Below are 71,514 nucleotides of genomic sequence, written 5' to 3' on the forward strand. Positions count from 1 at the left end.
TGGATTTGGAATATGCTTAAAAGAGCACTTCACAGATTTTAGACTATTATATACAACTTCTGAGTCATGAGGGAATAACCCTCATGATGTCATAGTAATACATCAGGTTGTCTCAGTGTGGGATAAGAGACTACAAGTATTTAACAGAAAGCCTGCATCACAAACTGGGGATGTGGAGATTACAAGGTAGGGAGGGTCTAAAGAAAGGCACAGTTGCATTACAGGAAATGTAGGATCCAGCGTTTTGGGAGTGTGATCCATGTAACACTCTAGAGCAGAGACATACAGTAGGTCCTGGGCTTAATACAAGAGCTGCCAACTATCAGTCTATAATTATATAATATGTAAAATACTAGTATAATACTAGGATGTATCAATACTGACTGTTCATGTCTTTACATTTCTAGTTTATCCTCAAAAATTATGAGCGCCCAATCTCTATTATACATATTATACTAATTGGAAATTACAGTGGACATCTTAGCTAAATGATTAATGACTGACAGCAGTTGGTGGCTAAATATAGCATGTATTTCCAGTGTTTTGTTCTAGTGGGTTGGTAATATTTGTGAGTGTCCCTGAGTTATAATGGTTCATGGAAGTCTGTTAACTTAAGCTTTTCCCATCTCTAAAAAGGTCTGTGCAAATGAATGTATCTTTGAGTGTGAACAATTCTCCCACTGCTGGTACAATTAGAGTTGGAGCTGGCCTTTTTTTTCTCTCCTCTGCTGTATGTGGGCATGTAAAACTCGCTGTAGCCTCTGATGAGTCATGTTCACATTCAAATTCTGAAACATCCTGTTAAATATGTTTTAGCAAGAGCTAGAGAAGCTTGAAGCTCAGTATATTTACACTTAAGATTTGAATCATTTTGCTTTAGCCTGTTTTCTTATGTGAAGTTTTATAACCAGAATTTCTACAGTAAAGTCGTTATTTGTCTTGTTGGTTCATCATCCACCATCTGTGGACTGTACCAGATTTTGTGCATACATATGTTGTTGAGTGGGCAACAAATGTTGAACATTTTGTGAAGATTTTATTACTGGTGGTAATAACAAGCATGGTCTAATACTAATATTCATGGTCTAATACTGCAGTGTTCAGGGGCAGTAAACATTGTTAGAGCAGGTACATTGTGGCATAAGTGCCATATGTCTGATTTCATGCTTCATGCAAGTAGTTTTCCTCACAACAGCAGGTTACAGTGAAGTTTCCCCAGCAGCCTGCAGCTCTTCATTTAACAGCTAACTCTCTGACTGTTTCATTACTCCCTGCAATATTTAAAACTGATCCACTGTCAAAACTGACTAATACTTGGGTTTCACATGACCGCTTCATAATAAAGGCCAATCTATGTTTCATTCTGGAGCAATCTTTTCTTCTTCTTTTAGCACTGGTTAGCCCTCATATGGTTGTAGGAGGTGTATATAACAAACAGTAATGAAAACTACTATAGATAGATGTAATTAAGAAAAATTAATACATTTATTGCTATTGCTGAAATAATGCTTACCATATATAACATCAAAAAGGGGAAAATCATGAGGATTATATCAAGCAGATAAACCTTTGTGACATTAATAGTTGATAGATGGGAAGTTGGGGAAAGGACACAATGCAATCTGTTGACATTTCTCACTTTGTCTCATTCATGTTCTTACAGCTTTCTTTCAAACACTCACTCGTTCTTGTGCACATACACACACACACTGCCCCAGCTATCTCTAAAGTGTGCTACTTTCTATAAGCAAGGGGAAGTTCGAGCAAGAGAGCGAGAGAGGCAGAAATACGAAGAGAGAAATCGGCTCTAAAAATACATCCCTCCTGCCCCACGATCATTAACTCTGTGCGTGTGTGTGTGTGTGTGTGTGTGTGTGTGTGTGTGTGTGTGTGTAGGTGTGTGTGTGTGTGTGTCCTGACCTGTTCTTGCTCCTCTTGAGTGTTTTTTTCCCTCACTCCTCCTCCGGTATATTAAGCGACTCTGCACACAGCTGCCTACTACACCGGTGCCTTATACTGCTACTGCTACCGCTGCTGCTGCGATATCATTTGAGCTCTCCAGCCTAACTGCTTTTTTTCCTTTTCTCTCTTACTCATACATTCAACACACACTTACACACACACACACACACACACACACACACACACACTGAGTTACCATGCACTTTTAAACCCTCTCACTTATACTTCAACATGCTCATAGTTCACTTTCTTTGAGTACTCTTGCGGACACTTCACACTCTCTGGCTTTCTTTGTAGCTATACTCTGATACACACTAATTTACACGCACGCCCTCTCTTCTCACCTGCACATCCGCCGATACGCACACACCCACTTACATCAACAGTGAAACATATTACCTCGTCAAAGTCAAAAGCAGTTCACCTATTCACAAACACAAGCCTAACCCACATACACTCACTTTCATACACACAATGCACAACTCACCCACTTAAAGATACACACACACGCACACACAGAAGCCTCTCCCGTTGTTGCCTGCAAACTATATAATGATGCTGATTCCGAGGCAGAGGATTAAGATTGTGTTGCGTCTGTGGATGCCTGTTCTGATGCTCAGGATTGTGGTGGCTCACACTCTGGTAATGTATGAAATACGCTCACATAAAACTATATTTACCCACTGTGTGTGACATAGCACACACACTGCCAAACTGTTTATGTCTTTTTCCTGGAGGAGGCTTTGTTGTTGAAGGGATTCCCTGTTGGTTAAGATGTGAGCTATTGATAGTTTTTTTTTTTTTTCTGGCAGAAACACGTTGCAGATACTGATGTAAAGACTTTTCTTTTCAGAAATAAACTGATGAACTAGATTTTCTGGCAAGTAATTGCTGATGAACAGTTTTCTTTATTTTTTTTTAAGATAAATACTTTTGGTTTGATATCCTGTAAAAAAAAAAAAAAAAGGTTTGAAAAAAGGTTTGAAAAAAGGTTTCATGTTGCATCTCTGAACTGGTTAAATAAATGTTCCTGACTTGGTTCAATAAATGATCAAGTTTGATACATGACTGTGAACTATTAGAGAAATGTCTCTAAACTCTTCACATAAATGTCTTTGCACGGATTGGATACACTTTTCTCTTGGGGTAGGACAAATGTTTCTGAACTGATTAGAGAAACTTTAACCTATATTGTTAGTTTAACTTAGACAATGGTTGCTGGATGAGATCTTTGATTTGATGAACTGAAAGTTTTTCATAATAATAAATTAGAGGTTTAGTATTTGACTGTGTTGGGGCTTTGGTCGCATCCTACACAATATTACTGTAATTTATAATGGAACCTATAATGAGACCTTCATGCTTAAGTCAGGGACTTATAATTTTATGATGAAGTCTCCGCTTTGAAAGAAGCCCCACATCTTTCACATCTCCCCCTCTCAAATCTCTTTTTGTACATTTTTTGGATTATTCTCTTTAGTCTTCTCCTTCAACTTTCTTCACTTCGGTAGGTTGTAATGGTGTTGTCCTAAGAATTTAACCTTGTTCTTTGGCTTTACAACTGAAAGACATTGTCAGATAACACCTGAATGTCAAGTGTACTGTCAACTCTCAGGCAGTTCCAAGAAGTGCCCAAAACATTGAACACACACTAAACTGTTTGAATTCGTTCTTGTTTGTTTGCTGGTTGTCTTTTAAATAAACTGTGTGTTTGTTTCACAGATCCAGGGCTCCATCCATCCCCATGCCATCATCATTTTGCCAAACAGCGCTGGAACAGAGGTTCTGGTTTGTTACGAAGATGAGGGCGTCTACATCGACACCTACGGCCGCATCACCAAGGATACAGTGCTGCAGTGGGGGGAGATGCCTGCATCAGTCGGTAGGTTTCATTCAAACACACACAGACACAGGGAACGCACATATTTGTTCACAGGCATGAAGTGACAACACAAAGTGGCTAGTTTCCAAACTGAGATTTGAATCATTTCAACAAGTAGATTGTCCTCTGAAATAACTGCAGTGTCACTCTAGTGGCTTGTTGCTGTCTGATGAACTGATTCTAGATCAGCAGCTGTCCTGAGCACCAACTTACCCCTGAACCAGATTCTGTGGAGGCAGATTTGGGACAGGGCGGGCTAAAAATAAAATGGTAGAGACTGGGGGGGGGTAGTTGGTGTGTGTATTTGCTCTTCTATTCTTGTGAGGACCATGCAACAATACTAAACCTAAGCGTACCCTAATTAAAGTATACCTGTGTGTGTGTGTCTGTGTGTCTGTGTCTGTGTGTCTGTGGTGGGTGGATGGGTGTGTGTTTGGTCCAGTAGATGGGTCATTATTCTAGCATAAGGACTTCAATAGAGAATACATGAGAATACATCTCTTTCTGTCTCTCCAGCCTACCTTCAGTCTAACCAGGTGATGGGTTGGGGAGAAAAGGCAATTGAACTGAGGTCTGCCAACACAGGAAACCTGGAGGGAGTTTTCATGCACAAAAAGGCCCAAAAACTCAAGTTTCTTTGTGAAAGGAATGACAAGGTAGGACCACCTAAAATCACGAGTGGAGTGTTATTAAACACATATTTCATCAATTCATTTATTATGAAATATCATTAAATATTAGAATACTTACAGTGTTATAAAGAGTGCTAATATCAAACAAAATGTTTTATAGTCAGCTCACTGTGATGAGATTTGTAAAGTCAATGTCCAGTTAAAGAAAGCTGGACTTACATGTTTAGATGGATATAGTAGATTGTTTAAAATATGTAAATATTTTTACTAAGCAAGCTTACATCATCTCATAAAATAATGTTAAGAAATACCCATCAGTAATTCTTGACCTAAGAAATAATGGTTTGGTACAAAAAAAAGTCTTGACTCAAGGTTCACCTACTAGATTTCTTCTGGAAGTTTCAGCCACATCTCAATGCCGTCCTTGGCAGATTGAGTTGTTTGTTATCATGTAACCAAAGTTTCATACTAAACGTATTTACAACTGAATCATCTCCATCACAAAATACAATCTACTGAAGAATGCCATTAGATATGGCTGAAGGTAGCCTAAGAAGCCTAGTAAGTGGACTTTGACTTCAAAAATATGATGTTACACAAGATTTATGTCACCAATACTACTTGAACAATCTAACTTCAAATACTTGAAACCGCAGTAACATTGTGGACATTTGAAGTTGTTCCTAAACCTGGATCTCTCTCCTGCAGGTTTTTTTTGCCTCAGTGCAGTCGGGCGGCAGCAGTCAGATCTACTTCATGACTCTTGGACAGAACTCGCTGTTCAGCTGGTAATGACTGGACCTGTGGGATCAACTGGTGACATCTGCCTTCATTATTCTGGGTTCGCCTTGTGATGCCTTTTTTTATTTGAGCTGACTGATGTTGGTCTCTATTGGCAGTTGATCCCTGCAAGGATCAACTAAGTACTCCTGGATCCATTACTCTTGTCTAGTTTCCATGTAAATGTGCATGAGGTGAGTCGATCATGACTCCGGCTGCAGCAAAGATGCTTGAACCCATAACTCCATCCTTGACTACTGAGGCCTGGAACAATGCTTCTTCAACAGCACAAAAATCTGGACCTAATATTCAGTGAAAAAGAGGAAAGGTTCGCGACCACCACACCTGACCATGAAAGAGTTAAAAGGTACAACGACCAATGTCAACATCTGTAATGTGTAATTAGCTTTTTCACATGCCGGATCTCCATAGTTATCGGTCTTTCAGAGACTGAAAATCGCCCCAGACCGCGAAAACTCATTTTGGGTCCTGTTTGATCAAAATCCATCTGGATGAAAAACTGATGACTGATAAATATCTGGCCTCAAGATTCCTCTACTCATCTGTTAGCACTGGAGACCACAGCATTCCTGTTCAGTTTGCTCCACGTTCAGCTCATCTCTCCTGGATCAGTTTTTTCTTTTTTCTAAAGGACTCCATTGTATCAGTTACTCAGCTAATTATGTGTACATCAGTTATTCACTCATATTTGATTGCCTGGCTGTGGCGTATTACTGGATCCACTGCTTCCTTATCATCCAGACGGAGTGAAAACTAGAAGAACAAAATCCGTTCATCAACCTCATTCCTTCCAAGGACATCATCTGGGCATTTTAAAGACTGGGTTGGGGCCATTTCGGGGCTAAGTAGGACAGCTACTGTATATCATTCCAAATTTTGTTGCTGTTGCTTAAAAAATGAGGTTTTTTTGTCCAAGGTGACAGTTTTTCTGGGCCACAGTGAATCAGTATAATGCCCTATCATCAATCAGTAATGTTTAAGCATATCCTCAGCTGTAATTATGCTGTCCATGCAAACCTCATAAGGCCAAATGTCAGGATTGAAATGTACAAGACATAGTTAGTTCTCTTAGACTTTTTATCAGGTCATTCTGTTCCTAATTATGAACAGTAAGTCATATTTTTTCTCTGCTTAGCTTGAAATCAGTTGCCAATTAAGCAAAAAATACTCTCTTGGGATTGCTTGGGACCAGTCCTCTTCAGTTTCAGTTTGAGCATTCACGCTATCACATATCTGGACCATTTTATTTTAGTCTTATTACTATATAATAAGGACCTGAAGAGCCTTTTACTCTACAGTAGGAGCCATAATTCTGGTGGACAGTATAAAGGGTGTACACAAGTCCACTTTAATAGGCAATGAATGCTTTTCTGTTTTCTTGCATCTGTTTTGTACAGCTTAGGATGTATATAATCTTGTACGAAGCACTGTTTTCTAAATATTATATAATTGACAAGCCATCTTTATGTATGTGTACAGAATTATAGGCTTATGAATGTGAAATTCCATCCCAAAACAGAGTTTATACATGTTATGTCCACGATCTTAAAAGGTTTGTGAATATGGACATGAGCTACTGACAGTGAACTTGAAGGCTCATGTTCAAGTTTACCAACCTGACCTGAAGTGTTTAAGATCAGATAATGCATCATGTGAATTCTGTTTTGTGGTTGATTTTCTCCTAACATGTATAAGTCAGGCTCTTTGCACAATGGCCACCTTGTACATGTTTTCTGTAATATATCACACTTTGGAATGATTTCTATGTTTCAAAGTGGGAAACATTTAAAGCCATTCTGCAGTCAGTATTGAAGAGATTACTGCTAGCCTTTGGCTTTAGATCTGTATCTTACACTACCCAACATGGGACGCACACTTGTTTTTGATGGGTCACCTTGAGAAATTTTATTTTTTTTGACCCTGGATCTGAAGCGATGCAATGACTCGGGCTGAAAAAATGTAAAAATGCCCGGTTGTATAATATGTAGTTTGTTTATATGTTTTGTCATTTACACAATGAGCTTCAAAGCAAGAAACCAAAGATCAAGGCTTTGATGTTTTGGCTTCCTTGAATCTAACTGTGTGAGATACTTAAGATGCTTACAAATCACAACTGACCATTTGATTTGACGTTTGAATACTGTTGGAAAGATAAAGAGTTGACAGAAATCTTGCAAAACTTACGTACTTTGGGGAATATTATTATGTATAGTACAAAAGATGCCAATCAACAAATCAACCTGCAAAATCTCCCAGGACTGATGTGTCTTGCTAGCTCACAACAAAATATATGCAAGTTAATGTTGCTAGCGTTATTATATTTAATAGCCTATATGTATGTTTTATACAGTGCTTGGTTTGGTAAAAGTGAAGAAATAATTGGTTTTTACCTTCAAATGTGAATTTGCGATTTGTTTAATTATGATTCATTTTCATTATGTCATGTTTTCCCTTCATCAGATTTAGCTTAAACAGCTAACGTAGTTACATTATTCTCTATATTGTATTTACTCTTGAGTTTTGTGGCCATCAGAAATTGCGCCAAATGTTTTCTATTCAGTGACACTTTTTATTATGGTCTTGATAGAGATATTACAGCTGGTTCTGTGAGAATAATTTAAACTGGAAAATTAACTTTCTGATAATGACTGTCTTGTTGCTAAGTTGCTACCAACACACCGGACCAGATAGCTAGTTAACATGGCTACAGTGTGAGGAAATACAGGAATGTAAAATAATTTTGACAGGCTAATAGATGGAGAACTGCTAGCTAACTTGGGCTAATTGTTTCAGAACTATGCGAGCTAAGCTAACTTGCTTGAATGATATACAGAGATTCTAAGTAGCATATGGCTAAGATAATAGTGAATCTTGGCTGGCAAGCTAACAGTAGCTCAGCTGTGTAAAGTTTCCACACAAGATACACAATATGACTGAACTATTTTTCACACACTTTTGTATCGTTTCAATTAAAACTCTTCACCCTTCACAAATAGATTTTACTCCTATAATCCTATAATTTCTGTCTGGAGCAGGACATATTATATGTAGAATAAGGCACTGTGCTAGTTTGTGATCAGATTTGGTCGGGTCTGGTCAGGATCCTGAGCAAGACCCTGACCTTTAGAGTCCAAATAGGACAAAAGACCAGACTAAAATTAGTCCTGAACTACCACAGTGGTTCCATCATCTGTCCACTGCACAGGAAGTAGCCTGTATTCGCTGCACCCTTCTTTTCAAAGCAATCTGGCCACCAACAGTACACGTAGTGCTAGAAAGCACAACAAGCTAATTAAATTAGTTCTTTTATTAACTAGCTCTTTGATAGGTCTATTTAATTCTTGCTATTTTCCAGTTGTCAAGATGAGAATTTGTATGAATGTTAATTACAATTTAGTTTCAAGACCCTACTATTAAAATCAACAATGTATTTGTTTGAATACCACTGATATAATTGATTATAATTATATTATAATTACAGATTTTATCATGCGTTGAGAGACTTTAACCTGTTCTTTAATTTAGTCCGCTTACCACCCTTATACTGTGCAGTTTTGGGTTATGTTGTTTGTCATGTTAAGAAAACAAGTCTATTTTCTCTGTACTGTTTTACACAAAACTCATTATGGTAAAAACTGTCATTACATTACACTTAACATTTTCAATGATGAGTATGTTGTGTTTTTTAATTGGTATCTTTCTTCATCCTGCTTCAAGAAACAGCACAGAAAGGAGCTCTTGTACAAGCTAAACAGAGCCAGTGTCACACCTAATGATGTGTGCTTATCTGGGTTTATCCAGTGAGGATATTTTTGTGAATTATTAGGTCCTAACTTCTCGGTCTTCTCCTGCATGTGCTGCACATTTGACTGTAGCTCTATCTATAATGGGAGATAGAGAGAGAGAGAGCAGTGCACTTCCTCCTACACCTTCCACTGGTTAAGGTGATGACAGATTCTGTTTCAGGCTCGCTGTGACTCACTTCTCCAGCTCTCCCACCAACTCTTTTTCTCTCACTTTGTCAACACATCTCTTCTCTCAGCTGCCTGATATTCCCTCTGCCGCTTTTGCTCAGTTCCTCCTCTACCTATTTTTCTTCTTCTTTCTCCTTTCTAGCATCTCTCAGCGTCCTTCAGCTCTTTGTTCTCATGTCTCATGTCGTTTCCATTGTCTCTCATTCTCTCATGTCAAGTCTCTCCATCCACCCCCAGCGCAGCTGAAAGGCTTATTCAGGAAATTTTGGATAGTGTCACTAGATTGGCCGGGGGTGGGAGAGTATTTTTATTGAATTACTGTTACTTTCATTCAGTCACTTCATGCGGGAGTTGAGGTGTGATGCATGAGGCAACCACACTTTCAAAAATGCAGTCATATGATAAAGGCAATCATGCAGTCTAGATATTATGTTCTACAAGCCTTAATGATGCATATTGTGCTATGTTTCTGTCATATTTCTTTGCTGCTGCTTAGATCAGATTCTTTCCTTTGAATCACAACATTGTCCATCTATATCACAAAAACATTTTTGCATAATTTACCAATTTAAGAGCATCGCAAAAACCACGGAACTGGCCCAATTCTCTTTTATTTTGCATTTATTGCTGTTTGTTGAAGTGGGATGTTCCCTTAAAGCAAGATTATGTAATTTGTGGAAGATACATAATAGTGGTAAAAGCTTAACCATAGCGTAACAGTAGCACAGGTAAAAAAGAGTAATAAAGTTAGTAAACCCGACTCATGCACTCAAGTTTTCTAACCATAAGCTACTAGTCATACCAAACAAGTAAGGCTGTAGAGAAAAAACACCTGAGTGTATTGACTTGATCAAAAGTATATTTTATCACTTATTAATTAATCTTTAAATTTGTAAGAGAATGTGTGATTCCTTTTTCAAAAGTTACATAGTTTTGATTTAAGTGCTACAACTGTTACTTTGCAGCCTGTGTATGAGAGAGAGTCTGGATGAGCTGTGCAGAAAGTGTTTGTTTGTGTGGGAGGGTGTGATGCAGATTGTGAACAGGTGCTCAGTAAACCGGATAGTCTGCAGGGGAAGGAAAAACAGAGTTAGAGGAGGTGGCTGGTGGCTTGAGTCAGGTGTCACCCAATAGAAGGAAAATGGATGTTGCTTTAAAACCCAAATCCACACTTTAAAAACTTTGAAGAGGCTCTGACCTTAAAAAATTGAAATACTATAATCTTCAAAACAAAAACTAAATTTACGAAAAAGGTGGAAAAATGTTGTTGAAAATGAATCCATTTATTTAATGAACTAATGGAGCTAGTGATGGATCCAGTGTTTCAACAGATGGCACCAGACTGGATTGAGAATTTATAGATACTGATGGTCCTGATGAGGAGAGGGAGGAAGAGGATGTGAGGATGTTATAGAGAGCGGCAGTGATCACGATGAATAGCCTTTTTAGGTTTACTCACACTTATCCATTGGCCAAATTAATCTTCCAGAACCAATAGGCCGATAGCGATCTTTAATAGAACAGTATTGTCTGTTGATGTGTGATATTTTCCAAAAGTTGAGATTTCGCCAACAATTTACAACTACTGTCAGTATTTTGAGGTTATCTTCAGTGTAGACACACATGACAATTATGTCGAAAATTCAAAGAAGTTGAGATTATATAAGACCAAATGTTATATAGATATATATTCAAGAAAATATTTTTCCCTTAGCCATTTCATTTTATTTCTGTACCGCTGTAAAGATGATTCTTTTGTTACTTTTTTTTTGCACTGGACCTGTGTTTGATGCATCATATACTGTACCCTTCCTGCTTTGAGATGAACACACACTAACTTGTGTTTCCATGTAAAGACGCAAAAGACAGTGAGATGACAATAAATAAATGTGTTGAATTGACTCATTTGCTGCTGTGTTTCTGTTTGCTTCAAAAGTCATAATGACACGTGGTGTTTTTGTTTTATCTTCCCACTGACTCATCAGAAACCTTTAATCCAATTAACTTTTGAAACACTGACACACAATTTTTTGTCTGTTGAACACACATCTTGTCATTGTGACAAAAGACGTTACACATGTCGCTCTTGGTGCAACACCATCTGCAGGAGCATTTGTTATTTTGACTTCCTTATGAGGACAAGATCTACTGATGCTTTTGTCTTTTAAAGTCAAAACATCTATTCAATGCAACAGCAAAGCCACCCATCATCACTCTGCCTGTACAAGCAATTACAGACACAACGCCTCGTGACAGCACTGCCTGTGTCTGAAGGCTTGTGCTGTTAGGAGTATTGCATGCCATCGTCATTGGGTCTTTCCTGATGGGTTTGATGTTGAACCTCTGTCTGGAATATTTTTTTTCCTTCTGGTCAGAGGTCACAAAATTGGGGGACTGATTTTAAAAAAGAAATTGAGGCGGCACAAGACCGAGATCTTTCACTTTTATGGCTCAAGCTCCAAAAATAATGGATCCTACAATTCCCATAATGCAAGTAAAAAGAATCTTTCATTAGACCCTAGCTGCCTGTTACTTGCCGTCGATGACATGTTTCCGTTTGAATAGAATAGTTGATCATTATCAGGGATTTTTATGAGAGTGAACTTGAACCCGCTCTGACTGATGAAGCTCATTGATTATGATTCAAACTTGATGGTAAAGCAACGTAAACACTGCAGTTTGCCAGATTCCTTACATTCCTGTACACGAAGAGTATACATATTCAAGAGTAAAATGATCATAACTAATAAATGTTGCGTTTGAAGTCAGAGAAGTGTTTTATGAATCTCACTGTGGATAGAGAGAGGTCCTGGTTGAGGCCTTCAGTCCTGGAAGGTGAACTCACTGCTGCAGCCTCGAGGGCAGGAGACTCAAAGCCTGAACACACAGTCCTGCTTCATCACTTCTTCAAAAGGAGATATATTTACAAGGAGATGTTTTTCTATTAAAAGATGTATTTCTATTGTTGGGGTTAAATTATGGAGCAATGATAATATACATTTTTGAGGGTTACAAGTGTAAACTATTTTCTTTTCTTTTTGGTGGGTAGCTTAAATTGTATTATATATAGAATATATATTATATATATAGAACGTAGGCCAGCATACTGTATATAAGCATTTTGGCTGGGCCTGAGCCTGTCCACTCACTACTTAATACATAGAATATTGACTTTTTATTTTTATTTTTTGCTGTCTACATTGTTTGAATTTACTGCATTATGTGAGATGACTAAATAAAAAAAAATACTAATACTTCATCACCATCTCTCTCTCAGACACCTAAATCTCTTCCTGGAGCTTTTCAGTCTCTTGAGAATCACAGCATGGTGAGAGTTTGTTGTCATCCAGCTCCCGTCACAGTGAACGAACTGAACACTGCTGCTGGATCGCACATCAGAGGAGGTGAGAGGGCTGGAGCCCACCTCCATCTACGGCCCCTCCAGCAGCAGCATCACCACACACAGAGTATATTGAGAGGGGCTGTAAGTATTTGCAAGTAAATAATATGTTTGCATGTATATGGATGTGTACTGTATGTCTGCACATCTACTGTATATATGTGATGATATAACCTGTATCATGAGCATTTAGATCAAATTCACTCTTCTTCTGTATTTGTTAAAGCTGCTTTAATCAGTTTTTCATACTAACAATGGATCAATGTGTAAAGTAAAAGGTATCACATCCTTTGGCAGTTCTCTCTCTCTCCCTCTCTCTCTTTCTCTCTCTCTCTCTCTCTCTCTCTCTTCTCCAGGGTTCTCATGTATCCCCTGAAGACTCGCTGCCACCAGTCGCAGGTTTCCTGGCCCCTGCCTCACACACTCTTGGATGAAGTAAGGTCATCGAGCCTCACAGCAGTGACAACCTCAGCCACCTTTTCATCTTCTGAAATTTAGTGCAACGAGTGATCTCTCTGTTACCACCAGGTTAGTTTGGATTGGACAGACGAAGTGAACCCGAACCAGCGCAGACACAGGTGAAGCACTAGTTTGAGCTTCACTCACTTCTTGCTTTCCACTTGGAACTCTGCTCTGTCGTACGTTCGTCACTGTTGACGAACATTTTACTCCGCTCTAAATTTGCTCCTGCAGTACCCCTCCAACTGACCCCCACCACCCCCAAGCCTCAGATTCCCTCCTAACCCCATTCCACCACCACAACCCCCCTCAACACACACACACACACACACACACACACACACACACACACACACACACACACACCCCTGCCTGCTGGTTTGTGTGTAAATGTGTGTGTCAGCTCACCCAGAGCAGGGAGCGTCCGGTGACCAAGCCATGACTGGCAGCCACACAGTCACATAGCAGTTTTGCATTTAGCATTTGGATCATTCACACTTCCTGTTGGATCAATACATTTGTTGTTGCTGTTTTTTTGGGGTTTTTTTTTATCCTGCTGGGAAAAGGCCGACAGGTAAGAGGAGGAACATTTTGGTGGAAGTTCTCAACATTGCGTTGTGTTGAAGGTGCAGCCAGGCCCATTTTGCATGTGCATGGCTGGATCAACACAAGAATTTTAACTATTACACACAAACACACCGTGAAGGAACCTGTCGGATCCAGTTTACACACCAGATCTTGAGCTTTCACTGCATATATCCAGACTACAAAGTTAGTAGTATCGTAGTAGCTCGTCAGTAGTGTAGAGTGTAAAGATTCAGTAGTGAAAGGTTTACACAGAGCTGTTTGTGCTCTTGGTTTTGATTGGTAGAGGGAAGAGAAAGCAAAAGTCAGAGTAATCAGATAATCAAATGCTGTAAAGAGCCATAAGTTTCCTGATACTTCATGTTATTGATACTGCAGGCATTGCTGGATGAGTTTGCAGTCAGAAGGAAGAGGACAGCTGAGATCTGTGTGGGGCTAAATTTATGCTGTGTCATTTGTCTATTTGTCTATCTATCTATCTATCTATCTATCTATCTATCTATCTATCTATCTATCTATCTATCTATCTATCTATCTCTCTATCTATTTGTCTGTCTGTCTGTTTGTCTGTCTGTCTGTCTCTGTGTCTCCATATGTCAGTGTGTTGATGTAACTGTGTATATGTTGGTTAATGTCCGTGCGTGCACATGTAAGTCTCCCAGGATGCAAACTGTCCACATCAGAGCTCCAACCTGTTGCAGTGGATAAAAAATCTGTTACATCCGTTTGGTAGTTTAAAGGGTACAAATGAAAAAAAAAAGTGTGTCAGTTACATAGCCTGCAGGGTGAGGCAACATAAGACATACCAGTCAAAGCTGAGTGGGTGGGCAGAGTTGGGGGGGGGGTTAGGGGTTCGCAGTGCAAGCCTGACGTGCTTGTATGACGCTGTGTTCAGCCACTGAGCTCTGTGGTTGGTGGACACAGAGATCAGGTGACCCTGTCAGGGCTAAATCGGTCCCCCGAGCAGACAAGTTGAGAAGGTAGGAGAATTGGAGAGCTGGAGATGGAGGTGGAGGTGGAGGGTTAAGATGTTTTTCAGAATGATGTAACTGAGAAATTTCAAAATGGGCTCACAGCAAGTAAAAATTCCTCTTTTCCACAATGGTCCCTTTACCTCCCAGCAGGAGCGTAGGTTTGGTCTCGACATTGGAAGGGACGCAACAACACCGGCACCCCTGCGAAACAGAGAGATTGACTTTTTAATGACGTCAACTAAATGGTTTAATAACATAAACGATCTTAATTTACATTCAGAAATGCCCACACGCAAAATATATGTACATGTGTTGAATTTACAGACATGAAATATATGTACATATGAGGTAAAATCATATATGTATTTAAAGTGTAGCCTATATTTGTAAAAATTACATATGAACCTTGTTTTGAGAAATACTGTATGTCTAATTAATAGAAACATTTATTTTAGTATGTCTGTTTATATTATAAACATAGTATAGTAAGACATAAAGAGTAATAGGATAGTAAGACATAAAAATGTCTTAGTACAATAAGGCATAAAAACTTCATTGTATTCATGGTGATATTTTCAAAGGACTCAACAGAAATTCAGCTCATACTATCCACCGTTTTATGTTTACTACTGCTAGCAACCTGACTGCTAGCCTACAGAAGACAGAAACCAGGGTTAACTTGCTAGTCAACGCTAGCTCACATGTTTAAATAACATCAGTTGACATTTTTCTGGTGACATTAGGTACCACTGTGATATTCTCACATGATGCGAGCCTTCAGATAGCCCCTGCCCTTTCAGTCGATGCTAGCATGTGTAAATCGGTTGTCTTGGAGAGATCATTAGGAAATGACCTAAGCAAATGAATTAAGTTATGATGCATAATGCTGCTGTTGGTGGAAATATCTGTCCTTTCCAAGATTATATAAAACACGCTTGTTTTTAGCCAAAGAACGATCCAGTAACAATTTATTCCATTTGGTTGCATAATTATAAGGAGTTTTATCTGAACGTTGTTATATAAAGAATTGAGTCATCAGTAAGCAGCAATAAAATATGTACCATGAAATATTAGTTTTATTACTGCAACTAAGTGAAGCAACAATTTGTACTGAGTAAAATCCAGAGTGTGCTGGTTTATTTTTAGACAAGCTGATGTTTTTTCCTATTTCCCCTCATATTATCCAGATTGTTGTGGCTCACAGTGACCTATATGAATGCATGAAGGGTATGCTGAACATACAGAGAAATAAAGCTTCACACTGTGTGTGTGTATGAATTGTTCTTGTCATTGACTCTTTGTTTGTTTGGCCTACCGGATACAAGCAACAGTCCTCTGCTGTGGCTGATGTTATTGTTCCATGGCTTTGGACCCGTGGGCTCCTCTGTCAATACCAGGAGAGCCCACAGGTTATGTAATGATTGCTTACCGGTAGATTTCAACACATCCTGCTCTGCTGCTAGAATGTGTCGCTGCTGCGGTAAATCTGTCCACAGCTGAGACCTGATGGGGGTTGACGGCTTCATGATGTTGTATGCAGGGCTGGAATTATACAGTGGGTGGTTTGTTTAAATTCAAAAAGTCTGATTGTGGTTAGGTGTTGATTAGTTTGTTTCCTCCTGGAAAGCTCTAGTTAGACAGACAGGATGTAAGTCAGACTCTAGAGTTCAGGACTGTTCATTTCTCCTCTTTGAATAATAACGATACGTCACCCTATTAAGAAATACAGCACATGTTCTGTGTTGCAATGTGTATTTGTGAACACAGGGAATTAATTTACTGTACCTGAATGTTGCAGGTAAAAGGATATTTCTATGGCAACAGCTGAGAAATGAATCACCTTCCAATGTTTTACTCCATTTTTCTAACTAATCAATACCTATACTGCCACTTCACTGTGTATCACAGCTGATTGAATGACAAAGTTCCCACCATGACTTATAGTGAACTCCTTACTCTCTCTTCTCGGGTGAAAACAGGCCGCTCTGCCTTCTCACTTATATTCAACTGTGAATGTTAGAGAGGGTGCAGCAAGCTTCTGTCCTTCCTGTGACGCAGAACAGGTGGGATGGACATCATTCCAGGAAGATGCATGGTGTTAAAAATACCAACCATTATGCTTCATTGACATATTAACTCCAGAGATGTGTGCCATAGGTCAAAATACTCAACTGCACTAGCACAACATTGGTTTGTTGTGTATTTGCAGGCTAAATTTGTTTTCTACCTTTAGAGTCAGGCATAAAATGATCAAAATAACCAGATGAAATCCTGAATCCTGAATAATTGCAACTTTAATTAAATAGAAATGACTATAAGAAAGAAAGAAAGTAAGAAAAATAAGCAGTAAGAAAAATAACATAAATACTGTAACATACAAACAACAGCATAGAGAGCCCCCTAATTTAATACCAGGTCCAAAATTAGTCAATTTATACACAGATTATATTGTACAGTAACAATGCTGCTACTGTAACCACACAGTCTCCTAACATACCCTGCAGGGGGGGTATGTTTTGAGCTCCATGTGGAGTAAATCTGGTAGTACATGTGTTTCTTAAATTATGGATGATGATCCAAACGTAGCCTGCAGCTCTGCACATGACTTAAGGTCACTAGTGTAGTTTAATAGGCCAGTCAGGGACTGCAGTGCCCAGCAGGCATGCAGCTCGCCACCAACGTTATTAGATGTTGATATTTGTTTAAATTCAAAGTCAGGACATCTAATGCCAATGTCACTTTGACACACGGCTGGTGTTAATATTTTGTTGGTTTAGTTGTGTTGTTAAGTACCCAAAATCCAATATCCTCGAAATGTCTCACGTCGACGCCATTTTGACTTATAAAATACTGACATTCTGCTTGTTAGCAAAACCCATCATCTGCTAAACGTCTCCTAAACATCAAAATGTCAATTAGCCAACATTGGATTTTGATGTCAATCCGATTTTCTTTTCCAACCAAAATTTAATGTCTGTTCATTTAGAGTCGTTAGAGTTCAGTGTCTTGATGTCTGGTGCCTGCTGGTTGCACTCATGTCGGTCCCCACAGCAGCAGTGGGCTTGGACTGATGCATTAGCATGTGTATTTAACAGTACTAGTTCTACTTGTCTTTTGTTTAATAGTTTGGTTCCGCCAATATCATGCTCTTCTGTATTTTTAGCCATACTGCTGGTGCGGCTCGAGGGATGGCGGTGTTGATCAGTTGGTCGGTCCACCATCAATCCTAATAACTTTCATGTGATGAAGTGATACACCGTTAATGACATTGGTCTAAACAATAAGAAGCCTAGATGTTATGTTGTGGGATCAGGCTTTACTTGATAGATCTGTAGTTGCCTATAGCTGTTACCTGCATCATTTTATTTAATTAATTAAAACCAACACAATTTCTTTAAAATCTGTATTTATATCAACATTTAGTTCACCATTGTATGATATTGTCCTGCTTTTATGTGTGTTAGGGTAATCTTTGAACTTGGATGCCACTTCCTGTATGTGTCTCTATCCACCTGTTGCTTGCCAGGAAAGAGATTAGTTGCACTCTGCAAATGCTGCCTGTTGTTGCTGTTATGAATCTTTTGGTTATGTAACACAGAGACAATTGATATGAAGGGTTCAGCAGCAGCTGTTGTTGTATCAACAGTGGGCTTCAACCAAGGTACACACACACATGCACGCATGCACACACACACGCACACACACACACACACCTGTTAAGGAGTGATTATCAGAGGGGAAAACTGAGTGTAAACATGGATGATGTACATGCTGCAACTATTCTACACTAACTATTTTTAGACTGTGTTGATGTAGTGCTGTGATCCATATACCAGGGTATATAGTTTCCAAAAATCAAGTTCGAACCGAGTTTGAATAACAATTCATATACATGAAGTGGAAAGCGCACCACGCACATACACACACCCTGCATATCCTTGCATATCTATCTTACTATCTTACCAGTGGTGAAATTTTAGTTTATGGTCCGTGGTGCCTCTGCTGCCTCACTTCGGTGGCAAGCTAGCAGGCAAGTCCGCAGATTTGTTGTTGTAGTGTTTGACAAATGCATTGTACAAAGTCCACAAAAGCCTTATCTTTAGTTAGTTCCTTTGCCATGTACTGTGTAGATCTCAGATGCTTTGGTTTCATCATTGTCCACGCAGGGCCGCACTACTGGTGTTCTCTATTTTTGCAGCATACAGTATAATATTACTATCTTTTACAGCACCCTCTGCTAGACCACAAGCCAAACTATTTCAAACAGTCTTGAATTCAAACAGGTCATTTTACTGATTATGAATAAGAAGCAAAAGCCCTAATATATGCCCTAATGTATGCTTCCAAAAACAGAATCAGAAAAGGAAGTTTAAGGTTGAACAGACATACAAATGTGGTGTAGGGGTGAAAAATATGCAAAAATAAATAAATAAATGAATAAATCATATTGTGATTATTTTTGACAGATATTGCTATAGCAACAGGTCATTATTTTAGTGGTAAGTGGTAATTTTTGCACTGAAAAAATATATAAAAAATGATGATATTTGTTTACAGTGGTCTGTATCAAACAAGCAGGTTTGTTTTATGTCTGAAGAATATGATTTAAAGGCCGGGACATCTTTAGCACTACAATGCTTCGTTAATAATGATATGTTGTGACACATTTTACCTTTATCAAACAATTGCCCCCCACCCCCCGTTTCTCTGTATGTCTTGTTAATGGAGACAGTGAGATTTATCTCAGGTCAGAGAGTCTCTGCTGTGCTCAGGAGGCAGCAGGGTTTAATTTAGCCTGGAAACCTGAACCTCAGACTCCTCTGTCAGCTCCTTCTGTGGGCTCAGGATAGAGCCACAGTGGGCAGCAGGCTGGGATTTGTGTGGTCTTTTGGGTGTGAAACGATCAAAGTCTCCAAGCACCTTTAATTAGCTCTCACACCTGATAGTAATGCTAAACAAATTGAGACCATGATGGAGATACTTCGTACCCTGGCACATAGGAAGTGATGCATTTGTTAGCCTGTTGAGGAAAGAATAAACAAGTTCATGGATCAGGCAATACAATGCCATAGGCATGATCCTTAAGTTGTCTGAAAACTTTGCAAATTACAAACTTGGATTTGAATGGAAGTAAGTAGGGATGGGGAGTTGTTGAAGTTCAGTTTCTGTCACGTTGCAACGTCAGACATGACATACAACTGAACATATGTTGATGGCTGGATAGGTTTTCTGGTATGAGATCAAAGTAAAAAAAATAGCTTAAAAAAAAGGTAAAAGCTCAGTAAAAATTACCAACTAGCCTAGCCACCAGGCTAAAAACAAACCTAAGCTAGGATAGCAACAGTCCAGCAACAGTATGCTGGGCCAATATCCAGCTGACAACTTCAACATCCAAGTCGCTTATAATTAAAGATCCTTAAGTCCAATATTTGAAATGTTTTACCTTATGAAAACATGTAGGTAAAAACAACCAGGATCCAAGAGAGGAAGTGCAAGAGTGTGCTAAAAGTGAGGCGAAACAGGTCAAAAACAGATCATTTAGCAGAGCTTCTTACATCGATCTGCGCACCCAGGACCCGTTATACTTCAGCTGTGCAACTGTGCAAACTCCCATATTGGCTTGAAAAATAAAATTGTAATTAGTATGTAACATAAACGAGATATCATGTATTAAATTGTGATTTAAGATAAAAACATTGAATGCTGAAAGTAGACACCACTTACCTTTCCTTTTTACTTTTTATTAGAAATTCGAACGTTCGTTCGAATGTCCGGTGAAAGTTAATATTCAAGCTGTAACGACCTGTTGGAAATGTATGCTGCAGTCTCTGTAAGCACATCAGACCATCGGCAGATAATATTGTTAATAGAAAGAGAGCCGCACTTGAACCGGATCATGTTGATAGACTTGTGTTTCTAATTAATGAGAACGAATTGCATTTCCAATCCGTTCAATCTTGGTTTTTTTTTAAAAAGTGCCAGGCCTAGAGTCTGTCCTGACTCTCTCTCAGCAAAAGAAGTCGCCGAATTGGAACAAAGAATATCCACCCTCTATAAGATTAAAGAAGGCAAACGGCTCCTGGAGTCCTCGGTTATCATCGGGGGAGCTCAACACCACTGTATCATGGACAGAACCGGCTTCGTCCCAGGGTAGAGATCTGGAGCCCTGGACCACTGTCTGCAAGAGCAAACACAGCAAAAAGCATCCCTGTTCCATCTTGCCCTCACAGGGCATCCAAATGATTAACAAATTTAATGTCCTGGATCGAGGATTTCAGGATTTGCAGGACAGGATTTCACTCCACTGGAAGCAGGCCACCCATGGGCATCACAGGACAGTCAGTTGGACCAGCTCCCCAAAGGAAAGCAGCATTTTCCCAGCAGTAACTCTGGTGCCATCACACTTCTCCATCCTCAGTCTGAATTACATCCTAAAACAACTGTCTGAATTACTTTAACTGGACTTCATCCACCTGTCAGTGATCCTGGAGACACTGAATTGTCACGTTTTAAATTCTGGCCCAATCCCAACTCATGGCCTCGAGGTTTGTCATCTAGTCGTCTGCTGAGCCTACACACATGGCTGTTGTCGACTTCTCGACTATGGGGTGACTTTCATTGATAATTTTAACTTCTTTTGGGAGCTAAGTCAGCCTTACTGGAGAGAGGGTCTTCACCCAAATAGATGTTAATGGAAAACATATCTCCCATATAACTGTTTACATCACACACATGCTCCACCATTCCCTTGCCATGCACGTCCCCTTTTCCACTCAAGCCACAAGCTCTCAAGTGACCGGTCACGCAATGTTTAATGTCCCCCGGGTCCCAGCCCTTGTCAGAGCAGTTCCACTAAATTAATCACTGGATATAACGGACTAGTCACTATAATAATACAAATGGTGTGCCTGATCTCCCTCCACTAGTATTAACAATTCCAGTACAGTATACAGCAAAGTTGGCCCAAAAAATGGCCTGGAATTTGTGAGCACAGGAGGACTCCCTCTGACCTAATCACCATAAAGATTGAATCTGCCAGCTTTTTTAGTATTTATTCAATTATTCAATTTTTAAATTGTTGCAAGTGGAATTTAAGGTCTATCACTTATTAGTCTTTTATCATTAATGGTTTAAGTTCTTCCTGTCACACCGTGGTGAGGTTGTCTTGTCTTGGGTTTGTTTTGTCCTGTCATTTCCTGTTTTATTTTGAAAAGTAATTCTCCTCTCGTTTCAGGTCACTTGCCCTTCCTCATGTGTCTCAGTCTGATTGCCCTAAGTGTTTCCACCTGTCCCCTATTTCCCTCCATCTGTTTAGATCTGTGTTCCCCTTGTCTTGTGCCAGAGTGTCTTCGTCCTCGACCTGCACCCGAGCCTTTGTCCATGTCCACAGCCATAGAAGTCGCCAAAGTAAGCTTTATGTACCTCAAGACGAGTGATTTTTTTTTTTGTTTGTAAATTTTTTTCTAGTTAAAGTTCATAGCCCTTTGTTTTTCCTTGATAAGAGTGAATTTTTGTTCGCAGTTCTTACCTTAGCATGTTTCTAGTTATTTCATAGCCATTGGTTTGTCACTCTGCCTGAGGTCTCCAGTGAATTCAATAAAAGCCTTTGGTATTCTAATATCTCTGCATCTGAGTCCTGCTCGGCCTGACACTTCCCATGTTTTAGATTTTATTTTCCTGGTGGAAACATGGTCAGTTCTTCTCATTGAGGCTTGTCCCCATGAAAATACATTTTGGAATAGCCCTAGGTTAACTGGATGAGGGACTTGCATTTATTAATTATTTAGTCCAACCAAATATGTGCACCTATTGCTGTTGGAAATTTTAATTCCTTTGAATTACTTTCCTTCACTACCCCAAGTCTTTTTTGGCTTGTTATATCATCCTCCCAAATCAATTTTTTTTTTTTTTTTCACTTGAGTTTTGTCACTTTCCTCTTTCCCCTTCACTCTTCCCATCACTACCACTAACTAGGACAAAGATTTATTGTTGGGAATTTGTTGTGGATGCGATTTACCATGTTCAAGGTAATAAAGTTTACCTACTAATGGTATGAGACCAGACACTGAACCTAACCAACTTTACTAGCCAATCAGAAGCAGAGCGGGTCTTGGCAACAGTAAAGGCTTGAAGGAGCCAGGCGCTTGTTTCTGCTCGGTGTGCACGAGGGAGCTGCTATCTGACACCAGCGGGGAAAAAAGCTCTCCTCATGAATTGGACCCCGGTGATAAAGCTGCTGTCTGCGCACAGTTATGGTTGACACTCAGTCATCAATGACTGACTGACTGTCTGCGAACAAAAAATACGTGTGTGCACGTAATTGCTGAACATGATCTGTCCTTCACAATTTCTTTGTTTCCAACCCAAAAAGAATAAAGAAATATGTGATAGCGGCCGCCTTGATTTCACTTTAAACTTCTGTTTACCAATTCTATAAGCATTTAAATGTTACTGTATGTTTTTATCTTCATTATTTGTTTATTTTCCATTATCTGTTTTTCAGAGGGAAACACTAAAACGTTGCTATAGTGTTGCAGTATTGTTTAGTTGTCTTTTCCATTGCACATACTTTTATAGAATAGAGAAAAATGGTGCAAAGCACATATTGTATAAGTGCAAACCGTTTTTTCCAAGTTATAATTATCCAGATGTTTTTCAAAGTTGCTTGCACTTTAGAGCTGTTGCACTGTTACTGTTGACATAGAGTATTTTTAAATAAATGGTGCAAAGCACATGCTGTTAAAGAAAAATTAATCTGTACAGTCTGCAACCCCCCCCCCAAAAAAAAAAAACAAAACAAGATCATCCTCATAACATTTTTCAATAAATCATCCAAATGTACCCTTGTTGATGGTGTGGTCCTTGCTAGGGAATAAGTACAATAGTAGAGAGAGCAGAGCTTCATGGTCTGAAGAAGCAAGGTCTGCATGTCACAAAGGTGGTCGTGGACCAGTTAGGAAGACCAGAAAGGAAGGTAACTTGTAGTCCACCTCTTCTGGCTCCCAGTGAATTTGGCCATATAATCCTCAGTTAACTTGTCGGCGACAGTCCTGATTTTAAAGGCCCGCTCAGACTGGTTTTCTCTATGGAGGTGGTGATTTTCCTTTATCAGGGCATTAATTTGCTGGTTCAAAGACTGCACTTCTTGTTGCAAAAGCTTACGATCAAGTTTCATTTGCTCTTGTCCATCACGCATCTTTTTGTTAAGCTCTTGCACTTCTTGCTCCAGGGCCTTGTTTTGTTCTCTCACAAAGGTGTTTTTGTGGCTCACTACATTATGGGTGCATGTGAAACCTTGGAGTTCTTGCTGAACATTTTTGAGCCCCTGTTTCCTTGCTTGAAGAGCCTCATCTTTTTGTCTGATGGCTTCTTCTCCATCATGCAACCTTTTCTTCACATTGTGAAGTTCTTGCTCCAAGGCCTTGTTATGGTCTCTTATAGATGTGTTTTCTTGGCTTGTTACAGCATAGTTGTGTTCAAAGCCTTGGAATTCTTTGCGAACATTTTTGAGCTCCTCTACTTGTTCTTGAAGAGCCTCATCTTTTTGTCTAATGGCTTCTTCTCCATCATGCAACCTTTTCTTGACCTCCTGAAGTTCTTGTTCCAGGGCCATGTTATGGCGTCTTGCAGAGGTGTATTGTTGGCTCACTGCAACATAGTTGTGTTCAACATTTTTGAGTTCCTGCACAATACTTTTAAATTTCTGCACTTCTTGTTGCAGAACATCACGACCAAGCCTCAGATGCTCATTACTATTATACAACTTTTTGTTAAGCTCTTGGACCTCTTGTTCCAGGGCCTTGTTCTGTTGTGTCAGCTCCTCATCCTTTTGTGTGATGGCTTCTTCTCTATCACACAAGGCTTTCTTGACCCCTTGGAGCTCTTGTTCCAGGCTCTTGTATTGTTTCAGCTCTTCTCTTTTTTCACACAAGGTTGTCTTCTCAGTTTTGAAATCCTTTAACATAATCTGCATCTCTTCATTCTTCCCCTCAATGTCTTTGCGCAGGACCTCATTTTGACTGTGCAGGATGTCAACATCTTTGAGGAGGGCTTCGTTATTGGCTTGAAGCAACTTGTTTTCTAACTGGAGAGTCCTTTTTTTCTTGTTACAAGAGCTCTCCATTTTTCTGCGAAGCCCATCAATGGTGTTCTTGAGGTCCTCATTCTCACTTTTGAGGTCCCCGTTGTTTCTGTTCAGGGCCTCATTGTCTTGGTGAAGGGTTTCATTCTCATCCCTCAGATCCCTGAGACCGTCAGACTGCTCCCGCTCATTCATTATGACTGCTCTCTGTCAATACAAAATGTCTGTGTCAACTTAGAACTGTTTTGTATATTACAAGCTGTATATTCAAAGTTGTGTTGTGTATTATTCAACTACCGTGTCTCTACTGTTCACTTGTTTAGATCACTACATCACTATCTTTTCTCTGTACTGGTAAATGTAGAATGGAGAGTCATGTGCGTTGAGTTCTTATGTCATAACTGTGATGATGTCACATGACATCAGAGAATGTCTGTCACTGTGATGTCACTGACATGACATTACAGTTGTGTACTTTTCAAGGTCAAATATGGATTGCTTCCTGAAGCAAGAAGCTGACCTGAAAAACAGTAACAATAACTGTTTGTGAAACAAAGCATCTACTAGTACGATGATACTTTTTGAGGCTTTGCTGTTATTGTGGGTGCATCGTGTTGAAACTGAAGAAACACTAGATTTCTTTCAAAGAAGGTTTATTTTCACTGTGGGGGGGAATTATGATCATTTTCCAAGATTTTCCTAACTTGTAAAGGGCATCACAGAGACAAGACTTAAGCCTGACTTGAATCGAGTCATGTGACTCAAGTCCCCCACCTCTGCTTTTTACTGAGGAAAAGTCCGGTTGGCTCAGATAAAGATGGCGGTTTTGATATGCTGAATGTTTTAATTAAGCTTCTAAACTGTTTCACATCTCTCTTTTTTTGGCTCATCCAGCTGCTACTTTCCAACATTGCCAACACCTCTGAGAACTTTATTCAAGGAAGGTTTTTTGCTGACCATGCATGCTCTCAAAACCCTATGCATGTCGTGAAACATACTCACACCTGGGTGTCGGCAGTTACGAGTCTCTACAACGCTGTGAAAAAAAAAGTTGCCATTGCAGCGAGTGTAAGTACGTCTGACACTCTGCTTCTGTCTTTGTAGAGTTTATAACAACCTCTGTCACTGCCTCCTGGAACGCCTGAAACATGGCACAGTAAGTCCAACTGCACACGCATACAGTCCTGTACACCCACACACAGACACACAAACAAAAACACAAGCAGATTGAATCATTTCACTGTTGATCCGTACCACTGTGTATGACTGTGTAGTGTCCAGAGGGTGCAGAAGAAGACCAGCACCATGTCTCTGACCATCTCCTCCTCCTCCTCCTCTGCATCCTCCTCTCGAGAGCTCTTCTCCTGCTCCTCCAGCTCCTCCTCTTCCTCCTCCAACCTCCTCGCTCAGAGACAGTCCAGCCTGGTGCAGCCGCTGTGTGTCAGCCCTCAGAGGGTAATTACATCTCATTATAATAAATCAGCTCATTTGATAAACATACTAATGTATACTATATTATGTAAATATGTTTAAATTTGTAAATGTAACTCGTTTGCCCTTTAATGTTGTAGATGCGTGACTATTCTTATGCAAATAATTAAAGAAGTAAAATAATTGTAAAAGAAATTAAATGAAATATATTTTTCTGTGTCCAGACTCAGAGTCCCATCTACGATCAACAGTATTCAGGGAATGGAGTGGCTCCTACTTTTGTCAAGGTAAAATATACTTACATGTATGTATTTGTATGGAGCACAATCATATAGGAAATGAGACACAACTTGTTATTAAGGGTTGTGTTTCTGTATGAATCTATTCTGATATGAATCTTTCTTCTCCCTTCTCCTCCTCTAATCTCTCTGTGTCTGTATCCTTGTCTGTTCACCTGTTCAATCATCATCATCATCATCATCATCGTCGTCATCATCATCCCGTAGTGTCTTCATGATGTGTCCACAGTGAAGGGCCAGTTAGTGGTGCTGGAGTGCAGACTGAGGGGAACTCCGCCCCTGCAGGTCATGTGGTACCGAGAGGATGAAAAAATACTGGATTCAGATGACTTTAGGATACTACGCAAGAGTAAGTGTGTGTTTGGCAGTGGGCGAACAAATGACTTGGACGTGAGGTTACAGTGAAACGAAACAAAATCAAGTCTTGCAACACAGCAATGACTGTTATGATGATAATGTGAAAGTGGAATTTATGACCTGAAACACCATCCTGAAGCTTCAATTGAAGAATATAATCCAAGAGAATTAGGATCTTTACTGTTAGTAAATAAAAATAATAATACACACCATAATTTCTTGTGTAAATCAATTTGGATTTACAGCATATCTCTCTCCTTCTTTTCCCAGAGGCCAGTTCTGCATCAGTGCCAGGTAAGTACAGAATATTGGTTTCATACATCATAGGTTTTAAATAAGTACTTCTCAATGTCCCAGTTGGTCTCAAGATAAATCTGAGGAGTCACAAAATTATTAAATTAAGAAAGAAAAAGGTCTGTTACAAAAAAAAAGCTCTTTCTTACTTGTCTCTAATTTTTTGATTGTATTTAATTTTTGTTGTTGTGAAATGCAATCACCCTTTCATGCCTTTAAAAATTCTGAGAGAAGTCTTAGAAAGAAAAATCACTGCTCACAACCTATGTCTACACTAAGGTCATAACTTATGATGATTCAAGGGGTCAGAAGCCAAAGAGGACTTGGCCCACTGGTGTAAATAAATACATGACTTTGCAGTTCAATATATTAACATTAATAAGAGCTCTGAAAGTTAGCACACTAGCGACTCCTTGTGGAAGCAAGAGGGACACCTCTTGAATATGTAAGATTTTGTGACAGCTTGTTGGTGAGGTGTTTCAAGGAATAAGGGACAAAATAAACATTTGTTCATCTGATACACCCTTGTTCACTTAGTGTTTTCACACTGATATTAAGAGACTATTTATATTTTTCTCTTGTGGGCAGCAAAGCCTCTCTGACAGCAGAGGCTAACATTTATCCAGACATCCAGTCAGTGGGGGTGAGGACTCAATTCTACTCAGTGTGTTTTGTGTTAATGTTCTTGTGTTGACTTCTGCAGAGGAGCTGTGTACACTGGTGATCACTGAGGCATTTCCAGAAGACTCGGGCCTGTTCAAATGTGTGGCCCTCAACCCCTTCGGCACAGTCTCCTGCTCAGCCATTCTGGAATTTACAACGGTGAGATGTCTGATTAACTATTACACCTGTGGAGCTGCATTGTACAGTACAATGAATATAATGAGTCTTGGTTTTCGAAGTCTCTCATCTCATACTGTGCACCTCTCCATGCAGACCTGGAGGAGCAGCTGGAGATCGAGGCCATTCGTCAGCAGGAAACAGTTTCTCTCCAACAGGAAGACGAGGCAGTGTTTCAGCAGGAGATGTCCTCCTCCAGAAAGAGCAGCGGGGACTTTCCCCCTCTGCTGCCTGACTCTATGAACCTCCCCCCTCCCGACTGGCCTGACAGCCCTCTAGAAGATGACATCCCCGTTGCAGAGTGAGTACATGATGGCACAAACACGTATACGTCAATCTCAGTATCTGTAAACATTACATAATAGTAATCTCAGTGTTTAGGCACACACAAGGCACACACCATTATTTTAAAACAGTGATGATGATGATGATGCTTGTTTTATGGTGCTATTTGTTGTTTTTGATAGTTAGCATTATAGTACTCCTACCTGCTATTAAATTGTCTTATTTTGAAGTAAAACAAACAAACAAACAACAAATTAATAAAAATCTCACTCCTTAATTTTTTCTTGCACATTTCTCACATGTGGGAATAACCTTTGACCCTTGACCTTCTTATTTTTGGTAAGGTACAACACAGTTGAGTTCTACAACTTGCAGTGTTGTTCTTAATGCAAATCTTTCTACAATGTAAAATTACACTTATGATTCACTTGTATTGACTGTGTATTGAACACAGTTTATGATGTTGGTTTATGGAAGAGGCTTATAATGTATTTAACCGTTCATTCATTCATTTATTCAGTAACTCATTTGTCACTGCCTCCTGGAACGCCTCATTTAGTCATTTTTATTATTACAATCTGGTGGGCATTTCTTTTTAGTAAATTGTTCAGAAGTCAAACATTTCAGAGAAATTAAGTCACTTTAGATCTTTGTAGTTCCTCCTTACATCCAGAAGGGGTCGCTGCTGTAATGTTCAAATAGTTGTAAAACAAGCCAATTCTTTCTTTCTTTCTTTCTTTCTTTCTTTCTTTCTTTCTTTCTTTCTTTCTTCAGACTTACCTAATGAGACAAAACAAGAACCTGATAATTATATTTAGGAAACTATTTTAACTAGGCCTGTTAATGAGAAATATAGAAACTGTTTCAGAGAAGGGTTTTAAATGCTAATTGGCGTAAAGAAAATACATTTAATGAAAGAAAATAATACATAAGAAAACCATGAGTCATCGGATCAGAGAGCAGCTCTGGATACTGTAGATGTGGTTATATTGACGATGCTGAGCTTTCAGTAAATTAAACTTATCAGCTGGGCGTGCGCGGTCACGTCACCTCGCGTTCTCCTTGTGAGCGCGCGGTGTCACCTGTTGCACTCCAGCCTCTGGCGGCTCATCGGAGTCTGGATCCCCCTCTCTGCAGGGAACGTCCAGCTTCATTCAGCCAAAACTCAAGTGTTAGGCCAGCGGTGTTGAAACGTGTTACGAGGTAAGAAAGTATTGTTCGTGTCTGTACAGGTGGCAGTTACTTTCCTCTCAACCTGCGTGTTACTTCCAATACTTGAATTCAAAGTTTTTTTTAACCTTTTTAACCACGTTTTGCTACATTGACGTTAATGTTAAGCAGGCTAGTTTTCCTTCTTTGTTTATATCATGGAAACTTAATATGCTATATCCTCCGTAAAAGGTCAAACTATGTTTGGAGCACTTGCAAAGTGGACTTTAGTCTATTTTGGGGGGTTGTATCATCTGGTTGGTACTGTTTCACACAGACTCGGGGATAGCCGTTAGTTTTTTTTAAAGACGTTATTCCTCGTTTTCTCAAAAATTCAGTGAAAAATGTCGACTACTGATTTAAATTTGGCATGACAAATTTGCTGTATAATTTTTTCAACTCCCTGTCGTCATTTAAGGATCGCAAATGTGTAGCTGAAGACCCCCAAATAATACTTATTATGTTTTTCCTTTTTCACTTTTCCTTTAATTTTTTTTATTTACCTAAACTGAACTGACATGATATTAACCTATCCCTTACTATTGTGGGGATCCTCTGGAGCTGCTCCAGAGATCCACTTTGGGAATCACCAGAAATATGTGTCTTAATTGTCATTGAGTTGTGTTTGCTGCGTGCCAGACAGCACATGCTTGAGCTAATTGGTGTCTTGAACGAGGATATAAGCTCATCTGTAAAGTTGTAATGTGTGTCCTTCATTTTTAACCCTTTACAAACAGTCATACAGAAGAGCTCATATTGTAGAAAATAAGATACTGTCATTTGTTCTCTGAAATGTTTGGCAGCTTTTAGCTGTGTTTCCTAATGATACATTTTTGATGCTCCAAAATTGATTTGCACAACACATTTTTGGTTTTTGTATGTGGGGAAAAATTGTGTGAGGAGTTTGACGTGACTGATTTTCAAGTCTTACAAGAATGATGCATTCACATGCAGCCATGTAGAATGGAAGACTGGCATCTCTAATCAGATACAAGCTTGTGTATACAATGCTGTTTTGCAGTTTTGGATATTGCACCAGCAATACATTCTCAATATGTGACAAATACTGGATTAGATATTCACGAGTATACCATGAAAGGTGTCTTGATATCGCCGCAGATGATAAATGCCACAGTTGAGAGAGAGCCGGTGAGCAGAAAGTATCTCTGGTGTTTGATACTGTTCGTGCCGTTAACTTTGACTTGATACTGTGGTTCAAACCCAGTCAGTGCTTCATGGTGTGAAATATGTCTGGCTGAGTGTACTGTGTCCACTCTATATCAGTGTCCAGGACTATGATCTCATCTGTAATGTGAAGTGCAGACATGGCGTCTGTGTCCTTCAGAACCTCCCCTTCCTCAGTGCTGCACACAACAACAGTTGTTCTGAAACCATTGGCAGCGGTCTGGCTTTTAAGGTCATGTTGAGGTTCTCTGACCAACTTGAAGTTTATCTCATTATTTTATTATTTTGATTATTTGGTGAGGGACAGACACTTGATTACCCGATGTTAACCACATTACATGTGGTGCTTCTGTTGGACTGGACTTTTTCCCCTTAATAAATGTGACAATCTCAGATAAATTATGACACAGTGTAGTTATTATGGCTGATAAAGAGTACTGTCAACTGTCAAAATACTGTGTGGTTTTCTTTTAGACATTGTGAAGGACATGTTTGACTGTTGCCACATCTAAAAGTGATTCTGTTAAGAAGTGTAGTTTTTTGTGCTTTTTGGTGTAAACTCATTCTTCCTCATCAGCTTATAATAATTCCCTTTTTACCCCAGAGGTTACTTTAGTGGCTTCCATCTAGCACTGACTGGCTTTCACCAAAATATGGTTCATTGTTGAAAATTATTGAACTGTTGAACATAAAACTATTAAGATATGACATATTAATGGAGAGCTATGAAGTGATTGATCAAGTCATGGCACAAATTTAGGCTGAGTTGAAGGTATAATCCATTTTTATTAGTTGTTGGGTTGATCCGTTCTGAGAGGATCTAACACAGTGATGAGATGCTTAATTTCCCCAACTTTCATTAGAATATATTCAGTTCTGTCCCTGTACATTAGGTAGAAATGTACATGGACAAATGAAGGAATAAATGAAAAAAATGATGCTCATCCACATTCCCTCTCACAATGAAAATGATGTGTTGATGTGAATGCTTCATCTCACTGCAGTGTTGAAATATTTTAAAATGAAGGCTGTTCCAACTTGGTGGGCTGAGGCTTTTATTTTCCAAATGTTTACTAGTTATTGTTGTCCTGTCTGTTGTCATCGGTCATACAGAGGACTTGCAGCTTAGCGTGCTCCTACCCACAATGCCATGCAGATTGTCTGTCTGTGTGCGTGTTAAAAGGGTTGGGTCACCAGTAGAGTGTCTGCACCTGCCAGCTGATGTCCGAATTCCAAGACCAATATAGCTTTGCCCACTTAATCACACAAATACACATATGCACAGGGAAACTCACACATGCCATCGCTAAATCACACAAACACACACATTGCTTTCACATACTGGCATTTAAAGCACAGCAACTACAGCACATGTGACATTCAGGAGTGAGTTTTGGTGAAAATAGTGTTACTGTTTTGAATTCTAAGAGTCACTGTTGACCCTTTAAGAATTAACAAGTAAAGCAGTGGAGAAGCTGCTAAAATGTTGACATGAGCTCTCAGGTTCACCACGTTGCTCTCTGTGTGTTAGATTTACTCATATTGGCTTTTAGTTAGTAACATTAGTCCCTGCAGCGTGCATATTGTGCATGCTGTCTCACTGCCACAGCTTCCTGGGACAGTTCACTGGACCCAATGTTAATGTTATTATTTCCACCTGTGCTTTTTACTGATTTGCCAAGTCAGGATATCAGCGTCAGAGCCAGCCAGTTTTAGCTTATTGCAGATAAGTAAGATGGTATGTCTACCAACCATCACTGATAGGTTTGGTTTTCAACTGGAAAATGTCTTGATCAAGGACATTTTCCAGATCTGGTCACAGAATACAACCAAATCAGTATATCATTTGATTTTTTTAAACCCTTAATATTCAGTGGAGGTCAGATTGTATGTTCCATCCTCCAGGGAGGTTTTGATTTCTGTTTGTCAAACAAACTTCAGTGAAATGTGGTGGAAAGTTAGGCCATGGACCAAGGAAGAACCAGTTGATGTAGATAGCAGCACCATGACTCCACTTGTAAAAAACATGACATTTTGCTTATTACTTTTGAGGCCAACCGCTGATGGTACTGTCTCAAACTCACATATGAGATGACTAACTAACTGACTAACTAACTAACTAACTAACTAACTGTGAGGTATAGAATCAAAACCTTTTTTTTCTGGACGCCTTGGTCAAACATTCATCCATCCATGAGGACCATTTCCACCTACAGAAATTATCTGTCATTTAGAAACAGTTTTATTTACTACTTATCCTCCAACAATGTTTCATCTTCACAAAATTACATTACACACTTGAATGACCCATGAAGTTCATTTGGTTTTTTGATATCCCATAGCCTTGGTATGCTGGTCGAATTCATTTAGACATGCATATATCAGCTGTGAGAGATCCTTTAGATTGTATTTCAACTTGGTGGTGTTACAGCAATATGATCAGTGTAAGTGACTGTAAGTCAGTGGTATTACGTCTGACTCAAGTTGTACAGTTCATCCTTGTACAAAATTAGAAAATTCTCAGTATTTACATACACAGTAGGGTCCAAAGGTCTGAGACCACTTTTGCATTCACTTGAATGGTTTTGATCCAAAGTTTCAGAGCGTAGGTCATCTGATGCTGGTTGGCCAAAATTACTTTGTGCCCTGAAATGCAGAAAAACAGTGAGCTAGTAAGTGAGAGTGAGAGTGAGAGTGAGAGAGAGAGAGAGAGAGAGAGAGAGAGAGAGAGAGAGAGAGAGACTGCTATTGTCATTATACTCCTTGCATAGCCCCGACTACGTTGTTGTCATGGGAACAAAATTCTTTCCTAGTAGAAAAGTAGAGGACCAGCCAGGCTTGGTATTACAGGAAGAAAACTACTGAGTGGGCTGAAATGGGATCTGTTACCCTCATTAGACAGTCCCACTGGTACCATGGCAGCCGGACTGGAACATATAATCTGTAGTTAGTAGTTACGCATATTTATAATTTTGTTCACCAGTCGTCATATTGATATTGATGGTAAAAATCTGTGTCATTCAAGTTGTCCACTGAAACAATATCATGATGCGGTGACCAACATTATAAACATCAGCTGCTGCAGAATCAGCACTGGATGAGTGTTAGCTTGTGCAGCCTCTTGTCAACCTTCAAAACAAATGAAATGGGACGACTGTCGTTCAGGTGTCCCAACTTGAAGTTTGGAACAGATGTTTGATGCCAACAGTTTAACCTTTTGACTTTGATATTTTTGTGGACAAAATTTCAATTTTGGGTGGGTTTTAATAATTAATCCGGTGTCATCACAAAAATACTTTTAGAACAATGATGTTTGTGCCTATATTTTGAGTTTAAAATGAGTGTTTATGAGTCAAGGACAGTTATGTAATTGAACAACAGATACTTTGAATATGTCATCAAGGATTAATTTGCATCTGAGGCGCTTTGAATATTGGTAACATTTTAACTGCTTGGGCATCGGGGGATTGTCAGGGATAAAATCTACCTTTGCTTTTGGGACTCTGTGGGTGATTTTCATGACAGTTGTTTCTGCACCTCAGCCATCAGTCTCTGTCTTATGTTTGATCACGTACCATCCCAGAACCTGTAGTTTTTCTGAATACAGTCAAATCTTTGCTAATATGACTGTGCGCATCTTCAGTTTTCCAGAGCCTCAGCCTGCCAACCACTCCTCTGAAGGAGCCTTCGGTCTCAGTGAGGAGACTGCCTTGAGCTCAGAGGGCCAAAGGTCGCCAGAGGTCGTGGTCCGAGCCTGTACGCCCAGCCCTCCACCCCCTCCACCCTCACCACCAGCACAAGTCAAGGAGAAAGCCCCAACACCCAAGCTGTTCACCCCAAGCAAAATCAGTTTCACTGTAAGACATGTCTTACACTTTTGCACTGTCTGAGAGGTTTTTTGCTATTTTTGTTAATTGCTGCCATCATACTTAACTACGGTTTTATGTGAATTATTATGTCAAGTTCAAAAAGTCAAATAGAATTGGCAAATTAAAATTCACACAGAATTTAAAAGTAGACAACACCAGTTGATGAATAAGTAAATAAATACACAGTATCTGTCTCGTTTATCCACTCTTGCCTATACTTAGTTGTCTATTGAAGGTACAGCCATTAGAGTTTTCATTAGAATATTTCAATGCCTTTTTTTACATTTGAGCAGCAGGAACACTGACCTTTGTAACTCTGCCTTGAATATTCTTCTGATGTGTTGTCTAATGTAGTAACATTGGTTATTTGAGACAATGTTGATTTGCTTCCCCCCAGCGAATGGAAATGTGTTAATGTTTCTGAATGTCTCTTCTTCATTACACCTACGTTTTTGTGAATGTGTGTGTTCTCCCTTCCAGTCCCCCCAGTCAGGAGGCAACAACATGAACCTCTCGGACCTGCCATCCTTCACGCCCAGTGCCTTCCCTCCCAGTGCCTTCAACTATGAGCGACCGCGGCATTTTATTCAGTCGCAGCCGGCCTTCCAGGCACCCAGCTATGAAAGTGTGCTGAGGGAGGCTCAGGAGAACCAGAATAACTCCCAACAGAACCTCAACAGTTCCCAGTATAGTCTCAATGTTACAGACACACAGGGTCAAGCTAAAATCATGTCTGCTCAAAGTCAGTACACTTCTCAATCTCAGTCAGTGTCAAAGTCCTTGTCACAGACCCAGTCACAGTTTCAGTCTCTAAACCTCAGTCAGAACCAAACCCAGTCTACTGCCCAGACACACATTCAGACCCATGCCAATGGAACGGGCAAGTCCTCCCCCTCCTCCTCCAGTCTCAGCTCTCCCATTTCCACCCCGGCCTCCTCTGTTGTGCCTCCTCTTTCCTCCACTGCCCCTTTGCTCAGTCCCTCTGCCACCACTTCCCCGTCCTCCCCTTTCCCAGCCTCCTCCTCCTCCTCATCCTCTCTCCCACGCACCACCATGCGTTCCACCATCACCCTCACCCCCAGTGTCCCCAGTGCCACCGGCCTCGGCAGTGCCACCCTGCCGGCCAACCAGGACACCATGTCAGCACCTGCCGCTTACCTCTGCTCTGTGCTGCCATCCCAGTCCTCCTTCTCCCCTTTCTCCCCATCCAAACTGTCTCCCAACGCCAACCTTCCACACCCCTCCATCTCCCCCTCCTGCTCCCCACTTTCCCCCTCCAGCCCTCTGCTCCCCATGAGGGCCTCCTCCTCTCCTTCCTCTTTCCCCCAGCAGCCTCTCCCAGTGTCCCCTTCCCCTCTCTCTCCCACCTCCTCCTCCTCCTCTCTCCAACAGCCCAGCACTCCTAACAGTCAGAACAGAGTACCACCTGCTGTGGTCTCCCTGCCGGCCAGCTACAAGGGGACGCCTAACACGTGAGTCACAGTGCACATCAATTTGGCATGCACATATTAACAAACAAGTTGAAATGTCCCACACTTGACAACATCTAAAAAACAAACAAAAAAAAGTCATTTTTGGAGCAAAATGTAAATATACAGAGAGAACAGCTGAGACTGAATGTGTAGAAGAAGATTTTTAAAAGTTGATGTAGATGTTTTCAGCTGTTTTTTTCCACAGCATGCCGGCTAGGTTACAATTAAAAACCAGACTGTTGACCCATTAAAAGTTTCTTGTTTCTTTCTGGGTTGAAAAATCACATTAACAGACCACAAATGATACAATCATAGAAGTGACTTTGATTCAGTTTCACAAGTTTCTTGACAATCCATTGTATTTTTCATCACATCCATGGTGGGATCTCTGTTATGTCAAAGCAAGAAGCAAGAATAGAAATCACTCATTGCAGTCTCCACGCTGAATGCATTTCATAGCATGAGTGAAGAATCATTTCCATGCATTGTGTTTTCTTTCACAAATGGAAGTAAAAACAGTTCATATGGTAGCTCATAGTGTTGAAGTGCTGAAAAAAGGTTTTGTTGCAAAATTAAGGTTAAGTTCATTAGGGTCCTTCGGGTGCTTTCTTTATCATTTATCGTCTGTTCCTCATTTACCTCTCTCCAGCCTTCCCAAGCCCATCCTGAAGAAGTCTGTAGCTCCTCGGCCTTCCTCTTCTCGTTCCACAGATGAAGACATCCAGGGCTCCAAAGACGCCCTCATCCAGGATCTGGAGAAGAAGTTGCGCTCAAAGGAGGCCAGGAGGAGAAACAGCCAGGTGTGTGTGTGTGTGTGTGTGTGTTTGTGTGTGTGTGTGTGGTGTGTATATGTATGTGTGTGTGTGTATATGTGTGTGTGTGTGTGTGTGTGTGTGTGTCTGTCTGTCCTGCAAACTGTGTTGAAAGTGGAACAATCCTACATTTCATAAATACAAACACCCTCAAACATTACAGAATACATAGTTGCAGCAGTTTACCAAAACACATCACAGCATACTTTCTTCTCATATGTGTGTGAAAACTGAAAATTTAACAGTATAAAGCTTCATTTTTGACAGAAACTGTCCTATGAGGAGCGTATGGCTCGTAGGCTGCTGGGTCCAGACAACGTCACCTACATGTTTGACCAAGACAGTCTGTCAGACTCACAACTTGACCAGGTACGACATCAAAGTTTCATTTTGTCAGCGGACATCGTTCAACCTGGACATTTCTAACAATGTGTTTCAGATTTTACTGATGTGTGCTGCAGTGCTGATCGTGCTGTACAGACATTTATGTTGGCTCTTGCCCAAAACCCATTAGCTTTCATTTTGCTATTAAGTAAAGCCTACACATTATTACAGTCATTTGGGTTTGAATGGGTGCATAGGGAGCCTGTTTCCCTCTCAGGGCCTCCTGATGGGCTCTCGACCCACAGTTGAAAAAGCCTGGCAGTAAAAATCAGCAGCCGCAGTGAGCTGTCTCCTGCTGTCATTGTGAACAGTTCTGTTTGTGTGTGTGTGTGTGTGTGTGTGTGTGTGTGTGTGTGTGTGTGTGTGTGTGTGTGTGTGTGTGTGGGATTGTTCTGTCAAAAAGCCTCTGTCGCAGGGCTTTGCACCATCTATTCTTTCTGTCTGTCACACTCCAACACACAATATCAACACACAACATCAACACACAACATGTGTATATACACACTCATACACACGTCCTCTCAAGCCAACAAGGTTTGTCAGCAGCTATTTCTAGCCTGCTTTCTGAGAATGAGCCCCTTTCACTGGTGACAACAGGAGTATTGTGTCAGAACACACACACAGACACACACACACACACACACACACACACACACACACACACACACACACACACACACACACACACAGAGTTACCCTCCTTGAATTCTGTATGGTTAGTTTTCAAAGTTCAAACCTGTGATTCCTCTGCTCGTCTTGTTTTCTATTACAGCCACAGCCAGATTCACCAGAAGGAAGACACACGGGTGGCCTATGGTAATTACAATTTATGTATCAATATTTCTCATAATTATTTACCTAAGTTTCAATTGAACATTACAGTCTTGAATGTGGGACGTCCAGCATGGCAGTATTCAGTCAATCTACGCAGCTGTAAAGCTATATTGGCCTTTTAAGAATAGTTCATGAACATTTGACACTTTTAGTTTTTGATTTGGTGAGGCTGAACCTCAAGCTGCTCTGTGCAATCATGCATAATACTGTGCATCTTACATTACAGAAGCATCCATGGAAATATCTAATTTTTCTTAAATAAACTTAAAGTATCTTCCAATGGGACTCCCGCTTCAGTTATTTAATTATAAGTATTTGTTACTATTTTCTGTGGAATGAAGTTTGGTTGAAAGTGGTGAAACCACTAATTGTGTTAATTGCTAAAAGTGAAATTTTGCCACCAGCCGAACTTGGGAATTGAGGGAGAGGGTAAACATACGGATTTAAATTTTCCAAGAAAGTATTTGTTCCTCCCTATGTATATCTTGTGTTAACTGAATCTCTACATAAATATTGACTGACTCCACCTGCCTGTCAGGAAAGATATAGGGACTTGGCCCCTTATGCAGTAGCCATGCAGTCAGAGGACAGAAACACAACAGGAATCTGTGGTTATATGGCTGCTAGTGGACAGTAAAATTCAGTTGTTGAAAGTGAAGTAAAGCACAGTTATGAATAGATAATCTCTCTCTCTTACAGGGGGAGGCACCACTCAGGGACAGATGAGAGGGGCAATGAGGGATCAGCTATCCAGGAGAAATGTTACGCTCCTCGCTTCCTGCAGATCCCCCCAGACCTCACTGTGGAGGAGGGACGCTTCTGTAGGATTGACTTCAAGGTGAATTAGTCACTCACACACACCTGCATGCATTAACACCAAGGTCTTCATGGTTTCAAGTTTATTAAAAAACTCAAGTCTGTATTGCCAGAAGGTCACGGGCTTCCTTATGTAACGTATACAAAATAATCTGTGCAGTAATGGTGTGGTCATGCAAAGGTAAATAAAGGAGGCATAAAATCCTCTCTTCTCTCTTCAGGTGGGAGGCCTCCCCACACCAGACGTCTGCTGGTACCTGGACGGCAAAGCCATTCGTCCAGACGACTACCATAAGATGTTGGTGTGTGAGAAAGGGATGCACTCGTTCATCATAGAGATCGTCACTGTGCACCATGCTGGTGTGTATGAGTGTGTGGCCAGGAACCGAGCCGGAGAGAGCAGATTTTCCATGAGGCTCGATGTCATAGGTAAAAATAGAATCACTTGAATCTTGATTTTATGCTGGAAACACTGTGTCTTTATGTAGAATTTTAGCCTGGTGCAGCTCAATAATGTTATTGATTGAACTGAATTTATACCCGCAGTACTTTGTGAAGTTGTGAGGATGGTGTACAATTCAATTCAGTCAACCTCTTCTGTTCTTGCAGCCCAGGAGGTTCTCCGTCCTCCCACCTTTGTCCAGAAGATGTTGAACTCCAGAGCTCTAGAAGGAGACACTGTTAGGTTAGAGTGTAAAGTGGACGCTTCCCCTCCTCCTCAGCTTTTCTGGAAGAAAGACAAAGACATGCTGCGCATTGACCCCAACAGAATGAGGTGGGTCAGCTTCATTACTCCAAAACTTCTGGTAAATCATCCCTCAGTAGGTTTTTTTTTTTTTTTAATAGAAAACTTGACTTATAATGACTGCAGTCATTATAAACTGCGCATGGGTGAAGTTTCCACTTACATTATGCACAATAAACAAAATGAATATATTAAGGGTTAGGGTTACATCAATGATTCAGTATTTCTCTTTTATAAATCTGGGGGATTCACAAAAGACAAACTGAAAAAAAAGAATGGTAAGCAGGGGCAGAGATATTCTGACTTTTAGTTATCTACATTTCTGCAAATGCAATTCAGCAGCATCTTATTAGCCTTCCCAGCCCAGGCTCGAAAACCCACACCTCCATTTTTTAACTCAGGCTTCCTGTTATGAATTTGTGATGTCGACTATAAATCTCTTTTAGAACCTGACACCTGATACAGTTTTTCACAGGTGTAGAAGTAGCAGTCCTCATGATTCGCCATTTCATTTCTTAGTGAATGAATGCCATAAATTGTGTACGTGCTTTAGTTCTGTTTTCGCCTGTATCAGGACACTGAGCATCGTGTGTGAACGTGGTGATAAAATTAACATTGGAACCTGTTTCTGTGTTTCACAGTCTGTACCAGGACGGTTCAGGCCGGCAGTGCTTGTTGATAGAGAGGGTGATGAAGTCTGATGCTGGTTGGTACACTCTCTCTGCCATTAATGAAGCTGGCATGTCCACATGCAATGCCAGGCTGGATATAGGCAGTAAGTCCACTGTCTGTTCATCTGTCCATGCAAATGAGCTTTAAGGGCCCATCTCGGCTATCTCTTGTATGAGATAGCCTGATAGTTACCACAGTAACCCGGGCTGTAAACTCAAACAGCAGATGGAGAATGTTGTGCGCTCATCGCTGCACTGAATCCAGCTCCACAGCCTGAAACACGTCAAACAAATGCTGTGTTACGTGATCAAGCGGAAACTTGATGAGAACATGAGGCATCGACCTGTTCAGCTTACCTAAAGAATACTGTGTAGTCACCGAGTCAGAGCGATAAGTATAGAGTCCATCCACTGGTGAGGGGGCGCTCACTGGAGGAAAATACAACACAGCTATTAGGTTTCTGCTCTATCACATAACACACCATCTGCTGTGTGGAGAGGCCGCTGAGTGAGAGGAGCGACAAAGGCCCGACCCTCTGTTACGCTTGAGCTGGACTGCTCAGCTGATTAGTAACCCTGAAAGTGAGTTTACGTGCTTCATGTGAACCAAGACCCAATACAATACAATACTACGGTTGAACAGGACCTCACAAGGAAGAGGTTTTTCAGGAGTGGTTGGCTCACAGTGTACATATCAAGTCTCTAACTTATTTAGCACAGTAGTAAAAATAGTGAACCTCCAACAAACATCAATGGAGTTTGCAGCCAGCTAATTCAACATGCATGAGCATAGTTAAGTTCACGTTATTGGTGTGTGTGTGTATTTGGGATTACAAGGTCAACCAGACAAGTGTGAATGAAGGCATTATACATTCAGTAAACATCACTATTACTAGTCATTCTGACTCATACAAGTTTGTATGAAGTGTGTGTTTTGATAATGATGTTGGGAAAATGTATAATCAAATTGTAAATGCAGTAGTCAATCTTTATGATTTTGTTTTTGATTTTGTGTCACCTTTTTTAAACAGTACATCTCGCTGCATATATATTATATATTTCATATATCTGCTATGGAAACTGGTCTAAATTTCTGTACATTTGATATCAGTTTCCCAGTAACTTTAGAACAGAAACCTTGATAATAACTACTCACCCCCAGGTTTATATGTTTAGTGGAGAGATTACTTTGGTGAAGCTCTTCATTGTAAAAATCCAGCCCTGGTTTGTACTGTTTGATGTGTAGGTTGTGTATTGTATTGTGTATGTGAGTCTTAGTGGTATATAAAAAGTAGTGATAGTAGTGTTGAAATTAATCAATGTAAGAACAGACACACACATACATCATTTTAAATACTCACAGTCAAACTGCACCACTGGTTAAATGAATTCTGTTGGAGCCAGTCAGGTCTGTGATGAATGAAACTAATTCATAGTTTTGTTTGTTTAAAGAAAGAAGGTGAAACATGGAGAACTGTGCAGCCATTGTTCCTACAACTGTGTGTTGGTTATATATCTGGCACTTAGCCATGCTGTCTCCTGTGCCGTGGCCTGCAGGACAGATGAGTTATTTTCAGACACCTGGCATGAAAAGAATGTTTAGCATGAGTCCAACCGCCAGTAAAATTTGTCGCTGATGCTGGTGGCACTTATAATATTTATATAAATAAACACGGAATGTGCCAGTCTGCAAAAAGTGGACTGAAAACCAGTTTTTCTCCTCTGCTGGAAGAGATGACTAAGTACTGCAGCTTCAGTATAAACACAATTTCAAGTGGATGTAATGTGACAAAATCACTTGTACATGATTTACTGTTGTGGTATCCTTCAGATTATTTACGGCCATTATTTAAAACATCAGGATGTATAACAAAATCTTTTTTTTTTAAAAGGTGTTTTAAATGCAATAATCTTTTATCAAACGTCTCAGAAATTACTGAAGAGTAGGTAAATACTGCTGTAAATAATCATGTGTATGTTTGTTACCGTTATCTAATCCAATCATTGGTGTTTTACTCACAAAAAAGCAGCATAACAAACAAAAATCTTGCTCTTTACTGTAATTAATTTGCAAAGGAACAATTGTACCCACTACTCCCCTCTCTGTGCCCCTCCCAGCCCGCACAGCCCCACCCATGAAAACGGCGCCCCCTGGCTCCAAGACACTGAAGCTGCTGTCGTCTCTGAGCCATGTGCCCGCTCTGACCGTGGAGAGCCCCGCCCAGCACACTGCCCCGCTGTACGAGAGTGAAGAGCTGTAGACCGCGCTGTCACATCCTCCTTCAACCATCATCTTCACTACCATGAAACTGGGCCAGAGTCTGTATCAACTCCAGGCAGAAAGAGCTCTAAACATGCTTTGGTTCAGAGTATCACATTAACAGCATCGCAGCAGATGAGTACACATCTCAGAGTACTATGGAGGCCAGTCCAGATCAGGTTGAATAAGTATAATTAATAAGCATAAGAGACTATGGTTGATGTGCAAGGCAGATGAGCGTAGCCACATTTTCAAGACTAAGATACATCTGTGAACATCTGTAAAAAGACAGTAACTGTAATGCAATATTAGAGGATTTATCTCTATTATTATAAAAAGTTTATCTTTGTCTTGCTAAAAGGCTCAAAACAAACCTTCCTCTATCTTTCAGAGGTTTAGTCATATCATGAATTGGCCCTTTAAAGATTGTTTTAAACCATCCCTAACCTTCAAGAACACTCAGGAGTTACTTTGAGAGAAAAGTTTCCAAAGCTGTGTGGTCAAGTGCCTTCTGAGTTACTGTAATCACTCTTCATATCGTCCATCTGCTGCTGTTTGTTTCCATGGCGCCCACCCCTCTGTCTCTCTGTCTGTCTCTTTGTTGTTAAGGCTCATGTTTGATACATGCCTGTAAGCCTCTGTGCTCTACTCTGCCCGCCTGTCTCTGTCTCTTCATCTGCCTGTCCTGTCTTCTCTCAGCAATACGGTCTAGGTCATGGATGTATTAATAGACCTAGGTACCATGTGGTGGAGTCAGTTTTATCCGAGCGGCCAACCACAATACTGCAACACTGAACCTCTGTGGTCCAGAAACCATTTGGCCAACAGAAAACTGATGTGTCTGTCTCAAACAGCACGCAATTTTCTACTTCCTGCATTGGATTGTCATGGTGTATGTGCTGGGTAAGCACCTTTCATTTGAATCATTGTTCATTATCTCGAAACACAGTGTCTAGCTTTCTTCCATGGTCTAAATTAGAAAATTGGAAACAACCTAGGTTAACTACAGTACCCACAATCCAACAGCCAACATCTATCACTGCACTTTAATCATGACATGTCTCAACCAGTGACTGCCCTCCTGTCCTTTAGTTTGGAGTTGAAAAGGATGCTTATATGTTTGAGCTGCAGAATGTAAGTATTTGTCTCTGATGGTGTGTGACTGAATGTGCTGTGCCCCCCCCCCCCCTTTTTGTTTAAAGAGAGCTCAGATGTTGGTCACTGCTCAGATTCTCTGCTGTGGTATAAATTCAGCCTTATATGTGTTTTTAAAGTTGGTTTCTAATATACAGTGTATGTGAATGAAGCTATTTATTTGAACTGAAGTTATTAGTTGTCAGTGCTGGGACTTCAAGTTGCCCCTCTCTTGGCCTGCGAAAGGCTACAGCCAGAGGTGTATAATATCAATGAGTTGGACAAAGAGCAACAGGCTGCCGTTCTGATCACCAGCTTCTATGACTGAACAAAAAAACAGATCTGCACTCAAAACTAAATAAGAAGTGTTTACATTTTGTCACATCTGCAGTGCAGATAACATGTTTTCCACTTTACCCAAGAGGAGACGTTTTTTTTTCTCCTTTGATGTATGTTTGCATCATTAATGTTCAGTTGAAAAGTGGGTGTCTTTATGTCAGCCTGTGTCCACATTTGCCGAACTCTCCATTTCTGACCAGAGCCTTGTATAGAAAGATCTTTCAAAAAGAGGCTTGATTTGCCTGCTTACCTAACTGCTTGTTTTTATTGCCAGCCAGGAGGTAATCACACAAAAACCTTGTATTTTGGCTGGATCTGCATGTAAACTGAAAATCTGGTATTTAACCCTGTGTGGCCGCAGCTCAGTGGCAGGAGTTTCTTTCATGACGGGCTTAAAAAACCTGCCGTCCGGGTCACAGGAGAAGAAAACTGCTTTTTCTGGTTGGCATGCAGCCCGTTACCATATAAACGCCTGTAGTCGGGTTGTGTTTATACAGTAACATTTAAACTGTCTTTTACTCAGGTTTAATGCTTTTAGGTACAGTGTTCCTTCAGTTTGTCATGATGTTTGGATCAAACAGGGTTAAACATTGGATTTGCTTAAAGCACCAGGATAGTTTGGTAAATTCGGCCCTTTCTGTTGAGATTTTAAACTGCAGGTAGTTGTGTGTATTCTCCTCAAGTACTGTTTGTTGTGTAAGTTCTGGATATCACTGGATGAATGAGGAATAAAGTCTATGTGACCCTGACTTTGACTCCGCCAATGCATTTTATTTTATGGATGGCACAGATTAGCGCTCACATCGCCCTCTGGTGGCTGTGTTCAAAACTGGCTGACGAAGATATGACTTTAATATTAAATACACATGAATAGTTAGAATTGTTCTTTTTATTAAAAACAAAAAGTTGCTGACAACAATATCAAAAATCACATAAAACCTGTTTTTGGCTAAAAGAGGACCAAGGGTGGAAGATGGTAGAAATGTTTCTAATGTGGCTTCAAACTGTTCTACTGCCACTAATGTACATCCGTAGTGAAGCTGCACAGTGAAGGACCTGCACTCTGTCATTTCATCATGTACAAAATGTTTCTCTACCAAACCACCAGCCTTTTCACCGTCTAGTCCTCGTCTACATTATGAACACAATCACAGTTCATACATTTATACGTATGTACAGTAATAAGAGAAAGGAATGAAAAGACAGGAGAGGAGGAGTCTCTGTTTGGATAAGATCCAAGCTGGTGCCCTCAGTTACAGATATTCACTTGTAGAAATCCAAATCTGTGTCAAAAAAGTTGAAGTTGACATGAATGTGCCCCACTCCTACAACAGTGTTTGACATGTCAGAGCTGTAAGGCACATGAATAATGCTGTGGTAAAAAAAAAAATGGAAATGGAAAAAAAAACTGCCACATTCTGTCAGATTCACAGTGACTGTAAAATAAGAAAAGCGGTGAAGTGAAACGACAACAGGAATCATTTGTAGTTCTGAGACTGTCTAAAAACTGTGCACATGCATTTAAACATCTGTATTGGCTCATGTGTGTCTAATGTATCTGTGCACGCCCTTGAACAGCTTCTCACTTTAGCCTGTGTCTTGTAAGATGGAATAAATCAAGAACCTCCTCACGACTTCTCCATGACACCTGGTGATAACTGTGGCTGTGGTTTCAGTCATCTTCACGTAGACATCGTTCTGTCACTGCAATTAAATCCCAGGCGTTGACAGAACGGATGTTCAATTTTCTTTTTTGGGACAAACTTGTTGCTGCTTTTAACAAAAATTCAGCTGACCTAAATGCTTAAATGTTGCAGATAACATTTTCCTCTTTCAAAAGCTAAATACAACTCAGTGCTAAGAACATGGACAAGATTACATGAGGAAAAGAAAAAGATTTTAAAAAATGCTATTACCAAAATTTCCATATTTGACTTTGAAAAGAAAAGGTTAGTTTTCAGAACATGAAGGCGCATCTGATCCTGTAACACAGCTGATATACTGTATATACATGTGTTTCAGTATCCAGCATTATGAAAATATATGTAATTTGGGCTGACAGTATATACAAGACTCAGGTGCCAACATCATGTCTATACTACTGAGGTATGGTGGTGGAGCAGCCATGACGTCAGTGTGGAAAGGTGGATTGACCGAAACTAGTTGAGAGTTAACGGAGAGCTTGAGGGTCTTTTCTGTCCTTCCTGAAAGTGTTTTTTGTGATCTGCAGTGATGACTGGAGAGCACCGCCGATGCAAACAGGAGGCTGTGAGGAAAAGCTCCACTTCTCTCTTTCCCATAGGTCAAATTTCTACATCGCTCTCTTTGTCGTTGTCGTGGTCACCGTCATAAAACTCATTGGATGCCTCTGGCCTGAGGAAGTCGACATTATTATATACGCGGTTAGGTACAGGAAGATTGTAATGTAGTCAAATATTTTATTGCAGGTGTTCGCATTCGTTTCAGCCCCATGCAGGCAAACTGACCTGGTGTAGTTTTCCTCGGCCCCCCTCTCATCAGGGTCGGGCTCGTCGTTGCGTTCGTAGCTGAGCATGTCGGAGGGGACGTCATGGATCTGGACGCTGGGTGCGTGGTTCAACATCTTCAAGTTCTCAAACACCGTCTGACGGATCTGCTCCAAGTACTGCACCGACAGACACACGATTATAAGGACGGCACAGTGGAGGCAAAACAAACATCAATCAACCATAAACACCTGGAGGACCACAATAAAGACTTACAGGCGGTGTTACAGCAGCCTGAATATAAACAATCCAAGTCAGTACAACTCTCAGGTCTTGCAGACGAACAATTAAAAAACAGGCACTACTTTTAAAGTGTGACGATGTTTTACCTGTCTGGAGTTCTGGTTTTCTATCCTGGTGCTGACGTCAGGATGCAGCGTGAAGTCTGGAGCAAAGTACTCAAAATACTCTGGAGGGAGCAGGAAGGAGGAGGATGGAAAAAATCCAGGAAGGAAAACATATTTCCATTGACCTCTCATTGATCATATCGAAAACAATGTCCTCAGATTTAAAGAGGCCAAATCAACTAACAACAACTAACCCACAACTACATTTACACAACTTCCAACAGATGGCGCTAAAGTTTGAAAATGCTCAATATGTACTGGAGCACTGATACTGGAGCCATTGTGCTATTTTGGTTTTGTCAGACAACACATTACACAAGACACAACATTAAGACATAGAGGTGTGGCATAAATACAAAATCATGACAATTGAAAGGTTGATATTTAGTACAGTTAGGTACAACTCACCGCTGTAAGGCAGCTCATCGCTGATGGGTTCATCCACTAACAGAGACGTCTCATAGGTCCTTCAACACAAAAGCAGAGGAATTATTTTCAGCAGCAAAGCAAAAGCCTATGTCCTGACCGGACCTCAAATGCACCTATGGGTTGTTCATGTCACACAGTTCATTCTGGGTTCTGTGTATCAGACGTACCAGCAGCGAGCCACGTTCCTCACTGTGTATCCTCCTCCTCCCAGGACCAACAGAGGAATCTTAAAGCTCTTTACAAACTCCACACACTCACTGCGCAACACAAACCAAAGCATACGCACATGAATACACACACAGGGATTAAAAAATACCTACCGTTATTACCCCGCCCATGTAAACATGAGCTAACTGGAATGTACTCACAATGTGCATATGGTACACATCATCTAAAGTATGAAAAAATGTTTCTATCATATGCTGTTAATAAGATAAAGACACTTCTCACCCATGTCCTCGTATACTGAGGTTGAAGCAGCCCAGTCTGTCACAGCCCAGAGAATCTGCTCCACACTGCAAAGAGAATGGAAATGTGTCATATGCTACAAAACAGTTTTACTGCATCTGGTCCTGATCCTGAACCTGAAGTGTGTGTAATTTTCTGTCACACACACAGAGTAAATGATCACAGACTGACCTGTAGAACAATGCAGGTCGGCTGGTAGAAATCCACCACCTGCTTAATAACCGGCTGGAACAGCTGCCTGTAGCCTGAAACACACACAGACACACACACATGTTCATACTCCGACCAACTGACAGAGCAGTCAACACAATAATATCGCAGGTTTATGTGTTGTGTTATTACATTTCAATAATGTGATTTTTGCAGGAAGTGAACTCACTCTGGTCATCGATGCCGTCTCTGAGAGGAACATTGAGGCAGTAGTACCGGCCGCTCTCTGCCCCAACCTCATACATGTCACCTACAGAAAACACAAACTGCATTAATACACACTCGTCTTTTTTCAGTAACAGAAAACCATTAGTACACGACTTTCCAGTGCTTACTCTAACTGAAGAAAACATTTGCTCAATGCTTAAAGCAGGTCTTACCTGTCCCTGGAAAAAAGTAGTTCCCATATTTGTGGAAAGACACAGTCATGACGCGGTCGGTCAGGTAAAAGGCTTCCTGGACACCGTCACCATGGTGAATGTCTATGTCAATGTACAGTACCCTAGGGTGGTATCTGTAACACACACACAGAAATACACAGAGAGTGAGAGTTGAAAAGAGATAACAGGTGCAGGAACCATAAAAGGAGATGGAGAAATGGAGAAATGTGTTCTTACTTGAGCAGCTCCAGTATACTGATGACGATGTCATTGACGTAGCAAAACCCAGACGCCTGCAAACACAGCAAACTCGTCTTTTAATATTCAAAGAGAAACTCACAGCTAAATATAAAGAGATGGCAGAGAAAACTGACACTAATTTATAAGACTTCGTTCTAACCTCAAATTTTTTGGCATGATGCAAACCTCCTGCCCAGTTGATGGCAATGTCACAGATCTGGAAAAGACAGAGCAGAATCATCATCAATACCAGGTCACAAAATCCCCATAACTGTACTCCTAACCAGTCTCCCATGGCTGCAGCCATGTTGTTGCTGTTTCAGTCCAACAAGGAAGTGTTCACAATGTCTGAGGGTAAGATGACCAGTGATTTAGATATCGTCTGCTACACACATGTTTATCTTTAACTACCAGCTGTTTCACAGCAGTTTCACTGCTGGACAGGAAGTTGAGATGGCTGCAACTGAAATAATAACAAAACTCCACTAAATCGGTGCTTGTGAGAGAGGACCTGCTTAAATGGCACAGACTGTTGATTTTCACTGGAGCAGAACTGACTTTCTTTGTGTTGTACGGAATGTGTTACCTTGTGGTTGAGCTGTGTAGCTCCCTGTAAAGAGGCTCCTGTGTATCTTGAACAGAACTCAAAAAGACCTGGAAACACAGGGCTGAAACACAGACACAAAATATTTTCTTAAAGGTTTAGTCAGTCCTCTAACAGTGACAGTAAACTAGGCTTTTAGATGGAATATTCATGCACAAACACTGCTAAATGGCACTAAGACATTATTACAACAGTAATAAGACCAATGACTTGGCTTAAATAAAGTAAATATCCTCAGACAGAGGAAATGAGACACCCTGAGTCTGATAATAACTATGAAACCATGTCATAAATATTTCACATTTTTAGGCAAAAACATCAAACTATTTCTTTGATAAACAGTAACACTCACCAGTCATCTCCCACATTAAATGTGTTGAGGCTCTTTGTGAAGCCCTGCATGTTGTTGGGGCTGACCTTCTGCAGGAAGTCTATGTAGTCTTCAGAGTGGAACCGACACATGTCATGCTGAGATGCTTTGTATGGCTTGAACACCTGACAAGAAAAAAAAACGAAAAAGAGTTTATACACTTAATCATAGTATAGAGTTACCAACTGCAGGAAAAGCATCAGTAGGGTCTGAATCTACAGCACCATGTATTTCTATTGCTCACCATCATTTTCTTGTAGAGTCCATAGTGCAACACCAGACTGTGTGTCAGAGACAAACGGTGAGGCTTCATGGGGTGGCCAGCACCTGACAGAGACAGTTTCCACATTACAGTACTGTTATTTCATGAATGCATTCATAGTGTATTAGACTGACGTTAATAAATGCTCACTACTGATGTATGTCTTCTTAATTTCATAACCGTCACTACGTTAGTCACTATGACTAACAGGATTTCCCAAAACTCAAATACACGAAATATCTATAACAGGCTGAAAATAGTGTGAAGTAGTGCATATTCTTCCTTCCCTTAAAGACAAAAATTCAGATCAAGTAAACCTGCAAAAACAGCACAAATCTTGTCATGTGTACATTCTGGTTACAATCAGCTTCAGCTCTAATGCTGTGAGTAGTTCTATCTCATGAGCATCTAACTGCACTTTAAACCATGCACAAGGCATAATATGCACTGAGTACAAATAGGCTGACAGCGAACTCAGTTTTTATATCGTAATAAATGTCAATACAGACAACAGGTAACTTAACGTTAGCTAGTCGAGCAAGCCAGGTACTTTGGAATTTGCACAAACAAGTAGTATTGAATATAAAAGTGTGCTACGTCGAAAACTGCACAACAACCTCGTAATGCACAGTGAGAGCGTGGAACAGTAAGAATTAAATGTAAAATAAAACACAACCCTGAGGTTGTTAGCATGTAGCTAGCTTCTCATTAGCACCATTCCCATTGTAGGCCTGTTCGCTACGACAACCAAACTCACCGTAATGAAAGTTGCCCACGTCTGGGTCATAAAAATAAGATGTTCTGTTGGTCATTCTTTTACAAATATCCTCTGGCTTTTCCCCCCGTAAAACTGTGACTGTTGCAGCAGCTAAAGAACCCGCATTTTCCTTTCAATTAGCAGATAGCCGCCATGGTAAACACCGAGCCCACCGCGTCATCAGATCGCGACACCACTGACGGATAGGGGAGGATGAGGAGATAATCTGATACCATACGGTAATAAATTATAAATGAATAAATAAATGTAAGAATTATATCGTCAAATGAATGGTAAAATAAGTAAAACAGATAAAATATGTTAAAAAATATTCAAATCAATAAAGCTACAAACATATATAACAGAGCCATATGGTGTGACCATTAATAAAAGAATATTGAAAGACGTAGTCTAACAAAAATGCATTAAATATGTCAAGTCTGTGAAGAAATCATGTACTGTTTATTTCAGTATATGACAACATGTTGATATAATAGCAATTCAAAAACAGACTGTAACTGATCAACCAGTGAACAACTGGGGACAACCCTTTTTGAACAACACTAATTTATTTATTGATTTAAATCCTTATAATTTTGTAAATTAAAAAAAGATAATAATTATGTGCAGTTATGTGTCTCTGTCAAATCATCCAAAGTCCCATAATTTGATAATAATGAGGTGATTATGGTGCACATTCATAAAAGTAAAACAAAATAGACTCAGCTGAGTTTTCTTACTGTAATATACGGACACACCCTCAATGGGTCTGGATACTAAAATTATTTTTCATTTACCCATACTAAATGTTTTCACTGCTATCCAGATGCTGGAAAAACAAACTCTGTGTGTCATTATCTGTGACTGACAGCAACAAAAATCCAATACAGGTGAAAATCTGATTTTTGTTGGGAGTGTCCAGTCACAGACTGAAATTCAGATCATGTTTACCTTTGAGCTATTATCAAAGGATTATTGTGTTTAACAGGTGTTTCTGACAGCATCAACCAGTGTCAAGCAGAAGAACATGTCTCTGCGGTTGCACTTACAGTAACATGAGCATGAATTCAGTACAGCACCAAAGAGTTAGTTAGTTACCTGTGGAGCTGTATTTATTTTGAACACTGGTTCATTAAAATACTTGTGATCAAGAACTGTCTGGAGATTTTCCAGATCATAAAATGATAGAAACCAGACTGTACACACATGGCAGTGAAGGTGAGGTGAAGAGGGTTCAACACAAAGCAGATATGTTACCCTACTTCCACTGGATTTAACACATAGGCAATAAAAGCCTTTAAACACACACACAGGCACACTTAGTGTAGTGTTTAGTTTCTCACCAAGGAGGTTAAATGTCTTTCAAAGATGCTCCAAGTTAAGCTTTGTGTGTGTGTGTGTGTGTGTGTGCGTGTGTGTGTGCGTGCGTGTGTGTGTGTGTGTGTGTGTGTGTGTGTGCATGTGTGTGTGTGTGTGTGTGTGTGCGTGCGTCTGTGTGTTTGTGTGAGATGGCAAGACCAGATGTGCCCAAGAGGTCTACCAATACATCCTTACATAGACAGCGTTATGTCCACCTGCAGTGTGTGTGTGTGTGTGTGTGTGTGTGTGTGTGTGTGTGTGTGTGTGTGTGTGTAAAATGTGTGTTTACAGTGTGTGACAGCTAAACTCTTGAGGGAATTTACTTTGATTTATTGGAACACTTGATGAAACGCTGCTATCTGCATTTCCTGTGCACACATACAGACTTACTAACATTTAGGGCTGTAACTAATGATTATTTTCATTATCTATTATTTTCTCAGTTATTTTTCCAATTGATCGATTAATCTTGAGTCCGTAAAATTTCAGGAAATTGTGTACATCATAATTTCACGTAACCAAGGTGACGTCTTATTTCTTATTTTATTAAATGAACAGTCAAATTCATTCACAGTGAAATAAAACACTAAGAGGGTGTGATCATTTATGTCTGGTTATTGTATCTATAAGCTTTTTTCCAAGAAGTTTTATTATATCATGATATATACTGTATATAGGCTCATATTGATATTGTGAAGTTTCATATACTGTGAGGATTTATTTCCATATCATCACTCCTGCTGTCAGACTTTGGTTGCATGAAGATCTCAATTATGGTATTTTATTGGTAGGCATTGCCTCGCCTTCTCTCTACAGAATGTGTGTTGGCTTGTCGGCTGTTTCGCTCTGGAATGCCTGAATGTACATTTGACTTTCTCTCTCCTGTTTCTTTGCTTCCTCTCTCTTTCTCTCGCTGACTCTTCTCCATGTGTCTCTGCCTGCAGCTAAATGGCAGCGTTTCTCTGGATTAAATGGCTTATGTATTATGTATTGCTGATGTTACAGGTTACAGTAGGTTCAACACAGGTGAGCATGAGGCATGCATCATGTGAATAAGAGTCTGTGAGTGAGTGTGTGTTTGTGTGTGTGTGTGTGTGTGTGTGTGTATGTGTCGGAGCGATAAGATCTGAATCTGGAATTCCCCTCATTTAGGCCTAATGTATCCTCTTCCCCCCTTTGAGGTGTAATGAGGGTCGATCAGTCATCAAGTCATGTTTGGGTCCATCTGTTGTTTTGGGACATACTGTCACAACTCCAGCCGTGACTCTAGTTTTGCCTTGTGTTTCCTCAGTGAACCTCAGCTCTTCACCCACTCACAGCCTAAATGTTCTGCCACCCTCCACGCTCTCCCCACCGCCCTCTTCCTCATCGTGTCTCCTCGTCTGCTCATGGTTGTGCCTCAGCCCTGCAGCCATCTGCTTGTGCAGAAATAGGCAAGATTTACTCTATGGAGACCTCTTGATCCACAACAGTCACCTTTGTCTCAATATGAGTGACTTCAATAGTGTGTAACTCTGCATCAAACGTTGCCTGTTATGACCTCTGAAGTGATAAAATAAATAACAATTTCATTCACTTCCCAAAATCTTTTTTGCTAGCACAACTCATTTTCTGTTGCTCATATTAGTAAACTATAATTACTGTTAAAAAAACACATGAAGGACAAAAGTATAACCTACAGCCTGAGACTGACTGTGTGGACATTCACAAACCTTGTCTTGCAGAATTTAAACTTTAAAAACAGTGAAGCATATTTGATGGAGAGCACTGTCAAGGTCTACATTTGCATAGCGATGAGATGAGTGTGTGTGTGTGTGTGTATGTGTGTGTGTGTGTGTGTGTGTGTGTGTGTGTGTGTGTGTGTGTGTGTGTGCATGGACTTCATCCTTAGATCGCTTATTTTGGCCCCAGGGTCCAAATCTGCTCTGTCAAGCATCTGTCTCTGCCTGTTTGTAGAAACACACACTCTCTCCCTTTCACACACACACACACACACACACACACACACACACACACATGGACATGTGCCCTCTCTATCTCATTCCTGTATGTTATTGCCATGGCAATATATATACAATATACAGAAGTCTAAGGTATTATCAATTACAAACCCAAAAAACATGGTGATGTCTGACACCCACACACAAACGCTCACACACACACACACACACACACACACACATACATACATACACAAACCAAGTGTTTCCTCGCTGTCAAAGTTGTGATTATTGATCACTTGTATTTCCTGAAATGTTAGTCAGCACTGGGGAAAGAAAAAACAATCAAGGGAAAGTGCTTTGCAACACTCTTCCTCGTCTTTCACTACATAAACCATATACTGTAACAAAACATGACAAAATTGGCAAGTATTTAAATTAGCAATAAACAGGCTACGTTCAGGTTTGCATACATAGGTTCTGGATGCAACAATCCTAAAATGAAAATGGCTGTGTAAATAGTGGTAGTAGTATAGTATAGTCTGTTTTTACATTTTCCCATAAAGACAACAAAACAGCATGACATATTTCAAAACCCAGTATGTGTCAGGGTCGACGACGGGCTTCATGATAATGGACAAGAAGTGTGTATACTGTAGCTGTCGGCACCTTCGTGTCACAGGTGTGATGCTTGAGTATTTCATACATAAACCATGGAGCATTTATACACAACGGTGCAATAAACACATTTGTTTATAATTTCAAAACTCAAACTCAGGTCTCAGAAGCCAAAATGACAAAAAGACCAAAATACAGAAGAAAATAAAATAAATAAAACTGGGTTAGTAAGTATGTAGTATGGAATTGGGACACAGCTTGGTGCAATATAATCAACTGAGCCATGTGTTTTTGTCAGTGAGTCCAGGTAGCGGACTGATCCAGACCAGACTGACCTAACTTTTTAAATCCAGCTGCCAATCCAGCTGAGAGACTCTGAGTTTCAATATTTTCTCTCCTGGCTTCAGGCAGTTGTTGGACAGCGTGAGTTTTTTGTAAATACTTATAATTTATACTTGTCTTTTATCTAACGTTTCCCACTATTTTCGGTTTAAAGATTTAGGTGCACTTTTCTTATGCTGGGTTTCTCAGGAAGGTATGTTCACTATGATTAGGAAAGAGTTGGATAAATGTGAATCTATATTTTCCTTTGGGCAGGTATTTCAAGTGTCAGGAGCATGAGCCAGGAGCATACCCCTGCAGGTTATACACAGATACCCAGCAGTCCTTGCACGGCTGTCCTTGCTGTTCCACTGACTTCACTTGGCTGCAGTTTGGGAGCAGCTCCGCAGCCTGCGTCTCCTCCCTGAGGTTTTCATTATCTATGACCTCACCTGCTGCATGACAGATGTGCAGAGCAAGAATAAGAATATGTGATCACAAATGACAGATATAAAGCAAAGATCAATTTCCACTGCCTTGAAGAAGAAACATTACATCCATCAGAAGCAGAGCAACAGAGGCTTGAAGATGGGTTGTTGTTGGGTGTGTCCCGGCAGGCGTAGCCACTTTCTCGATTGTGAAGAAGCCAAGAAAGGTGAAAAGAGGCAAAGAAGAGGGTGTAAATGCACTGAATGAAAAGCTTGTTTGTACATCAGGTTCTGTTTGTTTACGTTAATCTCGGTATGACACTCATCAATCTCACCAATACAGATACTGAATGCCTCAGTGGTAGCCAAGTGTGCAAAGCTTTGCCCAGTGCTGCTGCTGTCAGCAGATGATGAATGATTTGGTCCTGGGTGCTGCAGCAGAGGGGAGCACTTCATAGTGGTTTTGATCAATAAACGCAGTTACACTTCATCAGTATATCCATTGGTGTTCATTTGGGAGGTATGTCTGGCTTGAATGTTAGAACAGGTGTGTTTGTGTTGCAGCTAATATGTTGGCATCTTCAAACAGGCCCATCCCGTCACTGAACCTGCAGCGGGATGGAAATATAACACTTTCAGAAGGGACAACAATAAGCTCTGGCCATCAAGAATCCAAAGTCATCCACTCAGCAGGTGAGTGAAAAGATATATTTTTCATACAAGTTTGGACCTCAGGGTGTCATAGTAAGATAACCTGGGCTCCCTGTGTCAGAGAGCAGCCAACCTGCTGGTCTGCCATACCATACGCCACTAACAGAGTGAGTGGGCAGGGTTTTTGAGAGGAAAACAGAGGTTTGAAACAGAACTAGTCACTGACAAAAATGAATAAATGAGGTGTGCCTTATTAAGAGGATCAGATACTATTTGTTAGGGTAAAATCAATAAAAAAAATAGTTAAATATGAAGATTGTGTAGCTAAATCAGTATTTCAGCATATTGAAAGTAACTTGCAAAAACCACAGAAAAACCACAACAAAAAGATTATCCTGCGCCTTTAGGGCTAATAAAGATACAGTGAGTAACCCTAACCCTAACCCAGTGATTCATGACTATCATATGAGCTGTAGATCATCTTTTATTGTCCATTATCCTCACAAAGTTCCCTCCAAATGCTAACCAGTTCCACAAGTCCATGTTGTCAATGCGCCAAGCTCCTCTTAGAATCTATTATTGTTATTCCCTCAACGCCCCTTTTCCTGCACGTTCCATTTAATGCTTAGCAACAGCAATTTACTACCATAGCATGGCAACAGGCAGTATATGATTTGGAGAGTCAGGCTAAACGTGGCTATTTGTACATTTTCTCTGCCGCTAAACATGGTTTCTTGCCTGGAGCGGGTGGTGGTGATTGTCACTTGACAACAGCTTCGGCCATTGTTGCAGTTACAAGAGGGTTATAATACGCCCTCTGAGCAGCGCTACATCTTCAGGGCAGATTGGAGGCTACAGTGAGTCGCTATCGGAAAGTGATGAGACGTCCGGGCCTGGCTAGTTAGCATGCTAACTTCAGTAGAAGAAAAGACGTGAAAGAAACAAGAGTTAATATTGGTGTTACTTTCCACCTCTGGAGACAGCTCTCGATGAGTAAAGGAATGAAGTTTGGTGCTGAACTCACAACGTTTCTCCTAAATAGCTGTGACACGGCTGATTGCTCAAACACAAAACTGACTAAAGTTTACGATTAGTTCATGAAGTTTTCTCACCATTCTCTGTGGATAGTACTCCAAGTCCTCCAACTTAAACGACCACATAGATCACTTGTCTCTACCCTCGGGTACGACCCACAGGAGCGGACCATTGGCAGCTGTAGTGACCTCAGGGAGCTGCTCACATGGCTGTAGACTCTTAGTCTTGTGACATTTTCTATTCTACAGATTCAGTGTCTGGTGACCCTTTCTTGGAAAACAGTAATCTCTGAACAGGACGTGGTTCTTTTTTAGTGTCTGGAATTAATAGAAATAAAAGCCTGGAAAGTTGAAACGGGCAGAGATACGAGGGAGTATCCTCTCCCAGGGATATTTTATTTGCTTGGAAAAAATGCAAGAAAACTAAACCATTATGCTGCTGACCCAGTATATAGAACAGTTCCAGCTATCCCGGTAATAGTAAATCATTCAGTGGCGATAAAAACCCACATCATACTGTAACAGTCTGTCCTACACACAGATTCATACATTAAGTGATAGATACAGTAAATGAGCTGTGAAATCCTGACAGTTGCCATACAAAACAAATGCCAAAAAATGTTTTACAGCTGTGTATGAGGTAATTTGGCATTGTTGGAGATGTAGAGTAAGACAGAAGTGATTTAAAGCTGTTTAATAAAGCGGAGTATCAGAGGGTTGATTGGCTGGAAGCTCTGACAAACTGTCCTGTTCACACTACAGACAGGTTCTGTTCAATGACACTGTTAAAGAGAGGTAGTTTTCTCAATTATTTAAACGATCTGTGATATGAAGCCTTCAAATGGCAGCAGAGGTCAAGGGTTTGGGGATAAAATGATAGCTTGGCTCAGTGTTAGACCCCTCAGAAAAAGACTTCTCGTGTGTCTTAAGTATTCACTCAGTTTTCTCACCATAGTCTAGTCTGTTTAGATTTTGCACCATAAAACCAAACACTAAGCCCATTGCCTGTAGCACTGCAGGAGCTGAGAACTATAACATTTGACAGGCTGGCCTTACGTTAAATCTTTGCTATGCAAGAACTACACCTGGCTTATCAAGTGAAACCAGAAGAGGTTGAAAGAGAGGTGAATGTTGTGACCCTTGAGGCTGTAAAAAAAACAGTCAGTGTCAACCCGTGTCAGGTTTTAATACTGAGAAAAGGAGATGACAGATCAACACTGACAGACTTCAGTACCAGGAAACATTCGAAACAGCAGTGTGGATCTTGAATTGTGGACTGTGAACACTGAAATAGGCTTTTATTTGATTCTATGGAGTGATTAATATGATAGGAGCATATCCAACACAAACTCCTAATACCATGCGCATGAGTAACATCAAGCTTTATGAAGCACAGTGAAACCTGTTGTAGCAAGCAGGGCTGAATAGTTTTTGGAAGTCTTCACAAATCCAAAGAAACCTGACTGTCATTTCCCTCAGGAGATTTTTAGGAAAAAAACATTGTGATCGCAACACTTTACCTTCACGTAATTGCTTGTGAACTGTGAATTATGCACATATTTCATGATATTAAATCAGCATTCAAACAAAGCTGTTTATCTCTCCACGTCGGTTCTCCCTGAATAAGAACTCTACCCTGACTCTACAGGATCAAACAGATACAGTATGTTGGATAAGTGCCATCTAATTAGATGCTGATAAAATAGATCTTTTCATTGTGATGGATGTGTGTTATGGTAAACTCTGTTTGATGATGATAATCACACCTTGATGGATAATTTAGATGTTATTCAGTTGTCAAAATTACACATTTCTTTATATAAGGTCAGAAAGGTTTTAACCTGTATAAGTTCAGAGACTGATCTAACTATAAGATAGGCACATGGGCGGATTGATTTTACAGCTGACTCATGTAATTAGCCTTTGCAATCAGTAATAATGAGGCTATTTGCTCGCACGCTGCACATTTCAAGGACTTGTTTGGTGACTTGATTTTCACAAAAGCACTCGAGACAACAAACTGTGCATTTCAATTTCAAGTGTCACCTCCAAACAGCAGGTGGTGATACAAATGCATTGGTTTTTAGACAAAAAACATCGCAATTCAAGGTCTCCGTCCTACCTTTCAACTGCATCTGGTGATATCATCAACTGGTAGCCATGAACAGCTGCAAAAAGACTGAGGCCATTCACATCTGGAACCAGAAACAGAGGTTTCAAACTTCGCCATGTACCACTATCTATTCACATGTGACCAACGTTCCATATTTAGGTCATGTGATGACAACTAAGAAACTCCATGCACTGAGGAAGATCACAAGATGTGATTGAGAGCTCCAGAAAAACTACAAATTCAAGAAAGAACTTTTGTTCTCACTGTTATTCTTGATAAGCCGGAGAAATACAGCAGCACTGATGTCTAAAGCCTCCACTGAAGTTTGGAGAATCTTTTCATAAAACTAAACTACAATACTTCTGAAAGCCACATGTCTTTAAACTTGGGGGATTTATACAATCCCCTCATACTCTTCTTCCCAAAGGAAAGAAAAAATAGGATTAATAATGTAGACCCAAATCCACATTGTCAGATCCAGACAGTTCTAGATGATTAATTCTGAGTGTGCAGTAATCTGAGTTTCTCTGTTCTTTGTTTTGGTAGCTGGTCTAGGCAATGCATGCATGTTAGTGTAAACACACAGTGACCTCCCACATGTGAGATGACACAGTGCAGTATGCGGTGTTTAGGTGAGAGCCATCTTCCAGAGTTTTTTCCACTAAAGAAACAGCTTTTTCAATTAAAAAGGCCTCCGACAAAGAGAGAGATAGGAACAGTGCAGTTTGTTCTTCAATGGGTTACTGACGGGGAAGATACACAAACATGCAAAAACACTCATGCACATGTTGTTCACTGTTCACTTACTTTAAACTGCATTTTAACTTTGACACTAAAGAAGATTTTACTTGAAAACTTTCCTCTTTTAAAGATATAGCTGTATTTTTTTCCTGAAAAGTAGAAACTTGAGCTGATGAAAACACAAAATAATGCAACACACTGCAAATGGAGAGCATTATGGTTTTATGGTCCATCAGTTGATGGATTCTTGGCCCTCTGAAGGAGTGGGTGAAGGAGCGAAGACAGGAAGTGCATGACAACAGCTTGAGAGAAATAGATGAGAGACATACAGGTGCTTTAGTTTCTTCTGTATCTGTTCTCATCATTACTGACAAATCAACACAGCTGGCCTGGAGAAGCCAAGAAAGTACTGGGAACACAGGGAACATGAGAGGTAACATAAAGAACTAAAAAACAGAGAGAAAGAAGAGGAGGAAACCCCTGAGGACACAAACATGAAGCCATGTATCACAGAAACCTGGAATTACATATGTTAGACTTGCTGCCATGGATGACCCAGCTTTGTTATTATTAATAATCATAATGAAATATATATATCAGCAAGTGTCTGTTATTTGGATCCAAGCTGTTGATACTGATTCTAGTGTCAATGTGTGTAAAGTTTCTTCACAGATTATTTCCAGCAACACAGTCCCACCACATTTACTCACTGCCATTTGAACAGCTCCCAGTTTATCATGGTAGTGATGTTGTTTCGTGCATCACTGTGTTTCTTTGTACATGTGGATGTTACAAGAAACGTTAGTTTATTCTGTTTTAAGGGTACATTTTTAATATCTTGCCTGGGAGCACAGACGATCAACAAAATCAGCCTTCTAAGCTCATTCTGGCTCATTTACAGTTTATAGCCATTCAAGTGGCATGAGTCTAGATGGTCAGTCAGTCAGTCAGTCAGTCAGTCAGTCAGTCTGTCTGTCTGTCTGTTCACCACTTTGATCAAGACTTAAATTTCTCAACAACTATAAGATGGATTGACATGATATTTGGAAGAGATGATTCCCAGAAGATGAATCTAAGGGCTTAATGCTTAAATGCTTACGTTCTTAAATTTCTCAGTAGCCTAACTTTGAGCCCTTATCATTTCAAGCACTGGCATCATGAGGTCAAAATTTCATTTCCTCCTGTAATTTGGTTTATGACCAAATACATGCAGAGACATTCGCCTTAGCTGCACTTAGTGTTTGGTGCTATGTAGCAAATTTTAGCCTGTGAACATACTAAGCCCCACGGATTGCCAAGAAGGTGAACATGCTTAGCACCTCTTAGCATAGTCACTGTGGACATGTTAGCATGCTGATATGTTAGCTCAAAGCACAGCGGCGCCAAAGTACAGCCTCACAGCCACACAGCCGCTATAGCATGACTGTAGACTGACCTTGATGAAACTTGTCCCCATGGATTACCTGAGTCATTACACAACCAGGTCCTCATAACCCTGTTTACGTTTCTAGTGTCCCTCAATATATGTCATTCATGTAACAGCACGCAATGTCGTCCTCGTGTCTTTTTAGGATGTTTCGACCCTTAATGAGAGAAGCAGAAAAGTTAAGAAACAACACCAGCTGAGTCAACACATCAGTTGAGCTACAGTCAGCAAGTGTCTAATCCACCAGCAAATATCTGGAATGGAGCCTCTCCTCCACTAAAGCCACTACAAATAATCTGATGGGTCCTTTCAGAGGGGATATGCTTTGAAATCTGCTTCTTGGCTCACAGGACTATACAGTAATATAGGGTAAAGAAACAAAGAGAAAGAGCAGGCAGTTTATAGAAATATTGAGTCTGGGGGATAAAGTAGAGACGGTGGGTGTATAATAGAGAACTTCAGATCTTGAGAGATTAAGAGAACGAGAAAGCAGCAGTGAGAGATTTAAAAGTAATGACTAGGACTGAAGGAGATAACCAGAACGCCGTACAAAGGTGAAGACAGAATAATATACAGTAACTGCACCCTGAACTTTCTGCTGAGGGTCACAATAAACAAAGAGAGTAAATGAAAACCTTCACTAAGGCAGATAACACTAACAGGAATGAGGAAATAATTATATGTTGATGTTTTTTTTGCTTTGCGAATACCATTCTTAAGGCATCACAATATTGTGCAACGGTGAATCAATCATCAATCATCAATCATATTTAACACGTCTGGTTGTAGATTGTGGATTCTTCAGTTTAACACTGGAGAGGTTAAGACAGAAAACTGCTGGAAAAATTCAGAGAAACATTGTAATCGCGGTTATACATAGGGTGTAAACGTCGACCTCTTGTTGGCTGGTGAACAGATGGATAAGACAACATGAAATAATGATGTCTCACAAGGATCTGAAGTAGTTCCAATAGTTCATCCGTCTAATCCAAGCAGCATTTAGTCTGATCTGTTTGATGTTTTAACCAGGTTGCTAAGGGACTCAACATTGTTCTGCAATTTGGCACATGAACCACCAACAGAGAGAGAGCAGGAGATTTTAATCTCTAAGATGGATGAGCTAGAAATGCTTATGTACATCAGTGTGCAAACAGTGCTCCAAAATGCACACACACACACACACACACACACACACGTATTCTTACACATGAAAAAAAACATTACAAGGAGGAAGAAAAGACGCCTGTTAAAACAGGATGCAAAGTTTTGTTATTCCTTACAGGGACCCACTTGTATGTGTGTGCATTTGTGTTTTTGTGTATGCAGGTGTGTGTTAGAAAAAGAAGGTGGCACAAGAATGCCAGCGAGACTTGGCCCATGGGGCTGGCAGCAGTCACTGTCATCACTGTGATAAGCTGATGACTGAGGTTTGTTTTTGAGTGTGTGTGTGTGTGTGTGTGTGTGTGTGTGTGTGTGTGTGTGTGTGTGTGTGTGAAAAGTACAGTGAGAGGTGCTGAGTGATGTAAAAGTTCAGTTGTCTCTGGTTTGAGACAAGAGGATTAGAAAAGAATAAATGAATGAATGAACGCAGTGAATCTGGCAAATATCTGATGAAACATGTCATCTAATTTACAGCTACTTCATTTCTTTTCACCTAAACATTTTGAGCTTTCTTCTTTCCTGTAATGTTTGTCAGACACATCTTGATGCACAAGAGAAAAGTTTGATTTAAAGGAGCTATTTGTAGGTTTTAACCAACGTTAGCATTTACTTGGGTCGTCACCCCTCCTGTATATTACGGGATACATCCTCTGTTTTAAAATAAAAGGCTGCAGCCATTGAATCAATACTGGACGCAATTTGTCCCGTATTTTTGAACACGCCGTTTCCTCAAAGTGCTGTGAAAAATGTAATGTCAAGATAAACCAAACCAGTTATAGCCTACAAGTGGGTTGGAGAAGTTTATCAGTAGAGCAGGGTATATTTGACCTTCAGTGGCACTGTCCTGACAAAAACTCAAGTATGGCTAAAAGAAAAAAAAACCTGCTGTGAATAGCAACACTGTCAAGTGGAAACATTAATCGCATAAACCAAAATATAAATCATATAAAAAACCAAAACCAAAGTATAAATAAGTATAAGACATGTGGTTGGATGGGATTGGCAAGAGTTTAGTGATAAACTGATGGATCACCTGAAATAACTGACACACTTAAGTTGTTCTTTGGAGGCTTGCTTCTTTTCTTAATCATTATCCAGGCATTACATCTTAATTACCTGGGTTTGGCTTTAAGATTAGAGTTAGAAAAGGAAAAGATTATTTTTCAAAACTATTTATTAACTAAGAATAAAGATGTTTGTCCTTTAGTATGGAGGTGGAACTGGGAAGAAATACCCAAGAATAAACATAAAAACTGCTACAGGTGTATCAACAGGCTTTTGCTAAATGTTTTACATGCTTTAGCTTGTACACCACACACAGTGGCTGCATCTCTTTCTTCCCCGATAGATATAAACTAAAGTGAAATGAGAGGAGGAGCACTTTAACAAAGGGGCTCTGTTACACAAGCCTGTTCATATAGATTTGTTTAGAGTTCCACTTGGGCAACAAATGAGCAGGTCAGTGACTTAAGTGTTTCCAAATGGGACCAACAAAGCTAAACATGTTACACAGTCAAAATGCACAAGATGTCTAAGACCCATGTTTAGCTCACACATGCCACCAGTCATGTTATGAAAAAGCCCAGGCTTTACATCTCTACATGACAAAAAGTCATATAAACTTGTATGTCAACACAGCCAGAGTATGGTGCCACGGTGTTTCACCACTGCACGTATTAAGTACAACACGAGGGTTTATAGGACAATGAGACTGTTAAAGCCTCCTCATCCTGTTTGATTCACTGTACATTTTATTCGGGAAGATCACATGAATAATACTGACTGCCTGCCAACTTTTTGCAACGTTCGTGTCAGTGTGTGTAGCCGCCAGCACAGGCTCGACATCTAATGGCGGATTATTATAATTGTCTAATCTGTATTCAGAAACTGTAATGTACCTCAGGAGGGAGAAAAGAGAGGAAGAGGGAGGTGGAGGGATCAGAGAGGTGAAAGCATGTAAAGAGAAAAACAGCAGTGACAGAGAGGAGGTAAAAAGGAACGACACACAAAGGAGTGAGAAAGAAAGAAAACAGAGAAAAGGAAAGGAAAGTGATAATGTTTCCACCAGGAGAAAAAGGCTTTGGTAGGGAGAGCGGGGCATAGGTAAAGCAGGGCGAGCGAGAGAGTGGGAGAGGAGATGAATGGAGGAGGTGAAGGAAGGAGCGTAGGTGTAAAAGGGGATGGAGAAGCTGCATTCCTGACCACACAGTTACAGAACGAGACGAAAAAGAGGGAAAGAAGTTAATCTGAAATCCAGATGCCTTGAGGACCAACAGAGGGTCAAACTAATCCACACACACACACACGCGCGCACACACAGAGCGCTCCATCCCCTCTCTCTTCCACAGACCTCGGGACCTCATTGGCTTTACAAGATAGCAAACATCCACAGGACCAAAATATCAACTGGATACTTTTTATGCCTGTTTTTCTTGTAAAACTCTGACTTTCCAGCCGGCAGTGAAAACTAAAGGACTTGTTTTTGGGGTCTATTTCGAACCTAAACTGTTTATTTTTCCCCTCCTTCTGCAGGAATTTCCAGGTGAGTCTCTTGTGGTTTTTTTTTTATAATGAGAAGTTGTTAAATGCTCCCAGATGTAAAAGTAACTTTAACAGAAGCTGTTGTTTGGGTTAAGTGTGTTTGTTTTCAGGAAATTGTTTTCTGTGCAGAACTCTGGTTTTAATACAGAGATCATTTAAAAATTCTTTTCACATGTTGATGCAACAGCCCAAAAGTTTGCATGGACTGAATGTCATTTTCTTTCAGGGCTTTTGGGTTAAACTGACAGAAGTGTGTAATACGTCTGGTAACACATTTTCTACACTTAAAACTGCCAGTTCAGTTACTTACAGCTGTGCTTCAAAAGGCTGCAGAGTGACAGTTTTAGAGCCGTATTTGTCTTTGCAGCATTCAAGAAAGTCATCTGACTTTGAAATCTGATTTCATACTCACTGTCATGTTGTGACAGATGTGGTCGGTGTCGCTCTAATTCATCTGCTAATTGACTTTTCTGGAAAACGGTGAGCTCATCTCAAACAGCTATTGTGCTCTTCTGGCATACATGTGACCTATTTTTGCCCACCACCCACCAAAAAGTGTGTGAAATTGCAAATATCTATACACCATATACTGTCTGCAAGACACACTTTTTTTCTGTCTAGCACAGCCTGTCGCTGCTGTTTACTATTACCAGGTCCCTCATGGCAAAAATGCATTTCAGTCATATTGCTTCCAGTGAACATTCAGGCAAACAGAATACGCTCAAATCTTTGTTTGCCACACACAGCTTCGCTGTTATGACTAAAGATGACCAGCTTTCAGTGATAATGAGCAAGAGGCAAATGAAAGCTTGCAAGGCATTGTTCAGACTGTGTAAAGTATTTCAACTTTATTTGAAAGAGACCTGAGCTTCTCTGCAACCATGCTACAACTCTGAGACTTACAGTCAGTACTTGGAGGGAAAGCTGCCCATGAGAATAATTAAAGTGATTAATTAGCATCCAGTCATTTCAGTCATTTTGTTTCTTATTCTATATATTCAGTGTAAGTGCAAAACCTTTCTTTGTAACAAAACGAAAAACAGGACGTTTATCACATATTTTTAGCCCACATGACATGTTTTATTACACCTATGAATGAAAAAGTTTTCTACTACTGTGTTTGCCTCCAGAAGCCTCTAAAATTATGAAAAAGTTATTTTAATGTGTAGTAAATGTAAATAAATTACCATAAGGCAGATGTGAAAAGTTTGATAAAATGTCAAAATATATGTCAGTCAGTCCGAAAATGTATCTGTTTAACATGCTAAATGACCTTTTAGAGACTGGCTTGGTGTTTGATAATAACACTTGACAAATTATGTTGAAAGAGATTTCTGAATGAGGATATATGGGCAGCACATGATATTACAGACTTGCATGAAAAACATGTGGGAATCATAATGTAGTCCTCTCTTGACATGTGTTATCTTGAATAGAGCAGCTGTGACTTGGCTGGCAGTCAGCGTCATGCTTTTGACATTAAGATGTATTGCCCTCACTCAGACGTTCTTAAAGGAATACACTGTGTTTTACGAGAGATTACTTTGGCTTTTAATCAGTTTTAAATGATTAACTATTGACACCAGACCTTGCATCTCAATCAAGAGTCGTTGGTAGATTATTGACTCTTGGTGATGCACGCTCGCACAATCACAATGAATGTCTCCAAAGACGCGTGGTAATGTTCTTCCTTGCTCCTAAGATCTAATGTGTTTAGATACGGTTTGTCCTGCTGGTGTTAGGAAACTGTCAACTGACTGTCAACCTATGAGTCAACATTAGCAATGAAAAACTGTTCAGTTCAGACAGCTAAAACTCAAGTTCTTTATGTTGTGGTGATTTCTGTCTCCAGGTCGTCATCAACATGAACTACGACTTTTCCCTCCATTTTTGTTGTTGACAGTTCAGTTTGACATATTGTATTCTGCAATATGGGCATAATAGGAAGAAAAGGAAAGACACATCATACCAAAGTGGTTTTAATTCTATTGGTGTTAATATCTGATTTGTTGATTTATTTTGATGTATCTGCACCTTTTAGTGCCATTGAAGCCATTCTGCCAACTCTGTCTTTACATGTCTATAGTTCTTCTGTACGGTTTAACCGATTGTGATATGAGGGTGACATTAGTTCATATATTTTGATAGGACATAGCCACAGAGACGATGCAGGGCTAACAATCAATCATGTGATCTGAATGTTTTAAAGAAAGTGGCAAAACTCAAAACTTACATCATAGCTGTTTCCAGCATCACGGCTTCAGTAAATTTATGAATCACAGTGGTTACAAGTATGTCCAAACTGCGTTCACCACTCTTTAGTGTCCCCTGGAAACATTTCCGTTGTAGTCTATATACTTGCTGCATTTAAGTGTTTACTGTGCTTTCACCGTTGAATTGATATTGAATTGAGACAGTGATAGGGTTCTTCTCAAATTAAACCTCCACATAAACCATATAGGTTTTATCATAATTAATTTTAGACCGAATAATAAATACAAACCTTTGAACTTTCTATGTTCTTTACTACAGTAAGTACAGTGTACTAGCTTTTCATGTTTCTGCCCATGCTTCATTCATTATATAACTATTTCGCTTCCACATTTTTTCTGTTTGTGACAGCATGACTTTGGCTCTTTGTGTAGTTCATTCATAGATCATGTTTAAAAGCACAGAATAAGTGAGTGATTAAAAGATGGAAAGAAGGCAAAACCATATAGAAAGAAACAAAGGAATGATGTATGTATTTTGGCAGGACTGAGACAAAACCACTATGTGCCCAGTGAACATATGATTTTGATAAGCAGGAAGTTGGACAGTGTAGGGCTCTGGCTCTTTTGGTGGAAGGACAGCACTTTATCTCTGTCAGGTGAGAGTCTGGGAAGGGTACTAAGTTATTTCATCGTACGGGAAAATCCTTTCTCATCTCCTCATCTGTTTTCACTTCTCTTTTTCTCTTTTTTGCTATCCCCTCCTCTTATCATCATTTCCTTTCCTTTCCTTTCATTTCCTTTCCTTTCCTTTCCTTTCTCTCCTTGCCTCCTCTCTTCTGTCTCTTCTCTTTCTGTCGTCTCTCTGTCTCCGGTGTGCTAACACAGGAGAGATGGTAAAGCCATCACAGAGAGGCAGCAGGAGTGGGGAAGTAGCTTTCACCTGTGATCATACTAGCCCTTGATACTTGAAGCTGAAACTGAATGGACACCTTTATTGCTCTGTAAAGACAAAGTAGAAGCTGCTGCAGCAACGGGTTTAGGTCTTACCTGAGTCATATTATGAGTGAGGGTCACTGAACGCCTGTGTGTAGCACCTAATAAACTGCACCCAGTGTCCTTTCAACATTTCATTTAAAATATAGAACGGATGGTTACTAACATGGACAATATTGGGCATTCATCAGTATAGTATGTCATATAACAAATGTGAGATAATGACTTTTAAAAATGTTTAGCATGAGTTTTTATCATCTTAGCCACAAGGTGGAAAAGTCATTAGAGACCTGAGGCCACAAGCTCTTGCTGCAAAGAGTCTCTCCTGCTGGAATATCCTTGACCACAGCAAAGAATCTCAAACAGCTCCAGAGCCTCTGTTTTATAGTTGACCCTGACCTTTGACCTCCCTGTGGACAGATCAGGATTTCCCTCTTAGGATACATAAATAATTACCCTAGTCTTTGTCAATGCACATGCCATATCAACAGTATATAATTAGAGCATGAGATTTCATTCCTGATCGTGTGTAGTATTTTGACAAAATAATCTTAACTTGCTATAATAAACACTACATGTTTGTGAAAGGTGCTAGACTAACTCTGTGTTACGTTCAGCTAATTGTTTTGGTTTTATGGCTGCAACTTTCCTGTTTTGGGTCAGTCTCTGAGTTTTGATAGCAGCAGAGGAGGCGGCTATTTTCAGCACAGCTCTAAAAACCCACTCCCTGCTCAGCACCAAACGACAGACGACAATATTTTCATGGATTCAGTAGGTAAGCTGCTAGCTGAGGTGCTGACTGGTAAAATTGACAAGTCGCATCTCATCCCCGTGTTGGTGCCTCCATGATTCACACAATGGTCGGCTATTGTATGTTATAAAACTTATTTGCGTGACAGGTCTGTTTATGTGCTCTAAAGATGAAACATTGCAAAATAGGAGCGAAAATTAGCGTGGTCTCCCAGGTTAGCTACTAGCTAGCATTTAGCTAGCAGCTAAACACCCAGATATTTTTCTCAAACAGCCACATGGCGAGTGATACTAGATTTACATTTGTCATGTCATCAGAAAGATGGCTCAAGATGAATGCTAATGTTGTTCCATATCTGTTCAATATGTAACATAAGTAACCATTTGCTAACAAGCTCACTATCAACTTCAAAGTTAATGTCAGTGTTGTGTTTATAACACTTCTAATCAGTTAATGCAATGTTAAAGTCCCATGATTAGCTTTTTTCCCCCAAAGATTTCAACTGCTTCTCACAGTCTTCTGCTGACCAAGACCATGAGATAGTTTTAAGATTATAAAATTAAGATTATTTTGTCAATTTTGTAGCCATGCTAGTGGGAATGAATGCAAGTCTGTCAGTTCTCCACTTTGGTTCAGACTAAAAATCTTAAAACCTGTAAAGCAAATGATATTCCCATCATCCTCAGATATAGCCTACTTTGTGTTAAGTGCTGGTTAGCAAATGTTAGTATGCTAACATGCTATGCTAGGCCGGGTCACCTGTTAGATATCAGTAGGTTAACAAGCTAATGTTTTGCATTTAGCTCAAAGCAGAGTACAGCCTCAAGCGTGGCTGTAGATTTTTGTTGTGACCAGACAATAATGTAAAACAGAGTGGGACAGGATTCAATCACATTCATCACAGTGGTGAAAGTGTCATATTACAGAGCTAACAAGTCGGTGGCCTCCACCTTATGGACCTTAGTAGTAAAGAGACATGGATTTCTTGACATTGAGAATGTCTTACATTTGTCAAACTTCTCACCACCTGTCAGGTATTAAAACATGAAAATAATCTTCCTGTAGGAAACTATTAATTAGATCTGAACTGTCACCACTGAAACCATCAGTGAGCCTGGCTGCCCTCTACAGAGGTTAATGTGTTTGTCAGATCAGGAAGTCCATACTGTGTGTGTAACAGAGAGTCAAGAGAGAGCATGATTATAAAACTGAAATAATGATAACACATCATGATTCAGGTCACTGAAGGACACTTTCCTCCTGTCTTCCTGTCACATGCTAGACACAGACACACACACACACACACACACACACACACATGCACACACAGCTGTTAGGTGAATTATCCTCCTTGTGAAGAGAGAACAACAGAGACAGAGGGGGAAACCAGAAAACTCAAACTGGCCTCTAATGACTTCAAATATGTGTTGTTTGGTTCTACCTGTGAACACTTCTCTTTTTCTTCGCCCCCCCAATTTCTGTGTTTGTCGACCATCAGATTGGTGTATGTGGGTGTGTAAGTGTGTTTTTCAGTGAGCATGGTTGTATGTAATTGGTATGTAAAGGAGCATGTTAACATTTAAACCAACATAATGACTGCCAAACCACCTGGCACTGTAGCAAACCACAACTGCCAGTGTTAAGTGGTTATTTTCCACTCTACTGTCTATTGTAGTGAATTGTATTTAATTCTTTTCTATTCCAGTGTTCGCTGGAGCTAACAGAGTTTGACTTTGAGATATTAATCCACAACGCCAACAGATGATGTGTCTATTGTGAGTCTACAAATAAACACATATTCCTAGTTTTGAGCATGATTATGTTGGATTAAAGAGGATTTACACTCCACTGAGTTCCCCTAGGAAAGGCGAAGCCAGGATATAAACACTTATGTGTTTTATCAACCTTGAGGGCAAATAGTTTGGTATTAAGTGAGCTGCTACAGTTGTCAACTTACTCAGTTGTGGAGATTTCTTTAGCAGCTGTAACTTTCTCTCTCAGGCCATAAAATGCTACCAGGTGACTTTTCTTTCTTTCTTAATTTCTTAATCTAATGTAACATTTGAGGGTGTGCCAGCTTGGACTTGTGTAAAATGGTTATTAATAAGGTGCATTTTGCAAATCATTATGGTAATTTTCTCTTTCATCATGTCTCGTCGAAGCTAAAAACTAAATCTGAGTAAGATGTTGCATTTGCACTGACTCATTAGGACTCAGAAGTAAAAGTAAAAATTAAAACGAGTGAATACGTGTGATGTACATTAAGGCCTTGTGGTTGTGAATGTGGCTTATTTTGAAAAGTATAAGTAAACAGCTGTAATTATCTATGTTCAATTTGTAGCCTGTTTTTGCTCACTGTTTTGCTTTCACGACCCACATCCTTTCTTTTTTGACTTAGTGTTAACATTCTCATCAGTGTTGGGACAGCTCGAGCAGCTGTTTTTAATAAGACTACCTGCCCAGCACAAAACAGCAGACGGACAAAGTTAGTGATTAGCTAACGAAAGTAGAGACCGTATGAATGGTGGTGTTGTGTCATATCTCTGGGATGTCTATAATTTTAATAAGTATAATAATAATAAGTAAATAGTAATAAGTATAATAAGTATAATTTTATTAAATAAGTTTGCCATATAAACTTTATAA

At 40.1% G+C, this 71,514-nt stretch overlaps 4 protein-coding genes and 2 long non-coding RNA genes across 11 annotated transcripts in view; 2 read left to right on the forward strand and 4 right to left on the reverse strand.

Moving 5' to 3' along the window:
- LOC111667600 (uncharacterized) overlaps window positions 1–1,996 on the reverse strand; it is an 8,754-nt gene extending 6,758 nt beyond the window's left edge. Inside the window, exon 1 of the long non-coding RNA XR_002761677.2 lies at window positions 1,921–1,996. This is a non-coding gene — a long non-coding RNA (uncharacterized LOC111667600). The remainder of the gene's footprint in view (window positions 1–1,920) is intronic.
- The window catches only part of LOC111667598 (mitogen-activated protein kinase kinase kinase kinase 4-like), a 66,068-nt gene extending 54,916 nt beyond the window's left edge, over window positions 1–11,152 (forward strand). For all 6 annotated transcript variants that reach the window (XM_023423344.2, XM_087178542.1, XM_087178544.1 and 3 more), the window contains 3 exons: window positions 3,685–3,844; window positions 4,361–4,500; window positions 5,185–11,152. In XM_023423344.2, the coding sequence (XP_023279112.1) occupies window positions 3,685–3,844; window positions 4,361–4,500; window positions 5,185–5,268 (384 nt within the window). In that variant the 3' untranslated portion in view covers window positions 5,269–11,152. The remainder of the gene's footprint in view (window positions 1–3,684; window positions 3,845–4,360; window positions 4,501–5,184) is intronic.
- A 3,381-nt stretch (window positions 11,153–14,533) lies between these two features.
- LOC147818129 (uncharacterized) lies at window positions 14,534–16,663 on the reverse strand. Its single transcript, XR_015438288.1, has 4 exons — window positions 16,455–16,663; window positions 16,099–16,211; window positions 14,810–14,870; window positions 14,534–14,692 (listed from the first exon to the last, which is right to left on the reverse strand). It is a non-coding gene; the product is annotated as an uncharacterized LOC147818129 (long non-coding RNA).
- Window positions 16,664–23,622: 6,959 nt separating this feature from the next.
- On the reverse strand, window positions 23,623–24,945 carry LOC147818130 (uncharacterized). The gene is made up of 2 exons (XM_087178538.1): window positions 24,469–24,945; window positions 23,623–24,372 (listed from the first exon to the last, which is right to left on the reverse strand). The coding sequence occupies exons 1-2, from the start codon at window positions 24,943–24,945 to the stop codon at window positions 23,623–23,625; spliced, it is 1,227 nt and encodes a 408-aa protein (XP_087034664.1).
- A 907-nt stretch (window positions 24,946–25,852) lies between these two features.
- myot (myotilin) lies at window positions 25,853–44,735 on the forward strand. The gene is made up of 17 exons (XM_087178539.1): window positions 25,853–25,906; window positions 26,025–26,205; window positions 26,406–26,468; window positions 26,688–26,829; window positions 27,108–27,131; window positions 27,835–27,944; window positions 28,058–28,272; window positions 34,294–34,507; window positions 35,000–35,991; window positions 36,641–36,791; window positions 37,071–37,172; window positions 37,960–38,003; window positions 38,721–38,859; window positions 39,059–39,266; window positions 39,447–39,612; window positions 40,224–40,357; window positions 42,372–44,735. Exons 1-17 carry the CDS (start codon window positions 25,899–25,901, stop codon window positions 42,512–42,514), a joined length of 3,036 nt encoding a protein of 1,011 aa, XP_087034665.1. The 5' UTR covers window positions 25,853–25,898; the 3' UTR covers window positions 42,515–44,735.
- A 122-nt stretch (window positions 44,736–44,857) lies between these two features.
- hdac3 (histone deacetylase 3) lies at window positions 44,858–50,762 on the reverse strand. The gene is made up of 15 exons (XM_023423358.2): window positions 50,579–50,762; window positions 49,804–49,886; window positions 49,542–49,684; window positions 49,172–49,253; window positions 48,746–48,802; window positions 48,583–48,638; window positions 48,346–48,479; window positions 48,135–48,215; window positions 47,927–48,000; window positions 47,738–47,802; window positions 47,455–47,544; window positions 47,267–47,325; window positions 46,841–46,920; window positions 46,473–46,630; window positions 44,858–46,359 (listed from the first exon to the last, which is right to left on the reverse strand). The coding sequence occupies exons 1-15, from the start codon at window positions 50,631–50,633 to the stop codon at window positions 46,290–46,292; spliced, it is 1,287 nt and encodes a 428-aa protein (XP_023279126.1). The 5' UTR covers window positions 50,634–50,762; the 3' UTR covers window positions 44,858–46,289.
- Window positions 50,763–71,514: the final 20,752 nt, after the last annotated feature.

The sequence above is a fragment of the Seriola lalandi genome, unplaced genomic scaffold (genome assembly GCF_002814215.2).
Source record: "Seriola lalandi dorsalis isolate HSWRI2012SDOR001 ecotype SW California unplaced genomic scaffold, Sedor1 jcf7180002054691, whole genome shotgun sequence".
Classification (NCBI taxonomy): Eukaryota; Metazoa; Chordata; class Actinopteri; order Carangiformes; family Carangidae; genus Seriola; species Seriola lalandi.

What these genes read in the sequence shown, in the direction of transcription:
- LOC147818130 (XM_087178538.1), bottom strand. Translation starts at nt 24,945, where the DNA reads ATGAATGAGCGGGAGCAGTCTGACGGTCTCAGGGATCTGAGGGATGAG. An exon ending in AGCTGACACAACAGAACAAG is followed by an intron (nt 24,373 to 24,468) that starts GCCCTGGAACAA and finishes CAAGAAGTGCAG; the next exon opens with AAATTTAAAAGTATTGTGCA.
- myot (XM_087178539.1), top strand. An exon ending in TGGCTCCTACTTTTGTCAAG is followed by an intron (nt 26,469 to 26,687) that starts GTAAAATATACT and finishes ATCATCCCGTAG; the next exon opens with TGTCTTCATGATGTGTCCAC. An exon ending in TACAAGGGGACGCCTAACAC is followed by an intron (nt 35,992 to 36,640) that starts GTGAGTCACAGT and finishes ACCTCTCTCCAG; the next exon opens with CCTTCCCAAGCCCATCCTGA.
- hdac3 (XM_023423358.2), bottom strand. Translation starts at nt 50,633, where the DNA reads ATGACCAACAGAACATCTTATTTTTATGACCCAGACGTGGGCAACTTT. An exon ending in CGTGGGCAACTTTCATTACG is followed by an intron (nt 49,887 to 50,578) that starts GTGAGTTTGGTT and finishes TGTCTCTGTCAG; the next exon opens with GTGCTGGCCACCCCATGAAG. An exon ending in CTACACAGCTCAACCACAAG is followed by an intron (nt 48,803 to 49,171) that starts GTAACACATTCC and finishes TGTCTTTTCCAG; the next exon opens with ATCTGTGACATTGCCATCAA.